At 36.5% G+C, this 71,370-nt stretch overlaps 5 protein-coding genes across 6 annotated transcripts; 2 read left to right on the forward strand and 3 right to left on the reverse strand.

Moving 5' to 3' along the window:
* Positions 1 to 27,825: 27,825 nt before the first annotated feature.
* On the forward strand, positions 27,826 to 31,407 carry glrx2 (glutaredoxin 2). 2 transcript variants are annotated; one of them, XM_032572358.1, is made up of 4 exons: positions 27,826 to 27,890; positions 29,430 to 29,496; positions 29,981 to 30,157; positions 30,673 to 31,407. In XM_032572358.1, exons 2-4 carry the CDS (start codon positions 29,431 to 29,433, stop codon positions 30,826 to 30,828), a joined length of 399 nt encoding a protein of 132 aa, XP_032428249.1. In that variant the 5' UTR covers positions 27,826 to 27,890; position 29,430; the 3' UTR covers positions 30,829 to 31,407. The 2 variants fall into 2 exon arrangements, with proteins under 2 accessions (XP_032428249.1, XP_032428250.1); XM_032572359.1 differs by lacking the exon at positions 27,826 to 27,890 and adding an exon at positions 27,898 to 28,364.
* A 333-nt stretch (positions 31,408 to 31,740) lies between these two features.
* uchl5 (ubiquitin carboxyl-terminal hydrolase L5) lies at positions 31,741 to 39,358 on the forward strand. The gene is made up of 11 exons (XM_032572356.1): positions 31,741 to 31,943; positions 32,330 to 32,393; positions 32,473 to 32,578; positions 33,369 to 33,494; positions 33,650 to 33,711; positions 34,010 to 34,140; positions 34,313 to 34,376; positions 34,461 to 34,563; positions 36,609 to 36,722; positions 36,857 to 36,955; positions 37,410 to 39,358. Exons 1-11 carry the CDS (start codon positions 31,868 to 31,870, stop codon positions 37,452 to 37,454), a joined length of 990 nt encoding a protein of 329 aa, XP_032428247.1. The 5' UTR covers positions 31,741 to 31,867; the 3' UTR covers positions 37,455 to 39,358.
* Positions 39,359 to 42,165: 2,807 nt separating this feature from the next.
* LOC116725934 (regulator of G-protein signaling 2-like) lies at positions 42,166 to 44,270 on the reverse strand. The gene is made up of 5 exons (XM_032572357.1): positions 44,137 to 44,270; positions 43,962 to 44,048; positions 43,559 to 43,620; positions 43,173 to 43,339; positions 42,166 to 43,071 (listed from the first exon to the last, which is right to left on the reverse strand). Exons 1-5 carry the CDS (start codon positions 44,229 to 44,231, stop codon positions 42,877 to 42,879), a joined length of 606 nt encoding a protein of 201 aa, XP_032428248.1. The 5' UTR covers positions 44,232 to 44,270; the 3' UTR covers positions 42,166 to 42,876.
* A 12,513-nt stretch (positions 44,271 to 56,783) lies between these two features.
* On the reverse strand, positions 56,784 to 59,304 carry LOC116726177 (regulator of G-protein signaling 21-like). The gene is made up of 5 exons (XM_032572772.1): positions 58,868 to 59,304; positions 58,465 to 58,527; positions 58,103 to 58,167; positions 57,773 to 57,939; positions 56,784 to 57,589 (listed from the first exon to the last, which is right to left on the reverse strand). The coding sequence occupies exons 1-5, from the start codon at positions 58,945 to 58,947 to the stop codon at positions 57,401 to 57,403; spliced, it is 564 nt and encodes a 187-aa protein (XP_032428663.1). The 5' UTR covers positions 58,948 to 59,304; the 3' UTR covers positions 56,784 to 57,400.
* A 6,900-nt stretch (positions 59,305 to 66,204) lies between these two features.
* On the reverse strand, positions 66,205 to 68,137 carry LOC116726175 (regulator of G-protein signaling 21-like). Its single transcript, XM_032572771.1, has 5 exons — positions 67,982 to 68,137; positions 67,799 to 67,891; positions 67,653 to 67,708; positions 67,373 to 67,533; positions 66,205 to 66,690 (listed from the first exon to the last, which is right to left on the reverse strand). The coding sequence occupies exons 1-5, from the start codon at positions 68,056 to 68,058 to the stop codon at positions 66,505 to 66,507; spliced, it is 573 nt and encodes a 190-aa protein (XP_032428662.1). The 5' UTR covers positions 68,059 to 68,137; the 3' UTR covers positions 66,205 to 66,504.
* Between the last annotated feature and the right edge of the window lie 3,233 nt (positions 68,138 to 71,370).

Raw genomic sequence — 71,370 nt, forward strand, 5'->3', positions numbered from 1 at the left:
GTAAAATGACCTTTTGAGTAAATTTACTCAAACTTTAACTCCCCAGCAAATCTTGCTCAGCAGTGGACTTTAAAACTGAGATAACTGGGTGAAGACAGCACTTAATCTCAGGTTCCTCAAATATTTGTTGTTCTTTTCCATCGTCCATCTTGCTATCACTGAGTCCACATGTAATTCATACGTGAACAGTCTAAATATAAATGATTTACTAGTGTTCGCTTAGTTTCCTGTAACCAGAGAATGGGAGAACATTTTTATATATAGTTTCCAAGGAACGTAACACTTTGCACACTGGTCTAACTAGCACATTCCAATAAAGTTCAGTGATTTATGTATGGTTCAGGTCAAATTACATACAGTCAAATTAAATCTTTTATTGTAAAAAACACAAAGCAGTACTGTGGATAATACTCTCCCTAACGGGAATGGGTTGTAGTCTGTGGAGAATTATATGTTCTCCATGCTGAGTTCTTGATGTATGAGGTTAAAGAAGAGTCAGTGAGTTGAATTCATAAACCAAAATATAGCTGGTCCATTTCTCATGCCATCTTTAGGAGTTAGCAGGACAAAATGGCAACAAGAAACAGTTGGTAACTTCCTTTGTTAGCCTCTGTCTAAGCTGCGCCCCAAAGAGGGCAGTCCCTAGTGTCCTCCCCTTAGCTTTGAAGGCGTTTCCTAACATGTCATTTCCTTTAGCTTTAGCTTTGCAACAAGCTAAAAGAAATAATAGAAAAACACAGAATTATTTACTCTCAATATATCTAAATATAGAATTTAATGAGAGCAATAAACACATTAACAACACCATTCCCAGCAGCTACTGAATGAGAAATGATAAACAAGTTTGGACGAACACAGTCTTGACACATGTAGCAATGTTTGCATTGTTTTCATGGTGTTAGGTGAATTTACGTGATTTCAATCTGCTCTGAAAAATACATATATTAAGACTGATAGGTATTTTCCTTTCGAACCTAAATAAAAGAAAGAACCACAGACAACGTATATGAATTTTACGTTGAGCTTTTGCAAAAGGAGAAGGCTCTGCCAACTTTTCCTCCGAACAATTCACAGAGCGTTCTGATCTGCTCTCACATGAGCTCCTGTTTTTATTGTCAAAGAAGAACAGGCAAGGGGGCAGTCAGGAAAAACAACAGAGGTCGTAAAGCTTCTAACCCAAACATCTAACAACCCAGTTCCAGATGTGATATCTGATCAAAGGTCTGAGCCCGGTTCAAATCTCAGTCAGTACTGTCAATAAAACAAAATACGACTGCTCACAGGTAGTTACTAAATTAGGAGGTGTTCTTGCAAAAGGATTTAAGGTCTGAGAAACTTAGTGTTATCTATTTCTCGTAAAGTTGAACAGACAGTAGTGACCTCCATACACACATAAGGAAGAGAACACTTTAAACAGAAAATCACAATGATCTATAGGCTGAATGTGAACTAAAGTAAGAATAAAATGATAATACCAAAAAATCTCTAACAAAGACCATATTATGAAGCATAATGTATTGAAAGAAAAAAGAAGAAAAAAAAATTTCTTACCCAGCAATTTTGTAGTCTTTTCTTTGAGTGATACTTTTCTGGCTAAAATGTCACATGCTATTAGTGGTTGTAATAAATATAAATGTAACTCTGGCTTATGTTGTTCTATCAGAAACCATACATGAAGCTGTCTTTAGTCCCCATTCTCAGCTTTCTACTCTAGAAAGTAGAAGATTTTATAATCATTGATTCACAACCATTCTAAATATCTAAACAGAAGTGCATTTTGTCAATAAAACATTATTGTTGTGGAAATTTCAGTGGGTACCAAAAAACCTTAAATACCTATGCATACTGCTGAACCCGGGCCTGGAAGACATTATTCGGGATAACTTTGAACCTGTGATAAATAAGATAAGCTTGCTTTTAAAGGGGTGGGACAAGCTACAAATATCACTGTGGGGTAGAGTCCAGGTCATTAAAATGATTATTACACCGAAATTAAATTACCTATTCAATTTACTACCACTTAAAATCCCACACCCTATATTTAAAACCCTGGACAAAATGATAAACAACTTTATTTGGGAGGGGAAAAAGCCTAAAATGTCTGCCCTTAAACTTCAAACTAAAATAGAATATGGAGGATTACGACTACCCAATATGCAACTTTATCAGGAAGCTTTTATAAGCGCACAAATAACATCACTTATGTTAAACAACCACAATAACCCGACCTGGGTGAACTTGGAAAGTGAAATAAATGCTCCATTTAAAGCTTTTGATTATCTAACCCAACATCCAAATGATGGAGTTAAATCCAATCCAATTATCACTCACACTAAAAATGTTTGGCAGCAGTTACATAAAAAAAGCAAACACCTGTCCCTTCACTGAAGGAACAGCCTCAGTGTGGAATAACCCAAAAATAAAAATAGAGGGAAAAATAATCTTTTGGAGGAACTGGCACACAAAAGGGATTGAGAGTATAAACTGCTTCTTCCAAAATGGTACCTTACTGTCATTTCAACAACTTCAAGAATTATACAATCTAAACCACAAAGATTTCTGGAAGTTCCTACAAATCAGGGACTGCCTCACAAAATTAAAGAATCCTGAGGGAACCATACCCACAGAATCACCAATATACACTATGTTTAATAAAATGAAAGATTCCCCAAGACGAGTAAGCCATATTTATAACTATCTGATTGAGAACACTTGTAATATAGGACTTAAAAAGGTATGGGAATCAGAACTAAACAAAAAGTTCACAGAAGAACAATGGGGTGCAATAGTCAAACAAATGTTAAAACCCATGAGAGATGCGCGCTCCAAATTGATACAGTTCAAAATTTTGAATCGATTATATTGGACACCAGTTAAATTATTTAGAGCTAGAATAAGTAACTCTGATATCTGCTGGCGATGTAAACAAAGTCTGGGAGACATGCTTCATGTTCCTTATGTGTCCGGATCTAATTTCTTATTGGCAGGAGGTTATGGGAAAAATTAACAACACCCTTAACTCCAACTTACTCTTGACACCTACATTGGGACTTCTGAACTTCTTAGATTATAAGGTCGGAATAGGAACAAAGGAAGCAAAATGGTTAAAAATTGCCCTCACTAAGGCTAAGCGAGTTATATTAAGACACTGGAAAGGTCAAAATATCCCTACCTATACAGAATGGTATGCAGCACTTTTAGAAACCGCCTCTTACGAACGACTCATACACAAAATAAACGGTCAGATTGAGGAGTATCAGAGTATGTGGGAACCATTCTTAAAACCAGAGAGATAAGGCTCAAACACTATTGGTCCAGAATAAAAGACACAGTGTGTTTGAACTTTTTGTTTACTTTATTTTAATTTTATTTTAGTATATTTTCTTTTGCTTTAGCTCCTTTTGTTGGCTGGGGTGGGGGGAGTATGGGAGGGGTGGGGGGTGGGGTGGGGTGGAGGGGTCAGGGGGGAAAATGTTAAAACTCAGATCCTTCTCTGTATAACTACTTAATGTTGTATACTTTACAGTACCGATATTGTCAACATCGGTTTCACTGTATGTTTACTTGTTGAAGGATTTAATAAACATTGAAAATTGAAAAAAAAAACATTGTTTATAATGAAAATGCAGAATGCTTTTCTGTAATGAGTGTATATATCATTTCATATGGATAAAGCGATCTGAGCACAGGGTATAGAAGTAACAGAGGACAAGGGTAGAGTTCATCTAGAGGTACACCTGTCAACCTGTCTATACTTCTCATCAAAGTTTGACAAAACCTCTTAATTTTATCTCTTCTGGATAATATTTGTCTGAAAATCACCACAGTTTTCCTGCTGTATTTCCATGAGAAGAGAGCATGACTCAGTTTACGATTCAGTGACTTCGATCCCTGCTTAACCCCTGTTGGACCATTTCTCTCAGCTGTCATCTAGATCCAGAACCATTGTTGGTCCTCTTGTATGTCCTTGTCCATCCTGAGGTCTCCAAGTAGGTGTACCACTCTCCCTTATTACCCTAGTATGGCTGATGACTAATTGATCTGATCTTCTCTGTCGTTTTTCTCTTTCTGCTGGTGTAGAAGCAAATTCTTAGTATGTTTTCATATATCCTCTGTATTCCTGTATTTAACTCATGTTAGCATGTTTTGGAGTGATACCAAGTTTGCATTCTATGGACTACAACCAGTCACCCAGAGCCTGTACTCCACTACCCAAATGCTCTCATTCACTTCCTGGATTCCCTCAGCTGTCCCTCCATACTCACCTGCTGCATCATCTCTGCTCATCAGCTGCACCTGCTCTATGTAAAGAGTTTCTAGAAGGGAGAAGAAAACCTTTTAGATAATACTACTCAACAATGTTATTCTTAGAGTTACACACTGTTTTTTGACTTTCTGCAAAGAAGTCAGCAGTGTTATTTACTGACACTAGTCTGTCTTCAAAAGAACAATTTTTGTTTTTTCAAATTTACGCATTAATATTCAATACGACGAGCTGGACTTGTAACACATTGCCTCAGGCAAAGCCATGATTCCTGCTGAGTTGCTCAGACCCTGTGCTGTGCAGGCTTTCCCATGAGTTGAGTCATTCTTGTAGATATGTATTCTAAATGTCTGTAAAAACCTCATCCAACTGCATCATTGATAAAACAAATGCCTTAAACAAGTGCTTGCTCCTTTGACAACCCTTTTGTCAAATTACAGTTTTACGTGAAATCAAATTAGATTTTGAATCAGTCAAAATAAATAGCTCTTTTAGACCTAGATTTTGGGATACTTAGTGACAAAATTGTATTAACTCTGACAACAACTTGCAGTGTTACCACAGATTGCCATGTCCAATGATTAGATCAGATGGGAAAAGCACAGCTTGTAGTGCAGCATGACATTTTGATAAGTAGCCAACAATAATAGAGTTTTTAATACAATTTAGGAAGCGACTCACTTATACAGAGAATAATAAAAATATAAAGGCAACATTTTGTTTTTGCTCTCATTTTGGCATGAGCCGAACTCCAACATCCAAACCTTTTTCTATCTACAAAATAGAACTATTTAGCTCAAATATTTTTTGTAAATGTGATTAAATGTGAGCAGTTCTCCTTTGCTGTGATAATCCATTCCACCTCACAGGTGTGGCATATCAAGATGCTGATGAGACAGCATCTGAAAAGGCAGAAGGCACACCTGTGATTATTACACAGATCACAATTAAAGGCCACTTGGAAATGTGGGGTTTTGCTGTACAGGAAGGTCTAGATGTTTTAAAAAATCAGTCATTATCTGGTACCTGACGCAGTGCAACCCATCTTCTTCACATTGAGATTGTTGTTTGTGGCCTATAGATTGCTTGTTCACTCCTCTTCACTGGTAGGAGCTGGAACATGCTGTTATGAAGTGTGAGTTTGAATATGGGCCAAAATGCAGACAGAAGCTGAAAACTTACAAAAATCACAGAGAATGCAGGGAGCCAGGGCAGAATAAAAACAGAAACAAAAAGCAAACAGAACAACAACAGGGAAGTAAGTAGGACATACCAGTATTTAATGGGAGGAACTAGCAAGGAGTGTGTGCAGGAGAATGGTTTAAATACTGGGGGGTGAATGCTGGAACAAAAGACCTGGGCTGATTTGAAAACAGGTTGCAGGTGTGAACGGGGAGAGCAGATGGCAGGCCGAGGAGAGATCGTACACAGGGGACTAAGAAAATAGATCTTAGAGTAACAACAAAAAATTAGACACAAGGAAGAAATAAACATAATAAACTAGAATAATTAAGCTCAACTAAGGTTAAAAAGAAACAAGGATGCTCTAATCAAAGAAAGAGACAAAGGAACACAGAACAATAATAAGAATAATAACGTGTCAGATAACCAGGATCTGACACGCTGTCGTTCACACTGACCTGTGCCATCCCTGACATGCTCAGTGACATGTCCAGTGGAGATAAAGTCAGAGATAAGATTAGATCAGAATGTTAATAATTTATCCAGTGGAAACAGATTGTGAAAAGGTTGGAGACAATAAAACCAGTGCTGCTAGGACAATTAAAATCATAACAAGAAAGTTATTTAAAGGCTTGGAAGAACACAATCTGGTGGTAAAAAGTAAATACAGCTGGACACTGCATTTATGACCATCCAGATAACACCACTTGTCCATAAAGAGGTTGCAGATCATTAAACATATCTGCTGAATAGAGGTGGTCCATGTTTGGTACATTTGGAAGTGATCAAATTCAAATCCAGATCCCAGAGTTTGATAAAAAATAAATAAAATAAAAATACGGTCAATGCCAGAGCAGTGTAGAAGTAACAATATTTAAATATCAAAATCATATTTAAATTCTGGTCAGCAGAAAAACTAAGGGAGTCTTGTTTGCCAACCACAAAACTATATTACTCATCTAGCCACAAATCTTTTTTTTGTTTTTTCTTTCTTTTTTTAACCTATCCTTCCATGTGATTTCTGTAGACCTTTGTTATTTCACATCCTCTTCTAATATGCTACCAATAAGTTTTGTTATTTTGACATTAATCTTTCCCTGTTATTACTTACAGGAAACACTCGCTGCTTGGAAAAAGGAAGCTGTAAATATTTGTTTACTGGTTGTAGTCCTCAAAGTCCTCTTTCTGCAACATGCTTGCTTTAGTAAATGATTACTCAATGCTTTCAGAATTATACTAACTGAAGAAACTCAATAGTACCTGCAGAGTTTTTTCCATCAGTAAAATTCTTGTATACATACAATACGCATTTATAGGCTTCATGAGCTGCTGCAACCCTGCCAATGTGATGATACAGATAACAATTAAAGCAATGTTATAAATGTTATATTATAATCTATCATCTACTGATGATAGACTTGGCTCATTTATACTTACCTTGTAGAAGACAAGTGCAGGAGAGTCTAAGAGTCACTGGGTAAGGAATTTAACTAATTTAAGGGTTAGATATTGGCTGAAAAATTACACATAGATGGTATTTGTAATGTTTTTGAAAAATGTATTTGTTCACTAAAGATGTGCTGAACTGTAGGTAAAGGAGAACTAAGTTATGATACTACTTGCATATAAAATAAAGTTTGTTCTTTTAAAGTTTGGCTGAGAGCAAATTCAAAACCCTGTTGTATTGCTGAGTTAACACTGCATTGTTCAAATTTTACTGCACAGCCAGCCTCTTTTCTCTTTGTTCCCCATTGCAGTCACGATTTTATTCAGCATTGGCTCAAAAGTTATTCCTCCTGGCTCCCAAAAGCCAGAATGTCCTTATTCTTTGTGCAAGACTGAACATATCCTTATTCTCTACAAATTAATATATTATGATTTAATTGTAATTTATTCCATTCATTTCAGGTAACGATAATGTCCCTTTTTAAATCTGCAAGTCAGTATTGAAGAACTATCAAATAAGAAAAACATTAGTGAGGTCACAAGCAGCTGTTTGCACACAGCATGTTCTGTCATTAAAGAAAAAGTATTTTACACATTTTAAAGCAAGAGTCATTCTGAGCAATGGGCCTCAGCTAGAAAAGGTGATCTGCTTCATCCAAGTCAGGGGCCACAATTTCCCTCTAGCAAAAGGGTTTAGCTCTCTGTTTTATTCACAAGCGAATGAACCACTGATAGGGGGAGTAATTGAATTTGAACTTTGTCTGCAGAAATGCAAATGGTGTCTGTTGTGGTGAGCAGAAGAGGATAGCTCTAGTTTAACTAGTCTGTGTCCTGGATCTTGAGAGGCAGATCATAACCAAAAGATAGAAACCCCTGATATGATAAAATCGTCTGTGATGAACTTCTTCCATAAGGCGGCTGGACTTACACCTGGAAGGCGTGGAGCCTCATCAGAGCTGCTGCTTCTTTACACCAACAAGAAGAAGTTCAGGTTTTTGGGCTTTTGAGTAGGATGGATGGAAAATAGCCAGTGGATTTTGTTGGGTTTATTTTAGACATGATCTCTGAAGTTTAACTATGAGGCTTATTCACAATGAATTTGTTGAAGTCCTGCAGCCATATTAATGGTACACCAGCTTCTATAAAATATTGGATTTATTTCTGGGAATAATTTTAAGTTGCCCAAACTCCTCATATTATTTTTTATGTACATTTGTTTTGGAAAAGGTCTTTGAAAAAGGCATTTCTCTTTTTCTGCTGAATAAAAATAAGACTTTTCAAAGTGACTGCAAAAATATTATCTCTTGGTTTGTCTCTAACAATACCAGCATATTTTCTTAATTTGCTGATACTTTGATGTGCAGCAGAACAATCTGTTCAACCTCCAAAGAGTCTTTACTGAGTCCATCCTTCACTGGCTCTCCATCCACTGTAACACTTTATGAAGTACAGCTGCAGCTGTTGCAGCTAGACAACTTCAGAAGTGATGCAGCTTTTCAAGGTTGGCTGCTTCCTGGTCGAGGCGATATTAGCCTCTGGAGGGAGGTGGGCATCAATCTCACATGTCTCAAAGAACAAAAGGCTGCGTCTGCAACCTTGGAGGGTTTTCTTTTTCTTTATTTATATGCCTTTGCTTTTCTCTTTTTTTGTTCCTGCATATATCCTCCTGTGGGCTTCTTTAGAAACTTTGTAGGGTTTCCATAATTTCATATCACATCAGAAGTAAAGCGGAAGCTATCTTGAGACATCATGAAAAATTAACTAGAACTGTCCTTTTGAAAGGCATATTTACATTTGCACTCTGCGTTTGTCCAACATGAGGTCTGCTTCTTTTCTTTTAATGTGGACACTTTTTGAAAATCAGTGGGGTGTATTTCAGCAATAGATGGACTAAAGATAATACAACCACCACCATCAGAAAGAATATTATTTTAATTTAAATCTGAGGTCTGTCTCTCAACAAACTGCTTCACCTATTTTACATTTAAAAACACATAGCTAAAAAGCTAAATATATATTTAATTTCTAAGACATCATGTTCTTTTTAGTAATATCAGCTTCCGAAGCTCCTTTCCTGACAACCTTTAATGCTTGATGACTACCTTCGTATCTATAAAACATGATTAATTTGTTTTGGTTGATAGTGCAGCACATACTGAGGCCAAGTAAAAATAGCCTCATACCGCTCTCTTCCATTCTTCCTTAAGTTTCCTATTGTATCTCTTGTTTTGAGGCACAGCAACCTCTCTTTTACAAGGTCAGCCTCTTTGCATGGTACAGTTCTATGTTTCCACACTGAAGATATAATAAAGTCATCTGTTTGTTCTTAAGTTTTGCTTTTAATTACCACATCTTCCTGCGAATACCTTGTGGTACAGACATCGCTGAGGGAGGGGGAACCAAAACAAAAGAAAGGGTCTGACGACAAGAAAGAGACTTAGTGAGGTATCTGGATAAAAGCAAGTAAAGCAATAATGAAGGAAGGAAGCATGAGGGGAGAGGAGATATAAGAAACGCAGTGAAGTCTGTGGAAATACGTAGCAAGGGGAGGAAAGAAAGAATGAAAGAGAAAAAGAATAAAGGAGAAATGCAGGGCCAGAGCAGGAGGTACTTTCCATTCAAATTACATTTGTTTTCTGGCTCAATATTTTTTTCTTTTTATTATTCTGGCCACATAAAATAACTCTTTGCAGAAAGACTCCTGAACTCCAACCTTACTTACTCTCCAAACAGGTATCTCAGGTATCACCCCAGGGATCGAGTTCTAATTTTTCTAAATGATCAGTATTAGTTTTCTCTGATAGCTGTTGAAGGTTGTAAGCCATTTTGCTTAAGTTGGCAAACCATTTTCCATGGGTAGCATGTGAATTTGCATCAGTATGCAGCAAGATTAATTTGTTGATCTAACAATTTTGGGTTTTCACCTACAATCAATGTGCCCCACCCATTTCTCCTTTTTCCAAAGGTCCTGAAAGTCAAAAATTTGTTTTCTGTCAATGTCACATAACCAAATCTGCACCCTTTACATAGAACATATAGCTCAAATACTTCCAGTGTTGGGAATAGTATGCAGAGCCCTGCTGACACTCTAGTAGTCATGTTTTATTCAAAGTTATTGAACAGGACAACGTTTTCTTTATGGTTTTGCCCACGCATAATAACTAGAACTGCATTAAATTCAAACGCTAAATGTTTCTTGAGTAAATGAAACGTAAAAATGATAACAATAACCTTAAATCTTAGCATAATATTGAAAATTATACTGACAAAAACATCATTGCAGGCTCAAGATGTGAATTTATAGAAGACTTTGGTGTTAAGTGTTTAGTTAAACACATATTTAGAAATAATTTTAAAAGCTGACTGCATTTGATCCTTGGTAAAGTGGGAGAGAGCAGCTGAAATAGTATAATGTTCAAAATGTTATGTTTCTGAAGGACAACTTTTTTACACTCAAAAATAACCAAATGATATTGAAGTATTTCATAAATCAGATTTAGTCATATAAAAACAAAGTAATGTAGATATTATAATGCCAGTGTTAACTTAGACACATATTTACAATAATGGGAATTGTTATTTATTTATTTCATTCCAATGCTTTGAACTGTATAATACATCATGAATGATAACAATCTTGAACATTTTTCCTTACCAAACCAAATGAAAACATCTTTTCCGGAGATAAAACTTGACTTTATTGCAGACTGTAATTGTAGGCTATGTGTCACATCAGATGCATGTTTAGATGCAGTTTCCTTAATGTTATTATCCCTGAATTGGAAGAATGTATTAATATAACAAAACATGTTTAAATATATTTTGGGACAACATATGTATTGCTAACATGCAAAAGTGTACAAGGGACATTATAGTGCCCAAAGTCCAGAGAGCTAAGAGCTGCACAATCACAATAACCTGCACTATACATTAATGAATGAGCATGGTAAGATATTCTACTGTATGTTTTAATAAACTTTTAAATCCTGACTCGTTAGGGGAAAATTAATGTTTTTAATAAACTCGGTTTAGGGTTCAGAAATCTCTGCTAGCTCTACTTTAAACAAAAAAAGAAATACTGTTTGAGGGGGAAGATCTTGTTTTATGATGACAGACTTCTTTGCTGCACGGTATCCTTCATGCACCTTTGCCAGCAAGTTAGAGAAATTTCAATAAATAGTCCTCATGTGACAGTGTCTTTAACTAGACAGAAACAAAACAAGCCTGACAGCGCTCAGGGTATTTTTTCCTTTGAATTTGGTCATTATTCTGCACAGAGCTGAGAGGAAGCCAAGTGTGGCAGGTGAGAGCATCTCGACTAGACAGCTGTCAAAGCCACTCTGAATGGAAGGGCAGTGCGGGAGAGCAGCGTCACCACCAGTGGCCTCGCTGCTTTGACTGGTAGGAAGCAGGTACAGTTGGTGTACAGAAAACTCAAACAGAAAGGAAACGTAACGCTCACATGCACCTGCATGGGTGGCTTTGTTGCCATGGTATCAGGTGATTGATCCCCTGAGTTAAGTAGAGGGAGAGATAGAATATTAATGATGGGGAAGAAGCTGTGGTGGAGGAGGGAAGCAATGGCATGGTGGGTGAGAAAAACAACTAATAGAGGCTCGCATCGATGTGCCGAGGGAGGGATAAATGAAAACAGCATGTAGTGTGTTTTGTGTTTGGCTAAGTCTGTGAGGACACATTGAAACACTGAAGCCTTTTATTGCTTCATGTGAACTGCTGTTCTCAGCTTATTGTGTGGAAGACTGTAATGTTATAAACCAAGCAGGCTTATGAGGATTTAAGTAAATCTATACATTCTGAGACTATGATCGCATCCCAGAAGACTTTCTGTTTCCATATTGGTTTATGATTAAAGCTTCATGCTCCACATTATTTAATGAAGACGGTGATTCCTCATAAAAAGTGGAACCCAGGTGAGATGGTTGTCTCTATTATCCAAAGAAGGCCATTTATTATAAAACTGGTAGTAAAACTGATCATTAAGCACAGCTAAGACAAGAATATAAATAAATGAATAATCAAAACGTGAAAGCTAGCCGGGCAAATGCAGATGAACAAAGGGTGACCTTGTTAGATCTTTCTGAGTTATTCTGAGCTCCTGGTAGAAAAATATATCATTTTGGCATTTTCAACAACATTCAGTATCAGGGAACAGAACCTTTAGTGGACACGACTTTTGTTTATATAAAGGATGAAAGGCTGGGATTCAAATTCAGGACTTTCTTTCTCTGCAACTGAGCAACTGTGCAGTCCAACCACTGAACACATTTACTTAAATAATTATTATTACTGTCACTAAGACTGCCAGACAGTAAAACAATGAGGGTAGGTGTTCACCCCTTATTCTGCTGGTCACTGGTTCGATCTCCACCCGTCTCTGTTGTTGTGTCCATGGGCAAGACATTTCACACCTTGGCTCCTGGTAGTGGCCAGAGGGCTGCATGGCAGCTTCTGTCAGACTGCCCAACGGCAACTGTGGCTACCATCCTCTACTATCTTCTGATGATGATGTCCACCATCAGTATATGAGTGTGTGGATGAATGGGTGGATGATGACTGATTGTAGAATGAAGCGCTTTGTGGTCCTCTGGACTTGATAAAGTGCGTTGCAAATACAAGTGCAGACGACGAACTTTAGATATGAGAGCGGACAAGGAAGTATAAATTGAACTGACATAAACCTACACAGCAAATGAATTGGGAGGATGTTGTTTTGACCATGATGTGCCACTTGTGTTAATATTCAAATACCAAAGTTCTGTTTCCACAGAGAAGTGGTTGAAGATGTCACGTAAGCCATCACCACACACAGCCATGGGGTGAGAAAGTATAAAAACCCATGGAAAGGGGAACAAAGTGTTCTTAGTCTCCGGTGCTGAAGTCAAGCCAACATGAAAATACAGACAGAAGATCAGCAGAGGACCGCACCCTGGAACCACGGGGAGATGAAGACTCCGCACTGCTAGAGGGGGACAAGACCAATCGGCCCTCAACCCTGGTTACTGATTTGACTGCCGCTCTGCGCTCAACCCAAGGATCTTAAGGCTGATGCAAAAGACTTGCTGAATGGACAAAGATCACTGAGTGATGAAGAACTGAGTCTTCGGAAGACAACAACCAGTTCTGTTTTGCTTCTATTCAGAAGAGGATTTTGCTGTACAAGGACATAGACTCTGACCAAGGACCCCAAAACCTTCAGTTGCCGAGATCATCCACCATCTGGGTATGAGTTGAACTGCACCCCAAAGCCTAGCTCAGTAAGTTAGTGACACAGTTTAGGGAAAGAGGATAGGGAAGGATGAATGTGATTTTAATACTTTTTATTCTAAATCTGTAATCATTGATAATTAACCTGTTTGTCAGCACCCCTGCTAAAAGCTTGCTTGATAAAGACAAATTTAAATTCTAATGAGATTTGTGGACAGTCAAATGAATTGAGTCATCTACTGAGTATGGTTCTTCTAATTAATGTAAAATCCATGAGCATGTTTTTAGAAATGTGGTGGTGTTACCCTGCAACCTCGGATGGCTGAGGGTAATGTAGTAGGTGATCTTCCCTCAACGTGTGATGCTGCGATATAGAAAAGACGAGACACACACGTTGAGCTCCTTTTACCTTCAACAGGAAGATTTATTCTTCTGGTGATGACCGTACTCCATATACAACACTACATATGCAATACTTCATATCAAATACTTCAGGTATCACTGTATAACTTCAACAAATAACCCTTCGATTCAGTACATTACAAATGACTGCAATATCCCTTTAAACCGAACGAGAATTATTTTAACATGCTCCATCATGAATTTTATTGAATGACAAAATACTTTAGATAGATTTTAATTACCAAAACCAATTAGCTTTGTTTTAACGCAAATAACTTGTCCCTTTCCCTCAGACCTTTTATATTTTTAACTTTCAAAATAAAAATATATGGATTTGCTTTTAACTATTTTAATAGCTTTTACAATTTTTATTCTGCACAACATATACTCATTGAGTTTGCCAACGACATTGTTTCTGTGTTATTGAAATAACCCATAAAGAAAAGACACCAGAAAAATATCTTTTACCGTTTCCAAAAGTAAAAAATACAGTAGGTTCAAAATGAACTCAATCTCTAGTCCTTCAACTGTTTCTCAGCTAGCTTAACACATGTACAATGTTCGCTCGCATTAGCATTAGTTAGCCTCCCGAAATACGTCCCGTTTTCTACACAATGTCCATCCAAAGCTGTACAAAGTGATCCAACAGTTGATTATCGAGTCTATAACCTCATAATTCTTGGACACCACATTTATGCATCAACATACATTTCAGTGACGTGCGGTCAGGGGAGGCAGGTGAGGCAGAGCCTCACCTGTAATCATGGAAAAATAATAATGATAAAATCATTTATATTGCTATTTTCACCCTGTGATTTGTACTATACCTATTTTTCATTTAATTTAAAAAAGTTCAGATTATGTTTTCTTCAAAATCGCTGAATTTCTGCATTTTCCCATTCAAATGCTCGGAAGCGAAGCTGGTGAGGCAGCAGCGAGCTGAGCCTCACCTGGGATTGCGCAACTTCTCGCTAACTGCACTGGCTGCCATTCTGAGAGCATGTTCGCCAATAAAATGGCTAAAAAAACATTTAATGTATGAACTGATTTTCCATAATTTAACTTATGTATATAATGTACAGTTTTTTTTTTGTCACCAATTGTGTGTGTAACGTGTTTCATGTGCTGAAGAGCGATCAGAAACGGCAGAGAACAGATTCGAGGTGAGGCAGGCAGTTCTCTTGCCTCATGGCAGGAGGCGCTCATGATCCCAGACATTGTGATTCCACAACTGCAGAGTAAGATACTGTAAGCGAGCTAGCCATGGAGCTAGCCATACAATAAGGTCAAGTGCAGCGATATATTTATAGTTTTCTCCTCTTACCACAGCAATTAATTAATAATCGCAAAATAATACTACAACAACACTACGGCAACAGACTGAATGTTCTGCTTTTTGCGTGGGAAATATTTGAGTGTTTTTTATTGTGTCGTTGTTGTCAGTTGCTGTGGCAACGAGTCTGTGCGTAGCTGCGCTGATACCGAGAGCGACAAAAGACGTGGTTTTGAGTTGTACTTTAACGGGTTTCCCCTTCGCTGTGGAGCACAGCACGAAATGAATAATATCTACATGTCCAAGTTTGATTGAGTGAACGGAAATAGTCTTTTTGCCCTCCAGCGTTGTCCACATGCGCGTAATTTCCTTACATAAACAATAACATGCAGGGGGTCTATATTTGTAAATCTGAATATGATTAAGTCAGTGCCTCACCAGCTATGAACCTCACCGCACGTCCCTGATACATTTTTACTGACCTGCGATATAGAAAAGACGAGACACACACGTTGAGCTCCTTTTACCTTCAACGGGAAGATTTATTCTTCTGGCGTGCTCAATCTTTTCTTGGTCACTAACGCGTCAGCGCCCCTAGCGGCCATGTGTAGAATTGCACGGACTAACTGAAATAACACTAAAGAACTTATTACGATGAGAAATTAAAGATACAAAATGAAAAAATTATGTTGGGGTGTCTATTTTCTTACTTCTTGGTTTTGTTTACTAACAACTTGTTTTTCACCCCTCTACAGTGGCTTCAGACGTTTCTTTAGTGTAAAATAATGACCTTGAGACTTATGTTGAGTCACTAAAAATGGTCTAGTCTGTAACAAATGCTCATTGTTGATAGGGAGAGAGCTAACGTTAACAAGAGTGGTTATTGGAGTTATGCAGTTGCAGGGCTACTCAGCTGATTGATTCATTAACTGAAAAAGGTCATAACTTTTGGAATGAAGGTAGTTAAAGGCTACATGAGTCTCTCTCAACACCAGCTTGAATAGATTATCTCCCCTAAACCTGTTCAGAGTAATACTCGAGGGTTTCAGAGATTTTCCGGACCTGTTAGACGGAGAGTTGGTCAGTAGTCAGTCCGTGAGAGTTGTGAGGTTTTGAGCTGGGCTGGCTATTGCGCAATAACAAGAGGAACTGATATTATATTGCTGCAGATAGGGAAGTTACCTTTTGCAGCAACCTCATTTTTACGTCTTTGATGCAAACTGCAGATGGCACAATGCTCTTTTATTTAGCTCCATGCAAAACTTGTAAAGTATCCCTCTGAGAATGCATAAAAAAATGTGATATAATAAAAGGATGAAAGACTCAAAAGCACCAACTCAAAGGTTTAGCATTTCATGCAAATGTAGTCATTACTGTAATGATGGTTGTTGTACCAGCATGAAGCCATACCTGTCAAGGTGACAATTACCATGTGCTTAGTGTTCTTCAAGGCTGTACTGGATCTGTACTGCAGAATTCATTTCAGTATCTAAACTCATGGTTGGTTGATGTACTTTCAAAGAATGCATCCAGAATGTGATACTCGGAATCTTCATTATATTTTGTTGCACAAATTATGTTAAATTCTAACAGTAATGAGATGCCTGCTGCATAGTTCTGTCTTTTCAACCACTGATGAGTAAGTTCCCTTTTTACTAATGAGTAACAGGAACCTAAACTGCTTTTTCATAGCAAACTATAAAAAGAAAATGTATTAAGATAAAAAACAATGTGGGCTTTATTGTTATTTTTTACTCTAAATAAACGTCTTTTTTTTTAGAAGTTTATTTAGAATAATCAGATGTGATGAGAGGTCATGATCACAGTTTGACAAATTACAAAGACTTCCTCTAAGATGAATAAACTTTACAGATCAGATTTGAGAGGCAAAAAAACGAGTTGGAAGATTTAACTTGGATTATAAATTTCTCGAATGTGAAGCCAGTAGAGCATCTCTGGAACCGAGACCTCGACTCACAATTTACACGACAAAAATGATCTGCTGCTAATATCCTGGACTCAGGTAGCACAGCACACCTTCAGTGGTTTAATGTGGTTTACGCCTTGATGGGTCGAGGCAGTTTGACAGCAAAATAGAATAAACAACTATTAGACGTGATGTCCATAATGTTATGTCGAACTAGTGCATGAAGTTTATATTGTTTATTGATTCCAAACACAATCATGTATCTTTGTCTCTATTCGTTGCTACTCTTATGAAGATTCAGGACAGAGTTAAAAACTAGCTGTTTGTGTGTCTGTGTTCAAATCTTTTATCAAACCGTTTATCAAACGTTTATCTCTCCCTGGGAGAGATGGGAAATGCATCTCTCCCATGGAGATGTCTTGTGACAAAAATATTTCAAAGTCATCAGAAAGTAGCTTTCAACATGACAGTAAGCATCATGTTGTAAGATGCCAGTTTAAATGACTGAGGAAAATAGTTATTATTCATTGGATCCGCTTTGAAAGGTCAGCATTTTACTTTGCTGACCTTTGCTGACCACCAAAAGTAATTATATAAAAACTATTCTCTTTGATGAAATTTAATGAATTATTTTCCGCACTATATTATCTAATTTATAACATATATTTGGTAGACAACAAAATGTGTCTTTCTGCTAATTTGAATAAAGACTGTTTGGAAAAAAAAGTTTTTCCTATAACCAAACATTGAGTAGTTCATTGATTTAAAGTGATTTTTTAATTTTTTTTTTATTTTGTCTTTACTATGTCGCAATAACAAATGCTGTCACAAGCAATGTTTTGCTTGAGGTTACATTCACAATAAATGTTTGCATCTAAATCTGAGTAAGATGCATATGAAATAAACTTCTTTTAGAGGCAGCATGTACATGCATACAAAATAATTATCCATGAAAACAGAACTGTTATTTTTTTTTACACATTTTGAGGTGGCTTTCTTCATCATCAGGTAAGAAACCTGTCATTACAGAGAGGCTGTAACAGCTGAAAAATCTGTCAGTTGTCAGTGGGCATACGAACCGTGGCTTCCAGTCACTCTGATCAAATGCTTGTGATTCAAAAGAAAGAAAAAAAAACATCTTTCCTTCCAAAGCATATAAAAATAGAAGCGTGGTTACATGAAATTATTCAGTCAGTCACACATTTTCTTGCAAAATAAATAAATAAATAAAATGCATAAAAGAACATTTATTATCCAGCACCTGATTTCTGAAAACTGTAATGCATAAATTATTAACAGTTTGTCTTACATGAGCAGCTTCAAGTGAATAAAGCTACTCCTGTGAAGAAATCTTTTCTTTCTCTCTCTCTTTTTTTTTTTTACTGTTATATAGTTTTTGAGAACAATGAGTCTCAACTTTCTGAAAACTTTCTATGTCTATATGACTTCTGGTCAATAGTGATGCAACTCCACAGAGCCAACTTGGACACACGCAATCCCACAACTTCCTTTATTTATTTATTTTTTGCTGATGTGCCTCCCCATGAAGAAGATTATTGTGCTTCTGACAAAGTGTTTAAGTTGCTGCAAGGTCAACGTTACTGCTGCTTCTGATAAAGTGACACACAGAGACAGGGAGCTCAGCTCAGGGGGTTCTGAAGCCAGCAGATAAAACTGCACAGGAAGATGGATTCTTAAAAAAGATAAGAGGAAAAGAAGTATGGGAAGAAAAAGGAAGATACATCGCCAGCTTCTAGGACCAACAGGACGTCATCTGTGATTGCTGCAGGCCACCCACACAGGCAGAGCAGCAGCGACAGGCTGTTTACTTATCTGCCTTGGCCCTTGGAGCCTCAGGGGTCGAAGATTATTAGAGATAAATGCAGCATTTTCACTCTGATGTATGGCGTTGGTTTGTGGTACTGCTAGGTTTTATTGCTTTATTGCAAGTGTTAGATAAGACTCTCTTTGGACAAAAGAAGTCTTGGGATAAAAGTAAAAAAAATGGGTAGCCTAATAATACAAACAAAAGCAAATAATTGCTATATTTAGACAATATATCTAAAACAAGATCAATAGCTTCTGAGGCTTTTATTGGTTCAAAGCCGCAGGTAAAGATTTCAACTCTTAGCTGAGCAAATTTCTTTCAAAAGTCACGTTCACATGTTAAACTTTGAGGCGCTGACAGAACAACACAACCCTGCCCTCTTGAGGCAAACGAAGAAACTGCACACATTGCACCTTCACAAGCAGAAATAATAATAACGTTAATTTAATATAGTGAAATAAGCATCAAATGTGTCGGACAATTATATATTTAAAACCTAGGATGTTCTACAAGACATGTCAAGTATTTAAAAAGAATGAATATTACACCTTTGATTAGGGAGACTCATGATCCATGAACACTTTTGACACTTTAAAATATTCATAGTAAATACTTCCTTTGAAAGAGCAGTCATCTGGTAATGTGGTAAAGTGTCATTTGGGAAGACATACTGACACACAGGGTTACTACCAAAACTTTACATAAGTGTGGATGTGTAAATATTCTGAGGGCAGAGGATGAACGGGATAATTATTTAACATGTGCCATATATTATCATTTTAAGGTTAAGCTTGTCTTGCGGTTGTATGTCGATTGGGCAACTACAAAGCAACATAACAAGGTGGCGCTGACCTTATTTGTAAAGGACCAGAGCACTTCATGTTGTGGAGTGATACAAATCAGGGGAAGCAGGGATCAGGAAGTGTCTCAGCATCTTCCAGGGGGCCTTTTTATTTGCCATCTTGTATGAAGAGCTCCAGGATTACCGTGCTCAAGGAGCTGTGAAATCTCCTCTGACACCTTGGGCGTCTGAAACAACTGGTGTCGCCTCTCCTATCACAGAAACACACACTGGCCACCGTCCATCCTGAATAACAAGGAGAAAAACTGCCCCAAAGCCCTCACACACAAACCATCTCTCAAGCCCAGCACACACACACACACCGACACACAATCTCTCACACACAAAGTCAAAAAGAATCCGGTCCTGTCCTTTTTAAATTTCTAAACCCTAACCTGACATGTCACCAATCCAATTTGTGTCAACTGCGGTCCTTCTACCCATCGCCTCAACGACAAGAACAAAAACAGCTATTCGTGTTGACAGCAGTCAGGAGAATACTTACTCGCCACATTGTCGTAACCTTCCCTAAAACAAATGTCACCGTCAATAGCCCGGCACATCTCAGCTGACACATGCAATGCCCGGTCTTTCAGCGGAGATATTTGAAAACTAGAGATGACACAGGAGTGGGAGGGGATCGCAAAATTCATTTAAATTGCACAAATATGGGATTTATGGTTTTGATTTTCTTTGGTGTAACCCTAAATCTGGGTGTCAACAGTCTGAATTGCCCTGAAATTAAACATGGTGGTACTGTTGTTGGTGCATGTTTTCCAGGATAACAACAACTAGATGACTTATATTTTAAAGAGTTTGGCATCTTATTGAATTTGAAAAAGTTTAAAACCTTGAGCAAGTTTCTCCTAAAAATGACATATATTATGATTTTGATACTTAAACTTTTGTTCTATATATCAAAATTACAAGCCTACCAAGACATGATCATCCACCTAAGCTGACAATCGGTGATGGGAGAGTATTAATCAGAGAAACAGCATTTTGTAGCAAGTAGAAAGACATGTTTTGTCAGAAAAGGTAAAAGAAGTCATTTTTAAAATTTTGAAACGAAGTGATGCAGGGGTGTTAATATGTGGAAGAAGGCACCCTGGCTTGATGAGAAAAAAACTGAACTGTTTTGTACCACATTTAAAATGTTTTGTTAAAGAAAATTAACTCTGCATGTCAAGTCTATAACACTCTTTTCAGATTTTTAAATCTGTTTTCCTACCATTTTAAAATTAATCATTACTTTTGTTGGTATTGTTAATAAAACACACATTAAACCCATTGGGTTCTCAGCTGCTATGGGAAAGATTAATCTTATCAATAATTTCCTAGGTTTTGTGTCAGTACCTACCATCCAGATTATTCACTTAGAGGTGCAGTTCTGACACTGCCAGTAAAAAAGGGAATTACCAAAGTCATTAAGATAATTTTCTTTGGATTAGAAAGAGTCATTAAATATTTCAGAGTATGGATCTTTTAAAATGGAATTACTATAATAGTTCTAAAAATTTTGAGTCATAGTTGTGACGACACGAAGAGAGAAGTTGATATTCAATCATCAAAAAAGGTTGTGTTGTCAATTTTCTGTCTGCCCCTATCCTTTCTATAACTCTTTTGAACTTAATTAGCATCTCATAGCATCACACATTGTTCTTTATTTATTTTTCTTTCACAATTTTTTGAGACAATGCTGCCTCTAAACAAAACACATGCATGATTGCGCTCTGACAACCAATCGGCAACCTGAGTCATGAGAGTAATCAGGAACGGCTGATTGTCCACTGGAGGAGGTGGGGAGAGGAGGAAAATACGGTGCTGCTAACACAATTCATGACAGCCTCTCGCCAACTGATTACAGCTCCAAGCTAAAGCATGTGGCAAACAGACATTGCATCAGAACATGCTAGTATTGGACCAAGTGTAGTATGCATGTTCGGCTCACAGCTATATACACTTGCGGCGATGGGAGAATTACATATCTATAAGGGCTCCAGATGAGTTCGGGGATTTTTCTTCTCACAGTAATGATTAATAGTGATGGTCTCACAAATTGTTCCATTGCTGCAGTTGTTTTGCACTTGGAAACCATTGTATTTTTGAGAGTAGCGGTTAGATATGCATTCAGTGATGAAATTCGGATGCAGGAAAATTGAAAGAGCCTAGATTGATTTTGCAAACCAGACCCATTAAGAACTTTGATGTGAAATGACATTCTCTGAGCCCAAACAATACAGAAAGATCTGGAAGCGTTATCTCATTTCACCTCTAACCTTGTGTACTCCCACAGTGTGCTTGTTGCCACCTGCACAAAGATTGCCTCTATTTTTAGTTGCGCTTAGTTCAGTCTGGTCCCCAGACCATTTTCTAGCATGTTGCGCTCTGACTCATTTTATAAAATTGGGTCACATATTTGTTCTGTACTTCTTGACCTCATAACAATTTTGCCTTTCAAACTGGCCACCAGCAAACCATAAATGTACATTTTTGGGATCCAGTGTCATCCTATTTTGACTAATAATAAAACCATTTACCATTAAAATGGATATAAATTGTTGAACCAGACTTAAGACGGTTTCAGTTTTCAGGGCTTTAATTGACTTCTTAAAAACTCTTTGTAGTCTTATAATTGAAATTTGCTGCAATTTAAAAGATGAAAGAAACACCCAGCAGTTCATATTTTTTACTTTTTCCAAACTAGATATGTGAAGCTTTTTATTTATTGTGCCAGTGAAAATCTACGGAAGAGAAGCAGAGCCAGCGAGGGAGCCTGCTGGGACCAAACCAGGTGCTCTTGGATTCCAATCACATGCAGCTCGCCCTGTGGGCCTGGATGTGTGGACTCTGTCACACACTCATTGAGGTTTTCTCTGAGCTGCATTGCTTTATTACAATGGGGAATAAAGTTGCCATCAGGGTTTTAACCAAATTTCGTACCTGCAGTCAAATAGTGGAGGTAGTACAACAATAAAGCGGCCTATCTTGGTGTATCTAGTCAGACTAGACACAATGAATTATAACTTGATGTCCAGTTGATTTTGAAACTTCACTTCCATACAAAGAAAAAGAAAAATATATTTTTCTGATAGTTTCATTTTAACATTTCATAAATGTCTAAACGAAATAAGTATTTGATCCCCTACAACTAAGCCAGAACTTTGGCTAGTTATTGTTAAGGTAAAGGTAATTTTATTTATATAGCACATTTTCAGCAACAAGAAAATACAAAGTGCTTTACAGGAATTAAAATGCAAACAAAATAACAAACCAAAGGAAAGAGCAAAATAAGAAAAAGCTAATAATGTTGTTCCACAGTAATTAAGCTAGATATTCAATGTGGCAAAAAACCCGACAACTTACCATCTGTAAACTTATAACTTCATATTCTAGTATTTGCCATAGCATCTAATAACTATGCAGACTTCTTTATTTCCTCTCGTAGGTGTACAGCCAATCAGCACAAAGGAAAATAAATGCTGCTCTCAGATTGGCTGCTTTGAAAATCCCAGCCAGTCAAGTAACATTGTTCCTAAGTATTTCTGACAGTAACTTGGACTTAGGTTTCACAGAAAAATGTACAAAAAATTTGAACTATGAACCACGATCCACTTTATATGTATTGTGAGTCATAATATGAGAGTCTTTTGCAATAAATTCTTCATCACAACAGGGATAGAACATCATAGGGGAAAGAGTGAATCTCTGCAAGGCTGGAGTGGCATACATTCCTGCCTTGCTGTTGTAGATATTCTGAAACGGAAGAAACATAAAATTAGTGTCAGTTGCCCTTACTCTGTAGCTCCATGAAAGGTCTTGCCTCTTGGGGTGAGGATGGTCATTAGAGAGTGTAGCTCTCTAATGAGAGAGAGCTACACTCTCTGTGCTAGCACTGTGTACTGCTAGCACACTACACAGTAATGGATTGAAATATTCTCTCTCTCTAGCACATCTGCAGGCATCATAAGTTTTATAGTGAATTATCTAAATGACTCAGAGAAGGCTTACATGAGAGATGGCTGCTCATGTAAAAACCATTATTGAGTTCTTTGGTATCAATTCAACATTGCATTTTTGGAAAAAATAAAATAAAAAATATCTATAAATATATACAACCATCAAATTCATGGCATAATCCTGGATAAGAACCTTGTCTTTTTAACCAAAAAAATGAAGATGAGTTTTGGATGAATTTTCCATCATTACAATGACCTAAAGTATGCAACCTAGACAAGTGGCTTATTAAGGTCAGTCTTCAGACCTCTATCCTTTGAAAATCTACAGTGTAGGCTCATGGTTTGAGTTGCCATGTAGCAGCCAGGAAACCTGAAACCACCAGAGGAAACCCAAGTGTAGCAAGAACTAATTTGTTTTCAAAATGAACAATTTGCTGTGACAGTCATCTTTTCAAGAGGAGCATTCCCCAATTTTTCTCTGACAAACATTAACAGCACTCCCCCGTACCGCCCCCAAAAAACAGCCAAACTTCACAAGAAATTTCAGAATTGCAGGACTTGTCACACCGTGTACATTAATTGCTATTGAGATGAACATTTATGCATTTTGACATTGCTGGCAAACTAGTGAGCAGGGAACCAATTGGATTATTTGCTACCAAATCCAAGCCCTGGACAAAAAGTTTTGTCGATAATAGCAAATTACTTAGGTAAAGAGGTTTCATAACAATTCATCATAACAATTTCATATAATATTGTAGATTTAATATTTATTGTTATCAAGGGCACTGTTTTATTCTTATATATAAGAATTAAGGTTTTTATATCCAAAATTAACTTTTAATTAACTTTTAATAAAATCATAAATTTTATCTTTCCCTGGCTGCAGTTCAGACTTGAACCTGTCAGCCGTAATCAGCCAAAATGAAAGTCAGTGCAAACCCCCCTGTCTGCAGCCCCTCTTGACTGACGGTATTATCAACACATCGAAATAGAAAATCTCCACATGCTGTAAAAGCAAAGGAGGAACTACAGTCAATCTCCATTCCTGACTGAAACTCACACAGATTGAAAAATAACAGTGACACAAATTTAATAGATTGTCATGGCAAGCGTTAAAGATTTTAGTATTAGTTTATTGATAAACTGACCAAAAATGAAATATTACGTGCTCCCCTAATTGCCTGTTAAGCAGAAACTCAGCAGCACTCAATCAAGCTATGGCCACGAGCTACACTTTGATCAATAGAGACAAGAACTGCGATTTTTCCTTGTAGCTTTCAGGCATGAAGTAGGTTGTAACAGCAGAAAACACCATAAACACAAAGCAAAAAAACTTTAGGCTCATCAGATGTTCTTTTCTAAATTTAAGATGAAAGGACATGAAAAGGAACTTTTCTTGCACTTCATTTGGTTCACACAAAAAGTATTTAAAAAAAAACTGTGAAGCACACATGACTAGTCCATGTCTTCCTCATACTATATTTACAAATCAGCATAAGGAAGAATGTTTTCCCTATAAAGTGGAAAAAATGGACATAACAAAAGAAGTAATTATTTGATTTAAAACATTTTTAAATTAGATGAAACTGAAAATGTTACTTCTTGGACACACCAACACTAAAATAATCACTTTTATTATTTTTTCTCTGAAACAAAGAATTTCAAGATTTACACTTTAGGTTTAATCTGGTTTAGGGGAGAAAAAAAAGAAAGACAAATATCTACAGAACTATGTTTTGTCAATACTTCATGATATACTGGTGTACAATGTAGGACAAATTTACAAATCAATTGGATAAAAGTGTGCATAATAATATTCTTAATCAGGAATAAAGCAGAGAAGTGATGTGTATCAGACTGGTTCAGTGTTACAATTAAGGTTCTGTATCCCAGCATTCTCTGATAATGTCCAATGTAATTAATTTTTTAAAGTGACAATCCATCTCTTCCTTCTGATGGTCGTTTTTTTTCTTTTTGCTAAAAACTAGCTTTGAAAAGCCATACACCTTTTTGTGATTTTCATTAGCATCCTAGAAGTACAGATTAGTTCTTATCAGACAATCATTTGCCCCACATGTGGAGTTTTTCTTTAATCCCTCCAGAGAACAAGCATGTGCTGCACATGTGGGGTTTCTCCAGCCATGCTTAAACACAAATGAAATCAGGGGGATTTGAGGCAGTGAATTTCTGATAAGAATGAATGTGATAGTCTCTATTTGGTATGCTGGGATTGGCTCTGACCTCATATAACCCAGACAAGGAAGAAATGACATGAATAAATGAAGTCCACTGAGACTCTGTGAATGTTTCTACAGGTTTATAATGCAATGTCAACAACTTACCCCATGCTGTCTCTAATTTGTCACAATGAAGCATCACAGGACTAATGACAATGAGATGGAAGATATAGATCACTCTAATGACTGCTCATCCTTTTCCATAGACAAATTATCCTATCCACAGTGCAAAGTCCATTTTCTGAGTAATCGTAGACAGTTTTGGGTTCCTCTCTTTTCTTCTCTGTAAAATCTTGCACCGATAGTTTTACAATGACAGCCCTTCACAATGGGTTCAGTGAAATTAAATTAGCATTCATTACATCTGTGTGATAAATGATGTGCTCCTCTATTATTTTTTTGAATTATATGTATTTCTGCAGTGTTCAGTGGTGCAAATCCATCTACAAACAATTTGTCACCCAATGCCAGCTCCACACGTCAGCTTTTCACTGCGGCTTGAAATGTTTCTGCATGCGTCATTACCAAAGTGTTGTACATGGGAGCTGGGACACATTTTCTGAAAGCGCCATTTACTTTAGGCTATTTTATATTGTTATCACTTAAGTGTTGAGGTTGGTGAAGCTATTTTCTTTTTAAAATATTAAACTTCAATTTTACCGTAAGTCTTGCCTTTGTCCAGTTGCATAAAAAAAAACCCACTGGAAATGTACTATGAAGTAATCTGCCACTCCTTTTATATTTTATTTGCCCAGTAACAGAAGTTGTATATATTTTTTAGTCATAAACCATAAAAAAAGGCCTGAAGCCGGCACTGTAAGCCTTTTAAAGACCATTACCATGGCAACGATTTAGCCAATCACAGAGAATCAGTTTTTAATCTTCCTCTATGACCACCCTTATTGGTGGTCACCTGCAAATAGTTGCAGCACCTGCAACTATTTGCAGGTGCTGCAGCATTTTACTTGAGTTTTATCTCATTTTAACTCATTTATTAAAATTCAATTTCTCTAGCACTTATTATGACTTGATTTGCTTCAAATATGATTCTAAGACATTTAGTCTACAGCGTCAACATAATAATTAAAGTATATGTGAATTAAAAATTATGAGTTCATTTCTATATCCATGGCATTTATTTATTTTTTTTTTAGACAAAGAGTTTCCTCCTCAATGGTCAAGGTAATCTAAATGCTGCCTGGCTGTTTTTTGTCTGAACTGCTGATGTATTTGATGGTGTAAAAGCATTCTGAGATTTTGCATATATCTCTCCTTCCTGAAAAAGCTGTTTGAAGCGTTTCTGTGCTGCCTCATCAGGTATTTTGGGATTTATGGTTGAATCTGCTGCCTGAGGTGGGCCAGAGTGGTCAAAGAGAAATTCAGAATGGATCTATTTTACTCTGCTTTTGACAAAGGAAGGGGAAATAGACATGCAGGTTAAATTTTTAACAAAGTGAGATAAATGGAAAGACAAAGCTCAAGTTTTATAGTAGCTGCATTTAAATAATGGGTATTGTATTCCAAGACACATACTTTTAAAACCTTGCAGCAATGAAAAGAGAAATTCAGTGTTTGAGCAACGAAAACTAAAAAGACAGTTGTCACATATGTAATCCTTTTGAGTGCATTTAAGAACAATAATTAAATATTAGTTAATGTGTTTTTGGTAAACCTCTTGAAAGTGCATAACTGCCACTGAAATGCACCTTTTTTGAAAAATGTTGTATGCAAAGCTCCTCTTTATATTTCACATGCTGAAACAAGGACAAATTATTTTCCATTTGTGTGATTTGAAATGTGATGTATTTCTTATAAACCTTTGAAGACAGAATTACACATGAGGAGGAATGATATTAAAAAAATCAGAAGAGTAAAATAAGTTAATGCGACAGCCTTTGCAGTCCAACAATGGTAAAATTTAAATGGCTTTGTCAGAATTTGAACACAGGGTTTACGTTTACCTCCAACACTCAACTATTTGCAGGTGCTGCAGCATTTTACTTGAGTTTTATCTCATTTTAACTCATTTATTAAAATTCAAATATTGTGGCATGATACCAATTTTGCCACAGATCCTTATGAATGTTATGTTCTGTAGTTGTCACAAAATAATTATCACAAATAATAGGGTGCTATTTTTAATTACTCATGTTGTAAATTTGTCCTTACTGTATTATTTATAAACACCAAATACTATAACTTTTTTATTTGCTTCACTTCCGTCCTGTTGGTGGCGGTAGCGTGCATTTCAGTTGATTCGCCACTTATTCACATAGGAAGAAGAAGGGCGCTCCATTCGTAAGGTAGGAATCGGACAGAAACGGTGTAAATAAGAGGGCAAAACCAGACGAAAAGCTTTAGACCGTGTGTTGTGTTGCTCCAGAGCTGCTCATACACTAACAGCATGTTTTATTCGAGGCACAAATTTGAGTCTTTACTAGCCTTTTGTTCATTTTTCACCATGTTTATCCTCGCAGACTGTTTTCGTAGAGTGGTATGGACCGATTGCAGGAGGTCATTCCCGCTTGCTTTATGTAGAAAATACAGAAGCTCAACTACTTTAATCAAACGTCCACGTTTCCTAGTTTAAAACTACTCATTCTTTTTGTAATTGTACCGTTAACATTAGCAAACCACTCAGCAGCTGTGAAGATATTGTTGTCCCAGACGCCGAACATCGTTGATTCGTCAAAGTGCTATTTCATTGTTTTTAAGGACTCTTGACCGACTTAGAAAAGATGTTTCAAAATCGAATATTCTAAAAATAATCAACCAAGGTATAAATCCCACAACACTGCTTTAAAACACAGTTACGTCTTCGTGACAGTCCAAGAAAAGCATTTCCAATCAATTAACATTCATCTTGGAAAAAACTTGACACAAAATAAGACAACAAACGTGGACAGGATTGTGCTAAATTTAAACCAACTTCCTTTAAGCATATTTTATTATCTGATAAAATAAGAATATATATATACAGTATATATACTGTATATATATATATATATATATATATATATATATATATATATATATATATATACAGTATGTTGTTTATATATATATATAGATACATACATGTAAGTTGTTTATATAATATCAGACCAAGTCTGATTCTATGTAATGGAGGTCATCATTGGAAATGATTTTCTGTGGTATAGAAATTGCTTTTATATAAATTGATATTTTAAGGAAAAATTATGCAGCATAGAGGAAATAGACCAGACTTAAAATGTCTTATTTTAAATTTTTGATTCTGAACTACAGCTCGTAAAGTAGACTAGATTCCCTAAAATTTGTGAAATAACTATTCATTCAAGCTTCCAGTTTCATGTCAACTTAACATTGCTTTCAACAAGCAGGGCAACTTTGTCTCTTCCTTAATTACTTTACAGCTTATTTCAGCTTACCGTGTTACTAATGTACTTTTCAATATAATCCTCCATTGACATACATATAGTTTGTTGTCTTTTTAATTGAGTAGACACTTCTGAGCAGTTAGACAGACATTTGAACCATTTGCTTATTAACCCTGTTAGGTGGATAATCCTAGATTATCGGTCTCTTAAACCGTACTGCAGTTGTAGAAAGGCCATTAACTGAAGCAGCAGTAGTGAATGCACGGTGTTGCTACCTTCCACTAACAGTAATTGCTAAAGCTGCAGCTATGGTTCATTTTTCCTTCCTTTTTGTTCTACTATTTTACCTTCCTTTCCTCCCTTCCTTTGGTATTATCACATTTCTAAGGTTATTAAATGTGCCTTACCGTGTGTGTTAGTTTTCATAGTCCTGTTTTCCTTTGGTTGTGCCAAATGGACCTATGTTTTTTATTCTTTCTTCAGGATGGGGAATCTTATCTCTTCCAGTACTGGGAGCCTCTCCAGTACAGCCTGTGTACAACTTATTCAGGTGACTAGTTGTTTACAAATCTACCTCATGCTTTCGTCGTGCTACTGTTAAGTGGATGCCCTTTGAAGCTCACTAATAACTCTTTGTATTTTAGATTTATGATTTAAGTCAAGAAATAGTGTTTGAAATATCTCTGACGACAGATCTATGTATAGTTGCTTCTCAGCTGGGTTCCTGCTCTCTTTAATCTTTTGTCTGCATACACATCGTCTGTCAGTGTGATCTTACAGATTACCGCAAGTTGTTTTTCAGTTCAGTTTGTAATTAGAATTATTAATGAAGTGAATTTTTTTTTTTTTTTTTACATAGACAGTTTTATTTTCAATTATGTGACTTACTTTTGATACCTATATTAAAAAGCTAATTGTGATGGAAAAAGTATCGAGTGTATGCTAATGGTAAATCATGGATACCTAATGAATCCTGGAAATATTCAGTGAAAGCCTTATAGTGGGCTAATTTCTATTTTCCCTCAATCTTTCAGGAGATGGTGTCACAGAACTGTGTTGTCATATTCTCCAAGACCACCTGTCCTTATTGCAAAATGGCCAAAAATGTGTTCAATGAAATTGGTGCCAATTACAAGGTGATTGAACTGGACCAGCACAACGATGGGAAGAGACTTCAGGAGGCCTTGGCACAGTTGACTGGTGTCAGAACAGTAAGAGTGTTAGATCTTAACGTGAGACTTTTAATGAACAGTTTATTTGAATTTTCGAATTTAAAAAAAATTATATATATATTTATTTCAGCCACACATAAGACCAAAATTATTCATACTCTGGCAGATTTTAGTTTCCTTTGATTTTACTAACAAGTTTCTTTTGACTGGAAGTAATATTAATGTTTTGAAGTGAGCCAAAAAATGTGAAAACAGGGTTTGGAATGAATAAAGCAGGCTAATTAAGCTTACAATCCTTTGTCTTCGCCCAATAGTAAATTTGAGTAAAAGCTGGGTGTTAATCAAACAATTTAAATGATCTCTACTGATTCTTTGAAGCAGAGTGGTCAGAAATCCGTCCAGAAATGTGTGAGAAGATGTTTGTTGTAGGGGGGAAGGAGGGCGTTTTTTTTCTCTTTTTTACGCAAATTCTATTTAAGCAGTAGTCTCTTAAAGCTTTCCCTGTAGGTGGCACACATTAAATTTTCCTATGTTGTCATTGTTTATTTGTTCAGGTTCCAAGAGTTTTTGTGAACGGAAGCTGCATTGGGGGCGGCTCTGACACCAAGCAGCTCCATCAGCAGGGAAAGTTGCTGCCGCTCATCGAGCGGTGCTCCCCCTGCTGTATTACCGAAGGATCAGGCAGTGGACACTTTGAACCCTCTAAATGACTAACCGTCGTTTTAGCCTTTTTAAATCCTCTATTATTTAATGCTTTACTTAATTGTATACTAGAAGTTACAAATTTTTTGAACATGTCCATGCTCTTGGTTTATCAAAGTCAAACAGATTGTTGATGTCCAATTTGCTTGTATTTTCTCATAGATGTGAAGTATCAGTATACATTTTATTAAAATCTCCCATCTTAAAACATAAGTAAACCCTGAAAGCACTTCTGTTCCTTTGTTGAATTACAAAATAAAAGGGAAAAAATAGCTTTAAACTTTAATATGTACTGGAATTGGGATACCTGGAAATATTAAAACACCTGATTATAACACACACTTTACTATGCTGCTAGTCTGCAAATCTTGGAGAACAACATTATGTGTATTTTAGTAACTTATTGTTCTTTGACATTTTAGCAATAGCTGTGAATGTCTGAATGTTTACTAGAGAATAGCATTGATAAAAAAACTTTCCAATGCATGTCAAAGGTTCCAGGAGAGCCTAAATAGGAGAAAAGTATTTTTATTCCTGTACGTCAGATGTACATTATTTAATAAACGTGAAAGAAATACCATTCTCAAGTTCCAGTGCATTTGTCTGCATTTCTCTCCTCTTTTGGAGGTGATTTTTTTTTTTTTTTGTTTCTGTTGACATTTTAATATTGGAGCTTATCAGTGAATTACAAGCAATAATAAGATAGAAATTATAATGCATATTTTCATTGAATCAAATGCTGTATTTATTGATGTGCTACTGTATTATGATGCATTTCTACATTTAACATTCACAAAGAGTCATGGGCATACAAGTCGAAATATTAGACCATAACGAATATATATTTATTTTTTTTGCAAAGTGGTGGTAGCACCCCACCGGTGTGTCCTCTAAAACAAATCGCGCGTACCCTGCTAGAACACATTGCACCGCATAGAAGTGAGGTCACTGTGCTACAATTAATTAGCCTAGCTAGCGTGTGCACCGCTAAGCTATAATAATTTGATAAATATATATGTTCTGAGGGCTTAACTGTACGGTGGAAAAATGTCTGGCAGCGCAGGAGAATGGTGTCTGATGGAGAGCGACCCCGGAGTGTTCACGGAGCTCATTAAAGGTTTCGGTGAGTGTTTCCTGTCCAAACGTTGGCAGCTCTTTCAATATAATGTGGCTATGCGCAAACGCTAGCTAGTTGCTGCAAAGCTAACTTCTAAATTAGCTGGTGGAGAGTAATTTTCTTCATTGTGTATACATTTAACCAGCTGAGAATCTTGATCTGGCATCTGAATTTTACATGTTTTAAACATTTGCATGCGGTAACTGGGTAGCGGTCGATAACTTCATCAGGGAAGCTAAATAGCTAGCATTACTCAGCGTTCAAAAACGACGGCGCGTAAAAACAATCCGCAAAGATAGCGGACTTGTGTTTGTTGTCAAACCGCGTGTAAAGATATTTTATTTTTTCCGCTATTTAAATGTTAGTTTAATGCTGCTTTTTTTATTTGTCAGGCTGTAAAGGGGCTCAGGTTGAAGAGATCTGGAGTATGGAACCAGAGAACTTTGAGAACCTGAAGTATGTTTATATTCGCTACTTGACTTTATCGCACTCCTTCTCTTAAGGTGTAATTTTTAATAAATCTGTTCTGTCTCAGGCCAGTCCACGGGTTGATTTTTCTCTTCAAGTGGCAGCCAGGGGAAGAACCAGCAGGATCAATTGTCCAGGATTCAAGGCTAGACCACATTTTCTTTGCTAAACAGGTAAATCGTTTACAATGAAACCTACTCAGCGAAGGTTAAACAAACCCAGGACTGAAATAAGTTTAAGTAATAATTGTTTCCCTTTGTTTTCTTTAATGTTAAACAGTTCATCCAAGATAATGTTTTTGCTATGCTTTTACTGCATGAATGTGAAATTTAAAACTCTTGTAAAAAACATATCTGTAGCACACAGGTTTTCTCATTGTGGTGTAGGTTTGTATCTTAAACAATTAAAGAAAAGGGAAAAGGTTAAATGTTTTCACGATTTCTTTGAGATGAAATGTGAAAAGTGTGGTGTACATTTGGATTCAGTCCCCTGGAGTCATATCAAAGAAGACTCGGCTCTCATGTACACACTGAAATATTAAACTGATGTTTTGATTTTTTTTTCCCACTATGGGACTCATTTTCAAAAATAATATTTTTTTTCCTGTTGTTCCAAAACATCAGATCCATGTGGACGCACACCCTAAATGGCAATATATTTACGGATACACCTAATGTCTTCCCCGTGTCTATTATATAAAAACCTTGATTTAATTCGAGCTACTTGAAGGAAATATATTTGCATGAACAGTTTATAAAAAAAATGCTAATGTCACAAAAATGTTATTGACCAGAAAGAATATCTTCAATACCGTTTTTCTGTTTAATTGTTAGTATTGTTGCAGCTCTAGTCCATTTCCAACTGCATAGTGTGAAGATGCTGCAGATCCTTATTACTGTTAATCAGTGGTTGTTCTGTGCGTTTTTAAATGTGTGTAATTTCTGCTCTGTGTGCCATTTTCAGGTCATAAACAATGCATGCGCCACCCAGGCGATCATCAGCGTTCTGCTCAACTGCTCCCATCCGGACATGTTGCTTGGCGACACATTGACAGAGTTCAGAGAGTTTTCTCAGAGTTTTGATGGAGCTGTACGTAAATGGTATCTTTGTATACTTGCTGGCTTTTTTCACTTATGATGAGAGAAGAGATAAACAACATGACTTGAATAGCTCTCTCCGCCTCTGCATTTTGTGATGCCAGCGTTTCACCGTGGGTTTTATAATCTTCTGCATTTGCTTCTCAGATGAAGGGTCTGGCTCTCAGCAACTCTGAAGTGATCCGACAAGTTCACAACAGCTTTGCAAGGTGAGCGCTTTCCCATGTCATTCCTAAGCTCTTTTCTTTTTAGCCTCTTGTAAATTTGTGAATTAGCTGCTGAATTAATATGTGTATTCTGAAATACAAGTCAGTTTCAAAATATTCAGCATTCTTGACTGTTGTTTTTTCAATCTAATAACATAAAGAAGACGTTTTTTCTACAGTTTATACTAATAATTCATTGAAAAAGTCTTTTGCTTTATGTTTGCTTTATTTGTGTCTAACGTTAACATCAGAATTTGTCCCATTATGATTATCTTTGACTGGGTTTTTATGTGTTTTAAAGACAGCAGATGTTTGAATTTGATGCAAAGTCTTCAGCAAAGGATGAAGACGCCTTTCACTTTGTGAGCTATGTTCCTGTTAACGGCAGACTGTATGAGCTGGATGGGCTTCGGGAAGGACCAATCGACTTGGGTAAACAGAATGATTCACTTTATGCATATTTTAGTTGGTTAAAGTTTCTGTATAAATTGTAAAAACAAAAAAATGTAAATCTTAACATGAGATCTTGATTATCTTTTGATAGTGATGTACTATACATGCTTGTGGAAACAACAGATTTTCATAGTAGTGTTTTATGCCACAGGTACCTGCAACCAGGATGACTGGATCAGTGCAGTTCGCCCAGTAATTGAGAAAAGAATACAGAAGTAAACAATATACGGAAATAACAAGTTTTTACAAAAAGTTTAAGTCTATTAAATGCTGAGAGAAATTCTTGTTTTCTTCTTCAGGTACAGTGAAGGAGAGATCCGATTCAACCTGATGGCCATCGTATCCGACAGGAAGATGGTATACGAGAAGAAAATTGCAGAGCTCCAGGCTCAGCTTACAGAGGTAAGAAGCAATGAGAAATAATATTACTTTTCTTATTTGAAGGCTTAACTGCATGCTTGACTTTAAAATAAAAAATGCTGTTTACACTTGAATCATGCATTCATTTTATTACTTTAAAATATGCTTTTGCAACTGTTTCTACTTTTTTTTTGCCTAGTAAAAAGCCCAAAATTAACCAACTAAAGCCTCAACAAGCGGTTTAGTAATTGTTAAAATCCCTGTTTTTTGTCTTACCTTCACTAGTAAAACAGAAAAAAAAGTTATCACTAAGGGAATTGAGGATTAATAGTCCCTAAAGTTGATTCACAAATATGTCAGTCTGGTATCCTTTCCAGAAATTACCTTAAAGAATTTCTGAAACAGTTTTGCAAAAATGACGATGAAACCACGTATTTGAGATTTTTTGTTGTTGTTGTTGGATAATCTCTCTACTGCTGCATTTGTTGCAAGTGCTGACCATTTTGCTCCTTTACTGTTTTCTACCTCTGCATTCCTGACTTTGTTCAGGTATGAAATTATGTTAACCACAAGATGGTTATCAACTATTTTGTGTCAATTTATACCTGTCAGGGAGACGTTTCGCATTTTGTTTCCACCTCTCAGTTGCCAGCTTTACCCTCACTAACTTCTCAAAACACCACTAAGAAGTGGCTTCAGTCTTCAGAGGATGAAAGTGTGCATTGCAGGGACACGTTGCCAATTGAGGGGATATTGGTTGTGTACTTTTTTGTTTATTCTTTTATTTTTTTAAGCCCAAATTACATTTATCAGACTATAATTGTATAAACTAACTAACTGTAAAACCTTAAAGCTCCACCAGACTTCACACGTGGTTGTGGGTTAGTTTGTGTTCTCACACGGTGGAAACCACCTGGTGACGCTCATTCCCACTACAGCATGCATCACGCCAAGGTCCCCACTTTGTCCCTGCATCCTTCATTTTGCTTTAGTGAAACGCCACTCCACTTTAAAATTTCTATCTAAGAGTTTTTAGCCATTTGACAACCTTTGTAGGTATTTTGTGAAAAATTGTACAAATATACATATTTCTTCACAGCATCTGATGAACATTCCTCCAATTTAATGTGAACGAACAAAACCCATTTAAGTGAAACATCAGTGTTGCTGTCTGAGTAAATTTCTGCATAAAACACGCTTCTGACCACTCACAAAACACATTGCAGAGCTCTGTTGAAGTAGTTCTACATGGACTGATGTCCAGAAATGGTCCAAACAGGATCATTCAGTTTTTGGTATGCGATTAAGTCAATGAGAGCAGATTTTAATGGTTTGGGGGAAGCATGGGTGAGCCTTCAATGTGAAGTCATCAAACCAGGTTTTGGTGTGCATATATACAATTGGTAGCAGAACTCAAACCAGTTGCATACATGTTAAATAATGCACCAGCTTTCTCTGCTTTCTTTCAGGTCTTGTCTGCCATTTAGAATTGTCTAATTACAGCTTTCTTTCTCATTGTTGCAGCCCATACAGTCATTTGTATACATTTAGCTTTGATTCAAAGATACATTTTTTAAAAAAAGAAGCTGCTTGATAGAGGTGTTGGTTTGGAATCCAGCAGTAAATTAAGTCCTTACAATATTATCCCTGTATGTATACACATAAAGAGCACATCAATATTTTTCTACCTAACTCAAAACTGCATGCAGCATTTTTCGCTTTTTATGAGTGAGGCGTGAAAGACGCACATAATCAGTAGTTGTTCACGTTAACCATAAGCTGCCTGAAACTTTTAGCCTTTCCAAAAATCATTTTTTGTTCAATTAAGACATTACAAAATTACAAAATCTTGATTAAACATTTATATTGCTGTGAATTTTTTTTCACCACCAGAGGTCAGCAAAAGTTTTCTTTTCCTAACTTCATGTAACCTTTTTCAGTGACATCTTTTAAAGCACTGCTCGTTTGTCTTATTTTCAGACGCACAGATCAGAAGAAGATCCTTCTGTATCCAACAAACTGTTTAGACTCTTCTTTTTTCTAAATCACCCTTTCAGTAATTTTTGTTTTCATTACTATGTTTGCAGGAGGAGCCCATGGACACAGACCAGAACAACACATTTCTTAGCTCCATCCAGTCAGAGATTGCCAAGTGTCAGCTCCTTATTGAAGAGGAGAACCAGAAGCTTAAAAGATATAAGGTTAACAACACAAAATGGTTCATAAATTTAGAGCTCTGCTTTATTTGACCATTTATCCGTATTTATTGGTTCATTTATCCGTCACAGAACAAATGTAGCTTTGCCCAGCTCTTTTAAATTCTGCTTTCTTGCAGATTGAAAATATTCGACGAAAGCACAACTACCTTCCCTTCATCATGGAGCTACTGAAGACATTGGCAGAGTACCAACAGCTAATACCTTTGGTGGAAAAGGTAACAATTCTCTCCCTTTTGCAGTTTTCCACGACTTTATTGACTCTGGGTTCACAGAGTCTGAGAATATAAGTGCCATGACATTTCTAAACGTCCACCATTAAGCATGCCAATTAATTTAATGAGCCATCTGGGTGCGACCTGCAGGTACTCTTTGTGGGCTGAGAATGAGAGATAATTCTTTCCGAGGAAGATAAAAGGCTTGTTAAAAGGAAAATAATTACCACTTTTGATGAAGCACTCCTTTCTAGAAAAGTGCCAAATGAAACGACTAAACCACTGCTTCAATTTTTATTTTGTACACTAGACGGCATCACCTGTGAACATTATATTTTCAAAAGCAAGGCAGGTTGATTTGTAAGAAAAAGCTAAAACCGTTTAATTGTCTTTTGTTTTAACACATTTATGCTGTACCAATTGAAACATCATGGTCAATGTGGGTTTTTCTAAACAGGCAAAAGAAAAACAGAGCGCTAAAAAGGCTCAGGAGGCCAAGTGAAGAACACCAACACTGACTTCATCAGAGAAATTTCCAATCAGACAAAAGCACCCAATCATCCTGAACACCGGAGTTACTCTTTCGTCAGTGAGCCATGTACAGATTCATCAGTTATCTTCATGAGAGCGAGTGTGGACGGCCTGCGGCGCTCACACTGTGGCTTCCTGTGAATTATTCAGAAAGAAAGAACTGCACTGCAGCTGCAGCACAGAGACTGTCTGATGAAACGCTGTCCCCATGTGTTTTTATTAGCGCTAATGCATGTCTGAAGGAAAAAATGTGGTAATATTTTGTTTTGTCTTATTTTCATAATAAAATGTCTAGACATTTGTGAGTTGTTTGGTTTTCAGAGATTTAATTTCCATCTTGCTCTTTTTCACCCATCTTCTGGTTTATATTTTAAGCCAGACGATGGTTTAAGATATTGTAGATAGAAAAGAGTAAATTACTTCCAAAAACTCTCCGACATATTCTAGAAAAAACATGGCAATTTCTGAGTTTGTAAAGTGGAAATTTTTTGACTTTTCAAACTAAGAAATGTCCAAGTGTTAGGGGTCAATTCTGTCTACAACAGTCTTTATACACCGTGGTATAATCTCGTCTAAAGAGATTCAGTGCTGTTAGTCAGACATGAGTTTTTACCGCCACCTACAGTCGAAGCGATGTAATAGCATTTTAAAAGTGTTGCTGGAGCGATCACTAAGTCTACATAATTCATAAGGTATCACTCAAACATTGGGATGTGGTTTGCATGCCATTATTAGTTCATCTAATATTTTTTTGTGTTATTTGATTTTGAGTCATTAAAACTTACAGATGATTAAAACCAATGTTAAGTAAATGGATAGTAAATGTTAAGATAACATTTACTATCCATAACAAAAATGGATAGTAAATGTTACTGTCACAACTTCCTGGAGAAGATGGACATTAACACCTTCAACATGAAGCTGAGGTCACACGTTATTAAAGATGCTGGCTGTTCAGAGTGGTGCAACCAATCATTTATGAATCGTTGAGCTCAAAGAAAAAGTGGGGTAGGAATAAGTGTACAAGTAACAGGGCAGCCATAGTCTACAGAGGATTGCCCTTACCTGGATTAAGGAGGAAAAGGAATAAAATTTTGCACTACATTTGGAAATCAATGTTGCAGAGTCTGGAGGAGGGAGGAGAGACACCAATGTATAATTACTGGAGGACCAGAGTTAACTTTCCAGTCAGTAAGGAGTTCTGGATAAATGTGAGCTGTCTTTTATCAAGACTAAAGTCATCATAGCCATGTGCTTGGACATTTGTGAGCACTTCATGCTTCCATCTGCTGAAAAGTGTTATGGAGATGATGATTTTATTTCCCAACAGAACCTAACACCTACCCACACTGCCAAAAGTGCCAATACCTGGTTTAAATTCCATGATATATCACGGCCAGAATACCCAGCAAACTCCATGGCATGACATGTTTACGCAGCAACTCGTGCAAAAGAAACCCAGACCATGTATTAAATTTAGCAAAGCAATATTTCTCAATATTTTGCAAATATTACATTTTTATGCAATTTCAAATCCTTCTCAGACATTATTTTGGGTTTTCATTAGCTGCAAGCTGTGACGTCTTGAGATAGTGTGATGAATCTACATGATGTGATAATTTAATAGTTTTTAATTTAATTAGTTAAAACGGTTTTTTGATGATGAACAAATGATTTGATATTTTAATTTGATCTCCATCTGTATATGTAGCCACATGGTAACCAGCTGTAGTTTTATTTAAGTATGACTGATAAAACATTTTTGTTAACATATAATCTCATTTTGTTAGAATCATTGTGTTGCGATTGTTAGCTTTTTGACAAAGCATGGAATTGTAATTTTGTAAATAAGACCAATAAAAGAAATCCAGTCCATCAATTGACTGTCTATACCTGGTTGTCCATGCGACAGTTGGTGCCAATGCAAACTCCATGCAGAAAGACGTCATGCCGGATTCAAACCCTGAACCTTTTTGCTACGATGCAACACTGCTACCAACTGAGCCACTGTGCAGCCCCTTTTAAAAATATTCATACTTAGAATTGTTTTAAGTTCTCCAAGTTTTTACGTGTTTTTGGATTATTTAGTATATATGGGTTTGTCCCACGGTTTAATCTCAATGATAAAGTGAAGCCATTGCATCTGTTTATCAAAGGACTTACAATGAGCTCACAAGGCTTCTGCGTCCAAGACTTGTGGGGATATACACAAAATTATTTTCTGAAACAGAAATCCACTCATAGATCAACCAAAACAGCACATGGTTTTCCATTTCTTAGAGTTAGAAATATGTTGATGTTCCAAACTTTCTCTTCCCATTTGAATCAGCATCTGAATGGAAACTTACTGAGAATGCACTTATTTGCTTTAATTGCTGCTCTTGAACAGAGCGTACTTCTAAACCTCTGTGCATTCTGACGCATCTGCAGTCTGCTGACCGAAGTAAGACGTGGCCAGTTTCTAATTTTAGATCCAGAGTTTACATATGCACCTTAAGTACTTATTGGACCCGATCCCAGGAGTCTGTTGCCAGGTCAGTGCATGGCAACGGACGAAAAACTCATTGGTCTTACTACCAGCTGAGGGGGGAAAAAAAAATCCTCTCTGTTTTATTATTCTCTGTCACGACACGTGAACGAGCAACTAAAGTAGCAAGTATTCTGTTCAGCAGAGGTTTTTGTATACCCTAATCACCACGCTGTATTTAGCTCTTTATTGAATCCACTAAAATTATCTGTGTGTTTGACTAGGGTCACGGGACAAAGTACCGCAGTTGACAGACGGGGAACACAAATGCTATGAAAAAGAATGAAGTCCTAAATAGCAAGACTGCTGCATAACGGAATGCGTATTTGGTATGCCTACTTGGAGGGTCAAGGAAAGTTTATTTATGAAGCTCATTATCGCACACAGTTCCTTAGAGAGCTGAAGAGGCCCATTGCTAAAAACGTTTCTGTTCAAAGTATTTAAACATAAACCCAAGTAAATTAATGTAACCTGACATCAAATGTCAGAAAAACAACACAGATGACAGGAGGTGCAGGCTTTCTTTTTGCTTATAGTCCAATATGTTTCCAACAAGCACAAAATTTTAGACACTGAAGTTAAAAAAAAATAAATAATCTGCAGTAATCATACAAACATAAGGAACATCTCTTCTTTTGCTGTCATAAAAACCTTAAAACAAATACAAAGAGTAAATTGTACACATTTACTCAGTCGACTACACCCACTTTTATTGACACAGGCCAGAAATAGACTGCTCTCAGCTGCAGGCACAGAGAAGAAAAAGAAAAAAAAAGAATATGTTTCTAGGTAAAGGCAGCAGGAGGTGTCAGGAGCAGGATGCTTGTTTCCTCCTGCTGCAAGGAGTTCTCAGCCTCTTTGAACGCAGACATACGTCAGACTGGAGGAGGATTCACACTGTCTCTTCTTCTCCACTGACAATCTAAACACTCATCATTGTTATTATAGTCAAACAAAGAAGGGTGTAGTATTCCAAAAAGATAAGGAATGTTGTAGTTGTGTGACTTAGCAAACTGTTTCTAATAGCTAGGTACATTGCAGACCTTTGTCCTTTTGCCATGGGTAAATGACTGCTATTTAAATTACACCTTCTAATTTAGGCTGAGTGATGCTGACTGCGTGGCATCTAGAGAATTTTCCACTAAAATTAGCAAAGAGACTTATACTTAATGAAATGGCCTTCTGCATGAATTCCCACATGTAGTGCCTTCCAGAAGTTTTTATGTATCTTTGTAACTTTGTTGCAGCTGAAATTTACAAGCTGCAACAAAGTTCACTTGTATTTATGCACAGCACTTAAATAAAACTATGTATAGTTGGGAAGATAGAGGAAACAGTAAAATCTGAAAAGTGTTGCATACATTTGTATTCAGCCACCGTTACTGTACTTCTACACAATATAAAACTAAACTTTTTAAAATATAGTCCACCAATGTGTAATTTAATCTTAGTATAAGTACAGCTGTTCTGTGAGGTTTGTTGCAGGACATAATTGACCTAAATTGTTAAGACTTCCAAGGGAAGGAAGTGTTGGAATAAAGCTACAGAAAAGTTATACGCAGAGTTAGGTTATAAAAATTTAACATTCTACAAAACTCTGTTCAATCTGTAATTTGAACATAGACCCAGTCCAACTGCCGCCCTACCAAAACATGTCTGTCCACCTAAACTGACACAGGGTTAAGGAAAAGCTTAATCACAGAGGTACCCAAAAGGTTAGTGGGTAACTCTGGAGGAACTGCAGAGATTCACAGCTCAGATGGGACAAGAATGACTCATGGAGGCCTAGTCCACAAATGAGTTCCTCTTGAAGCTCATTTTCTGAGTGCATTCATTTGAAAAGGTGGACACCGCACTTTGAATCATTGTATGGCATCATAGGTATCTTGTGTAACAATAAATGTAATTCGTGATTGCCTGATAATATTTTTGATACTTGAGTAGCTTAAATAATATAATTACTATTCTAAATCAACCACTAATTTCCTAAAACCTTGGTCAAATCCACAAACATCTATGGATTAAATGTACAAAAGCATTGAAGAAATAGCTTACTAGAGTGATCTTAACGTGGGTGAAAGATCTGGCAGTGAAGCTGAGATTCTAATGTATAGGTTTATGGTTGAACTAGATCTATAAAGAACCACATTCAAGGTTTTCAACATTGAGAAAATATTTTATTTCTAAAGCAGGCCAGCTGCCCAAAGCTTAAATATACATGAAATATTATATCTAGTGCAGGATTGCAGTATTTACATTCTCACAATCATTTGCAGTGAAAACAGTTGACATTATCATACACATTAAACTTGCACACCTTGTGTAAACAAGTGCAAATGCGAGTAAAAAAAAAGGGGGTTACAGAAAAGTGTAAGACTCTTTTACATAGTCCTTCAGTGGATTTTGACTAAACATACATTCTTACAGCACTGTCGGTTTCATTGGAGCAGAGAAGCACAGTTCAGTGCTTTCATTTCTCAGTTCTGCAGCTCTACAATGTTATTCTGTTCTAAGTGTATTGTTCCATAAAACTTGAAATAGCCTAAAATTGTAATAGTGGATCAAAAAAAAAAAATGTGGGTAATGACCCGGTGATGAAAATGTAACCTTAATTCCACCTTGTAAAAAGTTTCTGCACTTTTCCTGCAGCTTATTTATATTAACCTCACAGCTTCCTTGTTGAAATCCCGCAGCAGGACAACCTAAAAATTCACTTTGCATTTTCCACACTCGCTGCTGCTGTTAATGTTCAAAATTTGCATTCAGGTCTGTTATCCTGATGCAGCTCCTGGAATGAACATCATCTGCACTGAACTCACAGTCATAGCAGTAAACAAATGACTTCAGGAGTGTGTGTGTGGTTTGACTAGCACTTTATGAGCTTGCTATTTCCACTGGCAACTGCACACAGTTCCTTGTAGAGGTCTGAGTGGATAAACCTAGGGTAGGAATTGTTTTCCATCAAGCTGTAGACTTTCTTCTGTGCAGCCTGGAAGCTCGTGGCAGTGGGTGCATGTAAGCATTGCTCAATAGCATTTCTTGTGTTGAAATCCAGATTTATCTGTGGCAAAAAAACCCAAAATATTTAACATTTGATATTCTCAAAACCACAGAGAAAATGACATAAGTTAAAATAACTTCCCAAAGAGCAAATGTTCTTACCTCCTTTGGAGCTTCACTTTTAATGAACTCCTCATAGATGCGGTTGGCCTTGGATGTCAGCGCTTTTTGTGACGTGAGGGACTTGAAGTTCTCACAAGCCGTCCAAAACTCGACGTTTTCCTCACAGAACTCGGACTTCAAAAAGATATGGAAGGCAGCTTTCCCATCTGTGGGAGGAAGAAACAGAGCATGAGGATTGTGAGATGTTCCCTTGCGTCTTTCTGAGGCTCTTTGCCCATTAATGGAAGGTAAAGTGAGTGCAAAGCTATTACGAGCTTTGGTTTATTGAGGCCAATAAAATTCCTTTATTCAGCTCCCAGTTACAGTGTGACCTTTGAGACGCTTTTATGTAAGACTGCTGCAGCAGCGGGATGAATGATACTTACATTTATGGCCGAGTAGTTTGTCAAGTGACTGTGCCCATTGGTTCACGTCATCAACACTTGGCCTGAGGGTAGAGAACAGAGCTCTCGTAAGAGGTAATTATAGCTGAGACAACTACCACTTTTTACGCCACTGTAAATCCTTGCAATTGATTACAACAGCTAAAATAGTATTACAATCGACTGGCTATAATTTCACTAGACTTGACTACATAGCCTTACTTTCTTTTTGCAGTTTGTTCTGCTACACTGAACACTGTAATCTCTTTCACTTTGAATATATTCAGTCCTTTTGACAGTAGGCTGTATCAAAATATAGTTATGTGGATAAAAGTCCTCAAACCTAAATTAATACAATGTATCAACCACATACATATATGTGCATATATAAAAATTGCCATCCTACCTGTATGACTTATTTTTCATTGGATGCAGAATCGACTTGGAAGAGTTTGTCCACAGAAATCTTATTCTGTTTCTCCAGTTCTTTCTCCTGTTAAAAAGTACAAAATACATTAATCACTTCTTATTTTAAGTAAAGTTTCATTAAGAACATCAAAAGATCTTTGAATAAGACTTACTTCATCCCCCTTTTCTCTGCAGACAGGTCACTGGGTTTCATGCAGTCAGGAAGAGCCATGTTTTGTGACGACATGCTGCTGAGGTTCTCTCTCATGGTTTAGTCTTGTCTCTTTCTCCCTCTTGGCTTGTTAGGCTGCTTTATACTTTTTGCTCTGGAAGTCATGGATGACGTATAGGAGGGCGGTCCAACCAGACTCTGAATGGACTCTGGTATGCCTCTGCCTGTGACTTTGCCTGAGGCAGAAGAGAGGCTGTCACTGCATAAACATTCCCTCCCTGAAAATGCTGCCGGTTTTCAAAATTAAGAGTGAGGTGAAATATATGGCAAACATTGTTTATATGTTTTATAAAGTTTACATGCACTCCTGCTAACTCCTGTTTCCAGGTTGATTTTTGTTTTTTATCTCAGTGTATTTTTTTTCAACTAATTTTGAAAGAAAAACAAAACCTGAAATGTTAGCAGGTTTTGTCAAAAAGAAATAATTTTTTCTAGTTCCTCTGTGTCGATCTTCTTCATTCTCTATTTGTCCTGAACAATAGAGTCATTCTAACACCGGAAGCATGGCTGGATGTTTAATGTTTATTAAATTAGTCATAAAGGGTGTGTGAGCATGAAGCATCTTGACACTTTTGTCATGATGGTATGTTGAGATATGACAGGTTGGCACAGATATGATGATGTAATATCCTCTCACCTTTCAAGGTGGGATGGATAAAAAAAAAGACAGGTCAGCTTTAGGCAGGAGACAACTTCACATTTCTTAGATCACATCAGAACATCAGATAAAATGAGACTCTTATGTTAAGGAATTCTCTATTTTTAGAAGGAGGTTACACAGTTTGATTTAGTGGATAAGGTTTCAGCCTACTCTGCAAGCTCTCAGGAGGATCTCATCTGAACTGTGAAGCTTCTCTAGGAACTGATACTCCTTTGGCAAACACAAACTCAAATATTACAACCCATTTAAGTCAACATTAAAAATTTAAACCCAACAGGATTAGGAGTGGTTCATGCTTGTTTAAAAAAACATAACCCACCACACACACCAGCGAGCCTACGGTTATCTGGGAATATATCTGGCTGTCAGTGGTCAGCTGACGGAAGATGATAGAGATAGTGTCGGATGTGGTTGATAGAAATCAAATTATGCAAGTTCTAAATTTGAGATGTGAAGTTATTTTGGAGCTCAAGCTATATCAATGCCTCTTTCATCAGTAAACTGATAAAAACATTGCCTGCTTTGAATATGATTAAATTAGTCTTGGTTAATTAGGGATTAGAAAAAAGGAGCATGTTGTTTTGACTTGGATTTGCTCTTTTTAGTCATAAAACATGCTGTTCTTTTGCTGCTCAGCTGTTCAGTATTGTTTATGAGCTAAATGTTGATTTTCTCCTTTGTTTCTGTATTTTTTTTGTGGTTTTTGACAGTCATGGAGACTACAATAATGTAGTACAAGTTGCGCCCCAATATTTTCTAAATTGCAGTGGTAGTAAATGAGATATTTTTTTAACTGAGAGCCAGGCCTATTACATTGTTAGAGAGATGTTAGAGAAACACGGGCGATCTGAAGACCTGACAATGGCCTAAATGAAAGGATAGTGAATGCTGTGCGTTTAAACGTAAACATACATTTCCACATTTTGTCACGTTAAATCCACAAGCTTGAATGTATTTTATTTGAATTTTAAGTGAGATTTTGACCAATATAATAATGGCAAAGTGTATAGAAAATGATGCATAGTTTCAATGTACAAATAAAACTTTACCTAATCTAGAGTAAGACTTTTCCTCTTTGCGGTGTGTTACTAACACTTTTGCACATGTGATGACTCATCAGATGTGCTGAAGAAAAGCATGTTTCAAAGTGGAGATGGTGTGTACAACTCTTATACAGACTAAACAATGCTCTGTGAGATGTTCAAAGTGTGGGATATTGTTTTATACAATCTTTATGCAATCTTACTAAAACACATTAAAATTTTGCTATGACACAATGTAGAAAGGTTCAAAGCATTTGAATACATTTGCAAGTTACTCCATACATATAATGAACAGCGTTTCCTCAGCTTTTCAGTGTCCATTCATTGTTTATAGTCGCTTGTCTTTGCAGGGTGACCTGGGCTGGTACCAAAACCTAACAGTCATTAGGCGAGAGGCGGGGTACACCCTGGACAGGTCGCCAGTCCATTAGAGAAAACCAGAGATACACACACTCATACCAAACAGTATCCCAGAGAGAACCCGCACACACAGGGAAAACATGCAAACTCCACACAGAAAGATCTCAGGCTGGCATTTTAACTCTCAATCTTGTTTTCTCAACTAGATGACAAAAAAAAAAAAGACTTGCAATAATGATGCAGCTTCAAGTGAGGGAATGAATTATGTTTAGCCTTTAAAACCATTCCAAACATATCTTTTCAAGGGCTTATTAACTTAAATTGTATGTTTTTGTATAACTTCCCAACTTGCACATATGGACCTGCAACATTTCATAGTAACATTAAAAACAAGTTAACTGAGTTCACTGTAGCAAGGAATGGGACAAATCATGTCAAATTTAACCTGCAGGCACTGCATGTATACACAGCTGGTGAATAACCCACATCATCTTTGCTAAACACAAACTGCTGTCTTTTTATTCCATTTATGCCTTTCTTTAAAACTCTGGTCCTTAAATCTCTTTTTCATAAAAACAGAAGATGGAAAAAGTTAATCAGAACTGAAATTATTTTTTATGATCTTAAACAGTAAAGATTTAGAGCAATGTTATTAGCAAGAAGAGGGACTTAACAGGCACAGTAAAACCTTTGCCAGTAAGATTATGGGATTCTTTATGACATCACATCCCCACAGAACTGAAAGGTCAAATCCACTTTGGAGCACAACATGCTTATATGTAGAATTATCACATTTTGTTCTATGTTATCAGTGCAATAGTGTATCTGCGTCACCTGTTGTACACTGTTGCGGTTAGAATTGGCCTCCCCCCTGCTTTCGCATGGGTTTAAAGCTATGCTTTGTGAAAACATGGTGTTCACCTCTTCTGCTTATTATGATGTGCAGACTGTGTGTAAGCAGATGTCTGTTTATAAGTGGATGGAGAGCAGAGCCAAGTTTCCACTAAAGCACTTGTTTTATCTACAGTCTTAAACAGAAGGCAATTCCCATCATTGCTTTGCACCACGTGTCCTTTTTGTGTTTTTGGAAGTTGCAGAAAGGACGTGTGCACTCTAAATCTTCATTTGGGGGTTTTCTGCTCGGACAGATAGCACAGAGCAACAAAATCAAAGGTCAACGTTCAGCATGACGCTTCAAAGGCTTAAAAGATGTGCTCTGGACCATGAGCACAGCAATCAGTACAACACATTCTCTTTTTGTTTCAAACAACCTGGCAGTCAAACAATATAAAATAATAATAATAATAATAATAATAATAATAATAATAATAATAATAAATCAAATAAGAATTAGTATTGAACTGACTTTCTATTTTGTCCATAGCTTACTCAAGTTCAACCAACAGGTTGGTAATGAAATCAGCTGAGTTACATTTTCTCTTTTGCTGGAACTTTGGGCAAAACAAACACAACATTTAACACCACAAAAACAGGCTTATTAAGTAAGAGTAAATAACTTAAACAGAGTTTTGCCTGTATGTCTTTGCTTTAAAGCATCATAAGCTGTCTATAGATTCAGGCTAAGTTTAGAAAGCATTTTTAGGTAAAGTTAAAATTGACAGAATTGTTTTCTTTTTCCTGTGATAGAATGTAATTTAAAATTACCATAGTTTGTACGAAATATTGTGTTGCATTATGTTTTATTTTTGCATTGCTGCTTAAGTATATTTTTGTAAACATGAACAGTTTTACCGACAGAACAAACATTTTATGGGTTCCTTCGACTACATAAAGTAGGACTGTTTGACAGGTGAGACACACACCTTCATGTACAAGTGCTTCAGTGATGACTTATCTCTCTTGGCTTCTAAATAGAGATTTCATCATTAGGAACATTTTAGTTGGACGTGCCTGAACATTTGCCCTAATGAATGTAAATAGTGTTTACTTATGGCAGTGGCCCTTTTATGACATAAGAATGATTAGAAATGTAAATTATTGTGTCTTATAAGCCATATATTGTGATTCTATAATGTTTTCTTTTTAGCTGTATTTGGGCCTGTAGATCATGATATTCATTTATTTAATTTCTCATTTGAAGTGGAGGGGGAAAACAAAAAAAAAAACAACAGATAGTTACACAAAACACATGTAGACCAGAGAAGCATATTGACATGCGAGGGTAAAAAACTTCTCCATTGTTTCACAGCCAGGATGAAAGTCACATCGCTCCTCATCAATCCGAGGTTCGACAATCAGTCGGAGCCTCTTCTTCAACACCTGAGAGGCTGAGAAGGATGTAAATATCTGAGGCTTAAATAGGGAACACCTGCTTCAAAATGTTGAGCAGGAATGTTGTCTTAATTTTAAATTGATCTGATTTACCTATGTGGGCAATTCCAAATGTATTTTTCATCAGAAATTGCATGTATTATATTTTAGAAACATTTTATGTGGTTTCTTTTTTTTTAGATTTACATAGACCTCTTATTGTTAAACGTTTCACTAAATATCAAAATGTTGAAATGTGTTTAAGAAAAGTAAAATATAGAATAACTCAGCATCAACATGATTTTTTATTCCAGCAAAAGTCTTGCCTTTAAATTGTAAATGAGTCTATGCTTAATACCTGGCCGTGCTGAGGTGTTGGGAAATAGTGTGGTGACAGTTTATGACTTAATTGTGACATTTTTCTTGCATACTGTAATGTTGAACAGGTCACAACCAGCACAGAGGTCTGTGTTTTTGTTTTTCGCAACAATAGGTACTCAGTTGGCAGCACGTCTCCATGGCGCTAATCATCCTTTGTTTTGGCATCATAACTACACAAACGGGTTGAAGAATTACTTTGGTGTGACTTAAAGAAAGATACACTGGCAGACTGTGATGACACCAATTAAAAAAATACCTACAGTCTAAACAAGGACAATGTAAAATGTAAATTAGTCTTTTACATCAAATTTTATCTATGCTACTTGAATTAAAAGATTATTCCTGTAGCTTACACTGGTTTATAGTTAGCAAGGAGGCAGCTGGTATAGTACTTTAAAGAAGTTACTGGAGAGCTGGAGAAAGGAGTCTATTCATCTGCTTATTTCAGCGAGGATGTTAGAAATAACTATACTTTTTTGTAAAGACGGCACCTTTATAAAGTGGGAGTTATTTCTGGCAACAAATTTATGACACACAGTTCCACAACTTCTTCTTCCACAGGTATGTAGATTCTATGTACTTAACCAACTGTTCGTCATTCCAGTTGGAATCTGCGGTCATTAATGTGTTCGTACACACTGTACACATTTTTCAAGTAGGGGTGTTTTGTCAAGTGTCCTATTTGCAAAAACACACACAAATTTTATGACAAATAATATTTGATGCAATATTTATTGCAGTTTAATTCACTTGACTTTGCATACAAGTTTAACAATGTTTTCTGTATTAAGTACTGTACTACGGTATATGTATGCCTTGTATTTCAGCACTTGAACCACACAGCAACAGAAGCAACGCTTTCTTGTCTATGTCTCAATGACGCAGCAATATTTGTGTATGTATAAACATAATAGTTTGTACCAATGTCTGTAGGATAAAAAAAGGGAAACAAACCCACGAGAACAATCTATCTGCTTTTATTAACACAAATTTGAAGTTTTCTTTAACCAGGAGAAGTGAGAGACAAAAGTGCCTCCAAGGGATTTGATCCTACTCTTCACTTGGTTTCACTTCAATAGGCACACCTTTGCAAAAGGACAAAAATAGGTTGTGAGTGTTAAAAAAGGTCAAACATGTGACACTCGGCGTGTGCTGATTGATTGAAGTCTATCTGGTTTGAGGGACAGGCAAGTCACAGACATCAAAACGCTTCTGAAAGCACTCCCTTCCTTTCAAGTTCTCCAACATCCTATCTGACAGAATTTGTTCCTATTTTTACTCACATGATAAAGGATACTAAGACTGATTGGTCGCTTCTTTTACTGCTTCTCTGACAAAAAAATAGAGGCACATATTTGTGTAGTGGTCTTGTAGCAGACCACAGTGTCTAATAACCATGTAAAATAAGTATAACATTAATAATAAAACATGCATAATAAGTTTTTATTTAGTGTGGATCAGTGGAACAATTTCGGTTTGGTAAAACAGAAAGTTTTGATCTGTCAGTAAAGCTTTCTTTTTCGCGCTACCTTAACATAAGACAAGTGACAAAGTAGCTCTTATTTGTTAAATGGTTGCAAACTTAAAACTTGCCATGTCTCTAATTTTTACATTAAGAAGTCAAAACCTTTAAAGTGATCATGTGGATTTTTCTCATTTGGGGTTTTGTAGAGTTGTTATCAGCAGTTAGTATCTTGCGTGCAGCTGAAAGCCTTTTGAGTGAGCTCAGTTTGAGGAAACCGAGCTTCTCACAGTATGGTTGAGCTAGCAGTTTGTCAGAATGAGACGACTCCACAAGCAGATTAACCACAAGTGAAATATTTCACAATGAGTCAGGGTTAGTGTCAACACTGTCATGGAATTTTGCATTTCAGAGTTACTTAGTCTGTAAAGCTTGTTGTTATATAAGCTGAAAACAGGGAAGGTCAGAGGTCCATTATCAGTGGTGCTTTTTATAAAACATGTTCCCAAATGCAAAATGACTTCTTAGAAATAATTGCAAAAGCATTTTACCCAGTTGAAACTGCAAACTTCAATGTATTTTAACAGGGTTTTAAATGCTATAGCAACATATAGTTACATAATTGTCATGTTAATGCAAAATAAAATGTAAACACTTTTTAAATAATGTTTTGCAAATAAAATTCAAAACAATGTGGAATTTTCAGTCAGCCTTCAAGAATCAGATACAACTTCTTTGTGTAAAGACAGTTGCAGGACCTTTGGTGTATGTCTTCACCAGCCTGTAAAGTGATTGAAATGTTTGTCAATTCTTCCTTTTAAAGTCTAGATCAATCAGTTTTTACGCTTTGCTAAATATTTTCAATTGGATTTAGGTCTGCACTATGGCTTTGCCTGTTATTATTAAAGTTGTTTGTGTTTTTTTTGTGTGTTTATTATTATTATTATTATTATTATTATTATTATTATTATTATTATCATTATTATTATTGGTTATTATTACCATTTAGGTTATGCCATGTGCAGTTTGTTCATTGATGTTCTTATTGTCTTATTAGTTCATTAGATATTTCATTTTTATTTAGTTTCTTACTTATTCCAGGTGTTATTTTCTTTATGCCTTTTAATGTGTTTCCTTATGTTAGTTTCAAGACTTTTCCTTTTTGTGCATATCCTTTTGGGTCTTGATACAGCTCCTTTTTTAAAAATTATTCCACCTCTCAGTTTCCCTGCTCTCATCCTACCGCTCACCTGGATCTTTGTCATTTTCCTCCCCTTTCCTCAGTATTTAAGCTCCTGGTTTTTTCATAGCTCCTTGGTGGATTCCTCTATTTCTCTCATGCCAGTTCCATGTCCTGTTCTCCTCATGCCAGAGTCCTCAGTTGAGGTCTTCATTTCTCATCATTAAAATTCAACTCTGGCCTCTGCTTATACCTGTGTCTTGGTTAAATTGACAACAAACATAACAATGCCTCCCATCTGAATATATTTCAAACAATTGAATTGATAGGGCCATAATGTAAAATTCTGGTCTTCATATTTTCTTGTTATGTCTCCATAAGTAGAGACATATTTTTCACAGCTTATGCTGCCAAGGCATTCGCATATCGTCTGCAGAGATGGGAAGTAACTAATTATATTTACTGATTTACTTGAGTAACTTTTTGAAGAAAAAAATACTTTTGAACTATTTTTACTGCATTATACCTTAACTTTTACTCTTGTAAGTATTGGTAGTTTTACTTGAGTAAAAATCCTCACCCCTGTGAGTAACTTCACTGAATGAAAAACAAACTTGTAAAAATGCACAGAGTACAATAAGTCAGAGCTCTCGTTTACACACACGTTTTGTTGTTTTAATGTTATTGCAGCCTTTATCCAATTGCTATATCTATATTATGACGTGAATGCAATATTATGTCTCCAGATTCTCCCATTTGATTTATGAAACTATGCAGCTCCTCCACAGTTAGCATTAGTGTTTTGGCTGCTTCTCTCATTTGTTTCTTTTTTTTTTCAAAACAGATATTTTCCAGTTCAAGTGGCCTTTGTTTTACAGTGGTCTGACAGGAAAGTAGGTTATGAGAGAGGGGGAAGACATGTGGCAAGTGTCAACCCGTACGCCACAGCCACGCCCCAGGCTGCTTCCCTTATTAATGCGCTCCTCACTTGGTGTTTCAGTTTATCTTGGCAGCCAGGAGTTGTTAAGGTTACAGTTGCACCATATGTTCTCTATTCTCATATAAAACTAACTTGTGAAATATTCAAAGCTTGGAATATTGTGATATAACCTAACACTGCTTTGACTTTTCCTAAATTTTGTCTTAAAAAGTTCTGAAGATAAAAGAGATTTAACTGGCCCTGACGGGTCTTTGTAAAGTTCAGATGGAAAAATTGTCACATTTCTTGTTTATTTTCAAGGAGTGCAAATAAAAATTCTATGAAAATTTGTCCACATTTTCCAGCCACATTTGCAACTTGCAAAGCAAAAAGTTCAAATAACCCATAAGGAAGAGTTCAGTCTTGTAAAACAGGAAAGAAATAATGTAGATGATGGCAATTTGAATGAATGAAAACATAGATGCAAATAAACATGGCTGCATGTTTAGAATACATATGAGCATGCAATATTTTCCATCTGTCCTGTTGTCACCACTTTTTTTTTCTTCCTGTATTTTTTGAAGTACTTTATCCTCAATATTTGCATGGTGGCTGTGAGTGGAAAGCACACAAATTTGCATTTTCCATTTACAATTGTCTTTAATCCTGGATGGAAAAATCTGCCATTGACACAGAATGTCAACACGGATGTTCCTGGTATGTTTAATGAAAAAAGAAATATTTTTAAAATCATTACACAAACTTTCAAGATTAATGTTAAAGTTGTCTTAAGATTTTAAGCCTTCTAAATATTTTTGGTGCTTCTGTGGAAAAATGGAAGTGATGTAGTCAATTATGAGGCCAAAATTGCTCAATGTTAACTTGCAACTTGAACAGTGAGTGTGCGTGGTGGTAGGCACAATGAGCGCATTGAAGAGGGAAACTTGCACCTCCCACTTCTACAGACAGCTACTTTATACCATAATTGCCAGTGAAAAATATGAAAGAAGATTAAAACACATTAGGGGGGATTTATCTGTGGCCATCTTGGCCACACCTCCATAAGTGACAGAGTGAAGAATGTAGAGCATTTTCTTTTTAAAATGGAATTTATGTGCAACTTTTGCAGCACTTTTACTTTATAGTTTGATCTGATACTGGAAATATTGTCCCTGTTTAATGACAAACCTGTATGAAGTCAAAAGATCGATTTGTCTACTTGTACAATAAGAACACGAAAGAGACAAGACTGTTGGACGGGGTCAGTTTAATAATTCACAACCCATAAAGCATACTGCTGCAGAGTCAAACATTTTTTTGAGGCAATCAGCAAGCACCAGGATGATTACCTCCTGCAATTTATCTTTCAGAAGTAAAAGAAAAAGTCAAGTGGGTAATGTCTCATCACTTTTTCCAATATTCCAATGTTAGGATTCTGTCACAGCAGTCTCTTTAGAATAACAAAAAGCTTCAGTGTCTTGTGCTTTTGCTGGTACATTTTGTATTGCTTGAACTTCCAGCATCGGGTTTACACACGAGATGTAAGATCTCATCAAATGTACCTTATTTTGTGAGTTTTCTGTGCCATCATTGCCTCATTGAGAAGTTTTGAGTGGATGTTGCCCTGTACACTAACTTCAAATACGTCATCTTCACCTTTTCTCTTGTGCTTCAATGTCCTCTGGGCATATTATTAGTTTGTAGAGATGATCATATCTTTATGGGAACTTCAGAGACAGTTACTGTGCGCTACAAATGATTCACAACCTTTGAACCTTCTTACATTTTGTCACCTTAATGTATTTAATGTATTTTATTACTTATTATAGTTTACGTGATACAACATCACAAACTGGCATATAATTGTGGAGTGATGCGTAACTTATGAAGGCCAAAATAATTTTTTAACTAATTGTCATCTGACCAGAGGACACACCTTCTACCGTTTGCTGCACTCTGAGATGTTTAAAGCTGCAAAACATTGTTTTCCAACCTAATTGTCCTTTATAACAGATCTGTTTGCCATGTTTCTTGGTCTTCATGGTGCTGCAGAGTTAGTACTAGCAGGACTGTGCCAGGTATGGCACCAAAGTGATTTGATAGACAGCTGGGTGGATTCATTGATTGGCTCATGATTTACATCACTGAAGACTCCAAACAACATTAGAGTTTAGCTGTGGACTGTGGACATGCTGTCTGCTATCAGAGAGCTGTTCAGTATGGAGGAGCAATTATGAGTTATTTTAGCATGAATGATTTAGCAATGCTGATGGTGCTGAAGTTTTGAGCCGACAGTAGGAAACACCGGAACTGCATAATATTAGCTCGTGATGTGAATTTTATTTTTCCTTTGGTTTTAGAGAAAAAAATAAACAATAAAAAAGTTCCAACGTGGCTATTTGTTTACATCTTTTTACTGCATTAGCTAAATTGAAAAGGTTGGACATTTAAAAAATTATATTTATATAAATAAATACTCAGCTGATCTGAGTCTATATTGCTATGCAATGAATTTCTATGAGACAAAAAGTATCTGGGTTTGAGAACCAGAACCTTGAAATTCTCCATTGTTGAGTGTTGCTGCAAACATAAGCAGAGCGTTGACCACATCTGCTGAGTGATCAAGTCCTGCCCATAATAGCGAAGAACAGAGCACTCACTACACGGGGCAAAACCGAACAAATTTTAGGTTGTTTTTTTAAAAACATTTTATGGTTTTCCTTGCAATTCTTACGTATGTATTACATTATGTTACATAAAATCTGTGACAGTGATTGAAAACAAATCGCGAAAATTCTCGGAACACTCGAAGTGTAGTAAAATCTGTTGTTTCTACTACAAGCTGAATAACAAAGTTTGTTGAATTCGCAATAGTTTGTTTACCCAAGGTCAAATTTCTGTTGCACTTAGACACATTTGGGCCTGCAGACAAAAGGATGGCACAAAATAAAATGGAGAAGATCTCATTTCTCTCACCTCTTGATTTCTCAAGAAACTGGAAGTCCAAGCCTTCCGGTTTGTCAAATCCACATGTCACTTGTGTGTCAAAAATGCTTTTCATTGACTTTAAACCACAAAGCAGTAGGGGAACACTAACCACCCCTGTTGGATTTATTGAAAAGGTAATGTTCTTGGTCATTATTTTTAGAAAAAAACAACAACAAGGAAACAAAAAAACTGTAATTTCTGTGCTCATTTGAAAGAAGTTGGATTTTTAAACTACCACTACTTCTTTCGATTTCTTATTATAATTTTCATAATTTCCAACATAATGCGTGAAACTTTACATAAAATGAATTAAATATTTAAATTAAAGACACTCATAAGCATTTAGCACATGTTCATAAAAACTGCTGACTATTTTTTTATGCCTCTATGACGTATTATTGTGCAATACCACAGACTGTTATGTGCCAACATCACTTGAGCTTATGGCGCAATCTTTTAAGATCAGCCTTTTTCCAAAAGTGTGCTGTCTTCTTTGAACATATTTAGGACTGAAAAAGGTCAGGATGACAAGATTAAATCCATGTGATACAGGAAAATAAAGTCTTCTCTTTTTTTGAAGCGGTTCAAATAATTTAATATCATTTAAATCCACCAGCAGTTAAAGAAGCACTTCAACTCTACAACAAACTTTGCACTCAAGTTGTGACAGAACAGTAAGCAATAAATAATACAATGTTAAAATTTTAAGTTAATTTAACTATTGAACTCCTAACAAGCATTTATTCACTCTTATTCATGCTTTGACAATCAGTAATAAGGCCCAGTCCCAGAATATATAGGTTTAACCACATTTTCATGCTGTGTAATAGTAGTCCTAATTCTATTATCAAATGCAAAACTCATTATGCTTCAGTGCTGTAAGATGTCGGTTTGAGGTTTGGCAAGCCATTGACCGAGTGACGAATTAAATGTGACGTAGGCTGTCTCAAAATGGGAAGTTCTTGGTTTCAATAGTGCAACTATTTGTCAAGATTCCACATAGAAGTTTAGAAAATGTGCATGATTTTGTTTTCTTTGTACATATCAGTTTAAAGACAATACTTGCAAAAGATATTCTGACAATAATCAATGCTAAAGAAGTTAAAAGAAAAGGGGAAAAAAGGGGATAAAAAACTTCTCTATGGGCCACCTTTGAATAAAAAATATACAGTACAGACCAAAAGTTTGGACACACAGTTGTGTCCACACTTTTGGTCTGTACTGTACATGCATTTCTAACCCAATTTAGATTACAGAAATAAAGATGCTTTAAAATAGTTCTCTATTTTAAGGACAGATCATTATTAAATCCTCAGCCTGCGATGGATTTTCTGTCTCTTAGTGCTCTGATTTATTGACCAGCTCTTTGGCTACAGCTTATTCTGAGTAAATGATATTTAAGTGCCATCATAAAATTCTACTTTTTTTATTTCACTTTGTGTCTCTTTTTTTTCCCTCTCTAACACACACAAGTGAGAGAGTGGGAGTTAAGCAGTTGTGACTGTTGTATCTTTTATCTTCTATCTGCACAGGAAACACCTCTCCAAAGAAGGCCAGAAGGCAACTAGTGCATTCTTTGCATATGTTGCAGCTTTACTGTTATTGCAGAAGTCCGTCAGCTTACTAATTCGTTCACCGCGAAAGGCGTCCAGTTGTCCTGCACAGTCTTCATCCTGTGACAACGGGGTCTACGGGGTCATTATTGGGAAAATTTGCTTCAGAAAAAGTCTTCAGGCGTGTGGTGCTAAATGTAGGGATCCGCTCCTTTATTAGTGTAGAACAGGAGTGGCATCGCCGACGTGCTCGGGCCGCTGATTGTGTCCTAGTTCCACACTGGATGACCCTCCTTCCTTTTCGTTTTCAGTTCCTCCGCCTGAAGGAGCCTCAAAGATTCCAGTTATGGGTTTTCTTCTCCTTCCTCTCTCCTCCTGACCTTGCTTTCATCCCGTTGTGGCGTCAGTAGCGAGGCTTTCCAGGAGTGTTCTATAAATGTCCGAGCGGAGGAACCGCGGGTACGAGTCTCTTTCCATCAGCCCGTAAACTATCTTCTGAGCTTCGTCAAAGCAATGCATGGTGGGAGTCTTGACGTTTCTTTTGATCTGCTCTCGAGTGTGATAGTCAATGTTGATCTGGAATGAGGCACACAGATAGGTATGAGGGGGATTTGAGCCAAGAGTGAGAGATGGGAGATTCAACATTTGAGCTGCTGTTTTTTTCACTAACACATAGAGCTTAAAATGTAAAACAGAAACTGTATGGGTGCGTGTGGGCATGTGTGTCTGAATGGAAAGACATCTCCCAACTTGCTTTACCTCTTTAGGTGATTCTGCTTTGATGAACTGCTCATAAATCTTCTTAGCTCTTGAGGACAATTTAAATGAAGACTTAATCTTCTTGTAGTCCTCACAAGTGAGCCAAAATTCAATATTCTCATCACTATATTCTGATTTGAGGAAGTTACGAAAGGTGGCCAGTCCATCTGAGGGAGGAACAAACAACAGCAGGCTTAGCCACACTTAAGGCACAAATAGCATTTCTTTTGAACTGTTCTGTAAGTCAGTTATTGCATGCAAACTTTCATTTTCTTTAACCTAATTTACTGCCTTAGCAGCATTTTAATTCCGAAGAGGAAAACAACTTACATTTAGATTCAAGAAGCCTTTCCAGAGACTGTGACCATTGTTGGGTGTCTTCTAAACTTAGCCCGCTGGGAGAGAAAACAAGTTGGATTACTTAACCAGAATCAAATTTGAGTGAAGTAAATCTACAAGGACAGAAAAGGCTCTGAGGCATTTAGGCCAAGAAGGCCTTTGCAGATGTGATCAAGTTCCTACAGAAATGTTGAACCCTGGGATTAGCTGGCACTAGCATGTATCGTTCCAAAGCAAACACTGTGCCGCTAGATCATTTGAATCCTTTCGTGATGCCATAGATGGAGATGATTGTAGCAGGCCGGCTCTTTTAAAACTGAAATGTATGCAAAACAGTATATAAGATTCCTCACCTCTCTGAGCATTGAGGCGTCTGTGAGAACATGCACTGGAGTCGACACATAAAGTTCTTTCCACTGTGTAGAAATAAGAAATACATGAGTTCATCCTTCACTGATTTGCTGTTCTTAAATAATTCTCTAGTGAGTGTGTGTGAAAGCATGAAGAGAATGTAAGTAAATAAAAAGGAAGAACTTAACATTCAAAATGTAATCACAATGTTATTTTGTCCTCCAAAAAGACATATTTTATTACCATTCCCTGTTTTTCTAAAATTTCATATTTTTCCAGCGTTAACAAGTTAATCAAGAGTTAAAACAAATCAAAATCTTTCAGATAAATCATGTGGTTAACAAATATCTTAAATAATTACCAAGGCAGCATATCTACAACACATCCCATTTTAAAAGTACTTACAGCGTGTTGTTTCTGTTCCTGTCATCTCGGTCCATGATGAAGTGATGAGTGCTGGGTGGTTTGGCTTTTATGCTGGGCATTGTTTTGTTAGGTCCACACTCTCAGGCTCTTGGTCCTGGTCATGCTGTGTCTAAGAGGTACTCAGGAGGGTTCCCCCTGCGATGCAGCTTTTTATACGAAGGTTTCCTGTCGCCACAGCCTGGGGCTGCTGGGATACCTCAGCAGCTCTACTCAGACTAAAGAGGAAGTGCCCCTTCCTCCTCCTCCCGCCTGCTGAGCTTCTCCTCCTACTTCACAGTTCGAAACAACACATGCAGTGCCTGAATGCCTTCCTTCTCCTGATGCCTTCCTCCCTATTATGTCTCGCTGATTCTTCTCCTTTCCCGTCTGCTATTGCTTTTCAGACTCTCCTCCTTGCTGGTCTAACCAAACAAACAGCAGTCTCTGAGGCTGAAAGCATGCAGTGTTTGAATTATTTTTAGTCTGGCTGCGCAGATGCAAATGACAGCAACAGAGAGTGTGATAGGCAAATTTCCAACCATCTCGTGCAGCATGTTAAGCAGCTCATGAGATGAGACTAAATGCTCATCTTCACAACAAATTACACAGCAAGAAACTTACATCTTCATTTATCCCACAAAAAAGAAAGAATTTGCAAAAAAATAAAACAAAAAAACATGCAATGTGAGGTCACAGCCTTTTGTAAGAAAGAGGAAACACCAGAGTGATTGCAACAGAGACCGAGCAAAGGGACAGGAAGTAAGAGAGACGGCCAGGACGTCACATTGTGACCAGTCTCATTTGGAAACCACCAAGTTGGTGTCTAAAATGTTTAGCTTGGACAAACTGAAATCTTTAAAATTGTGGTGAGAATAGAATAAATACTCGTGGACCAACACGACAGAGACCAACAAAAAAAACAGAACACCAACAAAACAGAGAACAATAGCACTAGCATAAAATAACAGAGCAATAAAAAACATATGCATACAACAAAATGCACCAACAGCCTTATCTGTAATAATGATATCCTTCAAAGCAAAGAAACTTTAACATCTAAATATCTAGACGAACATTCTGCGAATGAATGATTTTGCCAAAGGAAGCAGATTCTTTTTTATTTGAAGGAGCACAGATATTTATCAGTTCACCCTGTTAGCAATTCAACAAATTGGGAGCTGACAGGAGTAAAGAGACTCAGAGTCAGTGCCAGAAATCCACTTGCTGTGTGGGAACTTGAAGTGAACTGGACAGTGTCTTGGCATGAGGCTAGCTATAACTGATATTAGCATTTGTGGTGCTGACCGCTGACGTTTGAGGTTGTCTTCAGATCAGCTGTGATCAGTCCCAGACACTTTGGCTTGTGCCTTAGCAGATACTGAAAACTGAAACACAGTGTTGGGAATTTACTTGTCGACATTTCATCATGAACTGCATGTTGTCCTGTAGAAATACAGACGTTATCCTGGAAAGCTTTTAAGTACAATGCATCAAACATCCGATTGCTGTGTATTTGATTTAGTTTGAGAAAGTTTTCTGGAAAATGGAAACCACTTTAATATGTGTTTGGATAGTGACACATTTCTCGTGTACAAATAGCAAAGTAGTGAAATAAAAAAGGTTAGTTTCGCAGCTAGTATGTTACTTAATTCTCACATGAAAAGCATTCAGTCATCTTTTCTCAGTGTAAAAATACTGCTGCAGGATGTCCACAAATCTCTCTGGAGCTGACATTAAATGCATTATGACCTCTAAAACTTTTTCCTGACCTAGTGCAGGATGATGACTGGTTGTAAACCATTTTGCATTTGCCATAACCCTTTGAGTTTTGGCTACTGATTGTCATCCATCAACTAACAAGTAATAATTTCTCAGCCTCCAATAAAGCCATTGTAGTCAACACCAGTACTGTTAGAAAAGTATTTGCCACTTTTTAGAGTTGTTTATGTGTTTACTTTATTTAACATGATTCTATATTTTAAATCATTGACCATTTTTACATTTTAAACAACTATAACCAGAGTAAGCACAAAAAGCAAGCAAATTATGATTTAATTTATCATGGGAAAATAATTCTCAAACTAGCCAGTCCTTATGTGAACACACAACAGGCCAAGCCCCCTTCGTTATATCAAAACCAGTGGTCTACCACATTTTCAATAAAACATTTCTAGTGGTGAGACTTGATAAAAAACATTTCATTGAATTAATAGCAGGATCTGTACTTAAAAACCATTAACCATATTTAATCAACAACAATATATTGTCAAAATAAGCAATATTTTCAATTCAAAAACCCTTCCAACCCTTTCAAGTGTTTCAGGAACCCATACAACTTGCAACATGGAACACCTTTGAAAAACTACTTCTTTAGAAATGTGGACTGTGAATGCTGGCATTCTAGATGAGTTAAGTGATTGGCTGATTCACTCTTTTGTTGAAAAGAAATTGAGCATGTGTCCAGTATAAAGTGGACAATAAGTCTATATAATGAGGAAAGAACTTCCACTGATACAACTGTGAAATTTTGAGATTTTAGTTTTGCTCAGTGGCTTTACTTGAACGACAACCAGTTCTGCTTGCTTGAGACTCGGTGGAGAGTAGTGTTGCAGCCTGTCATACCGCTATTAACTAAAAATCTCTACAGTAAAGAGATAAAGCAAACAACTCTCAAATTTTAGACATTCAGTTTATTCAGCCCACAATTTTAGAGATTAGAAATATATTTTGTTTAAATAATTTCTTTTGAGACATGCAAAAAAGAATTTTAGCATGTTTGAGATTGCATGACTACTTGCTAAGATCTGTTATTACATAATCTAAGAATGAGATTTGGTTTGCTAGTGGCCGCAGCACTTACCGCTTCCTGAATGCTAGCACACACTGAACATGCCAATTTTTGGCATGTTCATGCATAAATTGGCATGTGCAGAGATAGGGTGATGGGGTTTTGGTAGTTTCTCTGAACAATCGACACTCCCACCTTAGGGTGAATTGATCGAGCTATTCACTCTTTGGTATATCAGCATGTTAGTACTTCAAGCTTTTTGGGAACTACCGTACAAGTCTCAGGTTCACATGCTGCAATAATTGCTTTTCTCTTTTTTAGGTTGTATTCACACAAATGTGCATCTGCCTGACCAACAAAATGACAAATAGTCTATTTTTATAAAAGTTTTCACAGTTACTGATGATAAATTAATCAAATGCACTTGAAGGCACCTGGCTACTAATTCCCTCATTCGTCTTATGAAATCAGGGAGGTAATACTTAGTTTTTCTAATGAGTAAGTTAGTCGTCCATTTGTTCATGAAATTCTTGTAAGTTAAAACATCTGCTTCAGTCCGTTTCATTCTATTGCTTGAAAGAAAACAGGAAGTTGTGCATTCAGCCTTTGACTTCCCTGAGGAAATTTTACACAAGAAGATTAAGTTGTTTTTTCTGGTATTAATATTAATTGTCATCCATTACATTTATTGTTATGTAGTCCATTTGTAAATGTGCATTTTTTTTTTTTACATTTTGAAGGCAATTACCATTGAAAAAGCCCTATTGAAATATGTGTTCTATTACAGCCTGTCCTTTAGTTTGGCTTCACTGATGCTGCTTTCCCTCTTTTGCCCAAACATGGCTGTAAGCAGTGAGCCGTTACATAGAGATGCTAAATATTGAATTGATTGCACATTTACACAAAAGTGTTGCACCTCATATGGATATAGATTCATTTAGGATTTCTAGCACTTTGATAAGTCACAATTGGGACAACTGTAACACAATGCCATTGACACTACTCACTTCCTTTTAGCTACCATGGTAACAGAACTGGGCAATGAGAAAACAGTGGCAGCTTGTGTGTGAGGAACAGCAAGCCGTGTAATGGAGATCCGAGAACTGTGTGATTTAGCAGGAACAACCCCTGACGCCCCAGTGCACTCACGTCTACTGACGTAGAGCTTTGAAATAAATTCTGCCGCTCATAAATAACTGCCCATTAAAACACTTATTTATTTTGGTCATCGCCAGTTTTTAATCCAGTAGTCATAAACTGAATGAATGTCCTACAAACTTTCAGCATGCAGCAGACACAAACACTGAGTTCTTGATTTCAGATTGGGCCAGTTTCACTTCAGCCATGAAACACTATGTTTTTTTTTTGTAAACTATGATTTTAACAAAGCTGCATGTTTTGTCATAATCAATAATGTCTCATGAATGTATAAACCTTAGCACGCATGCAATTCAGGATAGAAAAAAGTCTTGTCTCGAATGACATTCAAACATTACTGGCAATACGGTGCGTAAACAGTGATGCAAATGTCGAAACTCCACTGGCTGTGTTGGGACAGAGGTGTGTTTTTCTTTTTCCAAAATTGAAAACATGCTATTAGTTTCTGGTGTAATGACAGAAACAGAAACTCTTAAAACAAAGGTCTTGTCTTCTAGTGCATTTCTGGGCTTGGGGTAGATTTTATGGATTTTATGCTTTATGCTGAACTAGTTAAGATTTTGCACCAAAATCAGTATAAATAATATATAGCTTGTCTTTAAAACTTTCTTTTCAGAGCCAAACTAGCTGGATCTCATGATATTGGATTGTTAAAATCAGCAAATAACATTAATTTTTACCAAGGCAGCAGTATGTCTCCTCTCATCTAAGAGCCTAAAATGCAACCCTGCGTCATTTCTAAAGAGTCACACTCTCTGGTTTTGTTAAAGCAGGTACAACTTACAGATTGCCTTTAGAGCAGGCTTTAATGTTTGCTGTTGCAATGTTTGATGCACTCACTCTTTGCAATCTTAATAAGCAAAACCGATGCAGTGTTCAAAATAAATAAGTTGAGTTGGGACATATTATATAAAATAAATATATTTAGTTAGGTTTAGCTCAGAATACAGTTATATATGTCTTTCAAATAAGAGAAAAATATTTTAATTTGGAGGTTAAATAAGTGGACTTCTTTTTCCAAGGCAAATATGCATATTTTATTTTAATGTTAAGCTGTAACTGTAAAATAGATAATGTTAAGTGGTGTTTTTTAAAATATATTTTACAATTATATCCTCTAACTAACTGCCATTTTTTGCCTTCATTCTATGCTGACATTTTAAGTATTTTAACTTTTTGAATTATTTATGAGAATGAAAAGTTATCTCACTTTGAGTTAGAGGGTAAACAGAGCATTTAAGATAAATGTGTGCAGCTGATAAGTTATATAAAAGCAAATTCTTTAAATATTCTGAGTTTTTTAAAAACTTGTTTAAACCAAAGACCCTTAATTTCTTGCTAACTCCTGACACTGTCTCTTTTTATAATGTAAGCACTTGTATTTCTGCCCCATCATTGTCTGTGCGGTGATGAGATTATTCCCCTAACAAGGCAGTATATTCTGACTGTTACGCTTCAGGTTGTCTGATGACTCCAGCAGTGTTGTCGTTTAAGCTGCTGGCTTATTTTTAGCTGCCTCAGTATTCCTTTTTAGGCTCATTTTTTCGGAAGAAAGCCTTGTTCAGAACGGAGTATGATTAAAGGTCACAGAGGGATTGCTTTTTTTTCCAGTTTGGTAAACCCTGTAACTTGTGTATGGAATCATCCCTGAACCTAATTAGAGAACGTATCAGGCATAAGACCAAAGACAGAATCTTTGTTCTGAGAAGTGGAAACTCTTCTCCTATTTTGTGGTTCCTGAGCATCTCTAAGTCTGCACTTAGTCATTTATTCATATAAAAATTATGACCAATGGGGAAATATGCAAAAGCAGACACTCATAGAGAATAAATAAAAATCACCACAATAGTGTAGTTACAGAATGTAACAAGTGATTTCAAGTTGAAGTCAAATCGCAAGTTTCTATTATTTATAGTTAACATTTTAACTTTAAATGGATACTGTCTAGTTGCCTGAACCTTGCCTTGATTATCAACCCTAATCATCATCAATACAATTAATGTAGAAGACAAACATTTAACTTTTTCATGTTTTGAGGATTCAATTTGACATGTAAAAAAGACAACCGGTTGTGAACTCCCTCTTAGCTTACCAGTAAATGTCAGGTTTCTGAATTAATATAACAGGAAGTTTTTTCACTTTGAAAGAACATTATTGTTTTTATATTTACATAGTGGACACACATTAATCCTTATATTCAAAGTATCCACTACTTTACTAGAGCATCAAAACTTGTTTGAAGGCTCTTTTCTCCTCACTGTAATTCAATAGATTAGCAAAAAAATATTTGGAAATCATTTACTAAATCTACACTTAAAGGTGTTGTTTTCATGTCTGCACAGTAATTATAATAGGACATCATAAAAAATATTAAGAACAAGGTCCAAGATTGTGAATGAATAAAGAGAGAATATTTAATTTCTGGAATAGAATCAGTTTTATTTTTGAAGAACTTGGAGGCTTTTGTTTTTTTTAAATTACTCTCCCTTACTTGCAAAAGAATAAAATGAAAGTAAGTTAAATTATTATTTTTTAAAGATGCAAAGTGATCTACTTTAAAGTTTAGTTTGAATTATTAATCTCCCACAGCCCAATATTTTCTGCCTAACAAATCAAACTCACCCTTTTATACAAAAATGAGCGCATCTTAGTTTCATTCTATGGTTATCTTACTGTGAACATTGAATTAAAACAAATTAACTTAGAAGCTGCAACTAACTACTTTAGATTTTATGTATTGTTAACAATACATAATTATGCTTAATCTGTTCTTAAATACATTCCGAAAACTGCAAAACAGCAGAAACACTGAGTTCCTCTAAATCCAGACTAAACACTCACTTGTTTAGAGTTGCCTATGAATCATAATAACTGGAAGATATATCAATATGATGGCATTGGAGGTGTTGAGTTGACTAAATGTAATTTTTATTGCTGTTTTATAATTAGTTACTGTATTGTGTTTTTATGGTGTAAAACTGAACTGCCTCGTTGCTCAAATGTGCTATAAAATAAACTTGACTTGACTTGACTTGACTATTGAGCTCATGCTCATTGTGTAACATTACCATGGCAACCATGTTTTTGTATGCACCATGACAACAGCGAGGAGCAGGAACCATCTATTGAAAGGTACATTTTCTGAAATATTTTCACTAGTAATTATGAAATAAATATTAATTATAAGACTGAAGTCCCAGATCATTGTTTCAGGTGAGTCTTAAGTTCTTGTGCTTACAACTTTATACTATTTGACTGAAACTCAAGTCCCAATCTCTGCTGGAATTTCAATAGTCTGTGTCCAAAAAAAGGAAAAAAAATCAACATTAAGAAATAAACTGTAAAAGTAAACAATCCCTCATTTAAAAAAAAAAACAAAGGAATGTCGTGCCATTGTTTACAGTTGTTTATCTTTTATTATTCTCCATAATCTCCCCTGACATACTTAGACTTTCAAGCAACACATGCAGCACTTCAAGCAACCCTGAACAAGCATAAACATGCACGTCGTTGTCCTTCAATGCACATCACCATCACACAACTCCTCTCTCTTTCAGCTGTTCTTTTCAATGACTTTATATTCTTGCAAACACAAAAAACATTTTTAGGTTGTACACACTTCTTGTTAATGTACCCTGACACTTGAGTTGTAGTGCTTTCACCTGAAATGGAAACAGTACCCATTTTTTTCCTAAATATACCAATGGGTCCTAGATTTGCGCTTCAAACTCAGGTAAGCATCTGAGTGAAGGAATCTGGGACAAGAGTCTCTTAGCATCAGGAGGTAGACATGTTTCTGGGCCTCATCAAAGCAGCAATGACTTGGCTTCTCCAGCGACTCCTGGATCTTCTCTCTGACTCTGTGGTCTACATTAATCTAATAGAGAAAAAAGGAAGAAAGTTTAAATTTAGAATGTGCAATTGATAAGTGCAGCTATGATAAGGTGGTAAAATGATCAATGACTTAATCTGGCAGTAAAAAAAATGTCTAATGAATAAAAGCTCTATGAAGGGTTAAAGAAAAGCTCTTTATCTTTATTCCCAACAAAATTATACAGAAAGCTGAGTGGCCCTAAAATTTTCTGAGAAAGGTGTGTCTTTTTAAGCATTGTTTTTATTTAGATCTAACAACACTGAGCAAATTATTGTCAGAATTTTTCAACTGCGCTATGAACATATACTAAAGCGAGTGTTTGTCTAATTGTTTGATGTGAAGACACTGCTTCTTTTTATTTGTCTCAACTAAAATGTGTGACTTTACCATTTTATTTCTTTTGTTTTCACTTTATAAAACAAGAAATGTATATAAAAGCTGATTCTAAAAGACAAATGCCTAAAATGTGAAGCATAAAAAACTAACCATTTGGCTCAGAAGTAAAAGATTGTGAATAGAATCACAAATAAATGACAGCCAAGACATATGCTGGGAAATATATCTAAACATTTTCTAACATTTAAAATGTAATGTAAGATTTATTTAAATGGCAATGAAAATGACAGTGAGCCCACTCCTGGCCAAGAAGGTCACTCCTCTTCTTGTCGTACAGTATGAAACTGACCTCTCTGCATGCTGTAGGTTTGACAAACTCCTCATAGATCTCCTCAGCTCTCCATTTCAGGTTATCTGAAGATGACCTAAAGTCTTCACATGCGAGCCAGAAATCAATGTTTTCCTCACTGAACTCAGACTCCAGGAAGGACCGGAATGCTGCTCTGTACCCTTTGGAAAAGTACAGGTTAAACTCAAAAATGGTTCAGTATCTTATGTAATTCCTTAATTTTTGAAAGTGTTTGGGAGGATTGTAACGGTACATTTTGTGAAAAGTTAGAATGTCTTACTTTTATCTTTTAGCCATTTTTCCAGAGATAGTTCAAGTTTATGGTCAGTCTTCCAGCTGAAGCAAACATATTTATTATAGTTCTTTACTGCCATGAACACAAACTATGTTACTAACAGAAATAATAAATAACTAGAAAACCACTACCTGGGGTTTGAAGGACAAGCTTCATCATTTGATTTTTGACCTGAGGACCATGTGTTGTAGTTTCTCCCCCTTCGACTCAGAACAATATCAATCCTGTCACACAAATCAAATTAAATCTATGCAAAATAATAACTAACAATGAGAAAAACATTATCATAGTCAGTATCATACTGTCTGGCTTACCTTCTCTGTCGTTGTATATTTGGAAATAAATCCTTTATATCGCTAAACCGAATCTTGGAAAACAGAAGCTTGGGCATTATAACATCACTGGTATTGTCTTAGGATAAGATCAGATGGTCTGATGTGGTATAAGTAAATGATGCTTAGTTTCCCCTGAGCTGGATTTTAACGTGACAGCTGTAGTGAAACACCTGTGACGTTGAGGGCCTGCTGGTGCAAGTAAAAAATACCTTTCAGATAACTGGACGACTACGGATTCGACTTAGCGGCTGTTGTTACTGAGTCACGGCTGTAAAATTCCAGTAGGGAAAGATTAATATTTGACTCAGATATTTGAGAAAAAATGAGAACAAAGAACCAAGACGAGGCTCGAAATGTCTAAATATAAAAGAAAATTGATATAGGCAAGATACATAAATCACTTTTAGAAGGTTTATGAAGTGTGTTCATAAGAGCGAGATGTTCCTGCTAGGGAAGCCTCATTTCCAGTTCCAGTGCATGAAGCAGTAACCATATGGCTGGGACTATGACAGTGTGAAAGGTGGTGAATCTCATGATTGTGATTAGTGGGAGGATCAGATCAAATTAGAATTTTTACCTTCTGATGTCTTTGTCATCGAAGTGTGACATCTGGCTGGCACTGATGACCAGAAGTGAGACAGGGAGTAATTACAGAGGAGTTTCAGTCTTCCTGCTGAATCCTGGATGGAAGTTGATTGAAAATGTTTGTAGCTATGCTGCACTATGTTCTGTGTAAAAGTTGGTTCTTGGTGTAGATTGGAGAATCTTTCTCAAACAGTACAAAATGCAGATTTTACATTTTATTTGTAATAGAGTTTAGTAGTGTCATGATATTTGGGTGTTTGTGTTTTGGTTCTCTCTTATGTTTTGTGTAGGTTATTTTAGTGTTACCAATGTCTCATTTTGAGTAAATTTTCTCATTTTATTTTTGTGTGATTAATAGTTCATTATGTGCCAAAGTTCAACTTTCTTTATTAATTGATTTCCCCGTGTCCCCCTGGCCTCATTAAGTGTATTATTCAGTATTCATTGTTGTATTTTTCAGATTAGTTAAGATTCCTTCTGTGTTTCTTTACTTAGTTATTCTGCCTTTCCTCAGTTCTCACTTGCAATCTCCCCTAGCTCCTCTGCCTTTTGTTATCCACAATCACATTTAAACTAATTGGCTTCATTCACTCACTGCTGGATACTTAAGTTATGCTGATGCTGTCACCTTGAATCCTGTCTTTTCCGTCGAGTTCTGTGAGTTTTTCATAAAATGCATCATTCTTTACTACTCAATGCATGAGCTGTTGTCTTCCTCCTCAAAGCCTCAAAGCATGACCTAAAGAGTTGTAATCATAAAAATTGCTTACTTTAGTTTGATAAAGATTCCTGCACCAAGGGACAGTTAATCAGTTTTTATAATTATCTGATTTTATTGGCTTTGTGAGAAAGACTAAATCTCCAAAATCAAATAAGTAATTCATTAGTTCGATGTAGAACAGGTGCTGTTCATATGCTTGAAATGATTAAAACTCTGCACTGGATCAAGATTACAGATCCCATCTTCTGTTGCTTTATGACAAAAACTTTATTTCTGAAAAATTTGAGTTTGTGTTTTTTGGTGGGTGTTTTGTGTGTGTGTGTGTGGCCTTGTATTTGATACAGTTTAAGAACCATAAAGCATAAGGACCATTTTCCTAGCATATAGTATGTTGTGGAGACTGACTGCTCCTTATAGGGCAGTCACATAAGCCTACACAAGAAAAGAAAGAAAGAAAAGAAACCTTTTCTTTCTCCAAAAGAAAAAGTGCTGTTTTTGGGTCAGGTTTAGGGTTAGAGTGTGAACTGAGATTATCTTAGGTTAGGACAAGTAAAAATTGAAAGACACACGGTGTGTGTGTGTTTAGTTTTTAAGAATACCCTCAGGGGGCTTTACGGCCAGGTATAGTAAGTTTGTGGTTAGAGGAAGGCTGGTGGGTTTATTTCAAACTTTCCCCTCTAGAGAAACAGGAGCAACAGCAACAGCGGATGTATACATGAGACTGTGGACTGCACATTTCATGAACCAACGCCCTTTATTTTGCACGCTTGACAGAACAGTACTTTTATACATGTACATGGGAAAATTCAGAGAATGCAAATCACTTAGGGCACATGATGTCATTGTGAAAATGTTCATTGAGCTCATGTTTGTGTTTTTAGCGTAAATTATATCTTATTTTTACATCATCTAAAAAATGAGATGATAGTCTGATGTCAGAGTTATTGAGGCTGACCTAACATTTATTATTTCCTAAAACAGGAAATGTGTAACTGTGCTCATGCATACATACATTGGTAGTTCTTGTAGAATACAAACTACACCAGCCACTTGGTTACGGCATCCTATATATTCCTTTCTGTGAGACACTGGATTGTTCCTGGAGGCTTTTTGCAAAGCCAGAACCTGGGATCTTATCTGGTGTGATAGATCCATCCATCTAACACCCTTGTCCCTAGTGGGATCAGGAGGAGTGCTGGTGCCTATCTCCAGCTAACGTTCCGGGCAAGAGGCGGGGTACACCCTGGACAGGTCACCAGTTTGTCCCAGGGCACAGACAGGACAAACAACCATGCACACACTCACACCTAGGGAGACTTTGGAGAGACCAATTAACCTAACAGTCATGTTTTTGGACTCTGGGAGGAGTACCCGGAGTACCACACATGCACAGGGAGAACATGCAAACTCCATGCAGAAAGACCCTGGGCCGGGAATCGAACCCAGGACCTTCTCACTGCAAGGCAACAGTTCTACCAACCCTGGTGTGATAGATCTCGGGGTTTATTACTCTGGTGCTCCAGGTCTATCTTGTGCTGTTGTGATCTGTGATGTCCTTCTGATCTGCTCTCTCTACATGACGGTTTGGTTCATGTCATCTATCTGACTTTTCCATGATTCATATCATGGAAGAGTTTTTCCTCCTTTGATGCTTCTTCCACCTTCTTCTCTTCCAGTTTTCATTATTTGAAACATTCACTCTTTGAGCCATCTCCCTGGTGTATTCCTGGATCTTGAATGTTCAAGATCCACTTGTCCTCTGCCTCCATCTGTACACTTAATGTACAGGTTGCAGAAAGTGGATTTGGAGTTGAATTCACCATACATGGTAAGCAGCTTTTGTGCTTAAACATCTGTGGGTTGAATTTCCTCTCATATCCAACTTATTACCCCAGCAAGGATATCTGATTAGTGTCAAGTGATTTAAATATAAATTAATATAATGATCTATTTATGAAGATAATACAACTAGTTGTCTATTTGGCACAGATCTTCAGAATTGATGTAACATTCAGACTTGCTTAAAAACAGTGTGTTGAAGGCTTCATGAGCAGCAGCATCC

This window comes from Xiphophorus hellerii, chromosome 9 (genome assembly GCF_003331165.1).
Source record: "Xiphophorus hellerii strain 12219 chromosome 9, Xiphophorus_hellerii-4.1, whole genome shotgun sequence".
NCBI classification, from domain to species: Eukaryota; Metazoa; Chordata; class Actinopteri; order Cyprinodontiformes; family Poeciliidae; genus Xiphophorus; species Xiphophorus hellerii.

Coding starts and splice junctions, on each gene's coding strand:
- LOC116726175 (XM_032572771.1), bottom strand. CDS start 68,058: ATGCCCAAGCTTCTGTTTTCCAAGATTCGGTTTAGCGATATAAAGGAT. Junction 67,892..67,981: donor AATATACAACGACAGAGAAG/GTAAGCCAGACA, acceptor TTTGTGTGACAG/GATTGATATTGTTCTGAGTC. Junction 67,534..67,652: donor AAAATGGCTAAAAGATAAAA/GTAAGACATTCT, acceptor ACTTTTCCAAAG/GGTACAGAGCAGCATTCCGG.
- uchl5 (XM_032572356.1), top strand. CDS start 31,868: ATGTCTGGCAGCGCAGGAGAATGGTGTCTGATGGAGAGCGACCCCGGA. Junction 32,394..32,472: donor GAGAACTTTGAGAACCTGAA/GTATGTTTATAT, acceptor GTTCTGTCTCAG/GCCAGTCCACGGGTTGATTT. Junction 34,141..34,312: donor GGAAGGACCAATCGACTTGG/GTAAACAGAATG, acceptor TTTATGCCACAG/GTACCTGCAACCAGGATGAC.
- LOC116726177 (XM_032572772.1), bottom strand. CDS start 58,947: ATGCCCAGCATAAAAGCCAAACCACCCAGCACTCATCACTTCATCATG. Junction 58,168..58,464: donor ACGCCTCAATGCTCAGAGAG/GTGAGGAATCTT, acceptor TTTCTCTCCCAG/CGGGCTAAGTTTAGAAGACA. Junction 57,590..57,772: donor AAGCAGAATCACCTAAAGAG/GTAAAGCAAGTT, acceptor GCCTCATTCCAG/ATCAACATTGACTATCACAC.
- glrx2 (XM_032572358.1), top strand. CDS start 29,431: ATGGGGAATCTTATCTCTTCCAGTACTGGGAGCCTCTCCAGTACAGCC. Junction 29,497..29,980: donor CCTGTGTACAACTTATTCAG/GTGACTAGTTGT, acceptor TCAATCTTTCAG/GAGATGGTGTCACAGAACTG. Junction 30,158..30,672: donor AGTTGACTGGTGTCAGAACA/GTAAGAGTGTTA, acceptor TTATTTGTTCAG/GTTCCAAGAGTTTTTGTGAA.
- LOC116725934 (XM_032572357.1), bottom strand. CDS start 44,231: ATGAGAGAGAACCTCAGCAGCATGTCGTCACAAAACATGGCTCTTCCT. Junction 43,340..43,558: donor CAAACTACTCGGCCATAAAT/GTAAGTATCATT, acceptor TTCCTCCCACAG/ATGGGAAAGCTGCCTTCCAT. Junction 43,072..43,172: donor AAAGTGAAGCTCCAAAGGAG/GTAAGAACATTT, acceptor TTTTTGCCACAG/ATAAATCTGGATTTCAACAC.